Source organism: Nannobrachium achirus (assembly GCF_963921795.1).
Source record: "Nannobrachium achirus genome assembly, chromosome: 21".
In the NCBI taxonomy this organism is placed as follows: Eukaryota; Metazoa; Chordata; class Actinopteri; order Myctophiformes; family Myctophidae; genus Nannobrachium; species Nannobrachium achirus.
This window is the reverse complement of record NC_137828.1, coordinates 971,011-1,043,099: the sequence shown is the minus strand read 5'-3', so window position 1 is coordinate 1,043,099 and position 72,089 is coordinate 971,011. Positions and strand designations below refer to the sequence as shown.

Genomic DNA, 72,089 nt, shown 5'->3' with positions numbered 1-72,089 from the left:
CATGACTAATTGGAAATGATGCAAGTTCGGGGACTGATCAACCTGAGCTGGCCGCCTCTGGAGAGGGTGTATAATGTATAATGGCCGAAACACCCTAAGACCTGGAGGAACACTACTGATGATGAAACACCGTAAGACCTGGAGGAACACTACTGATGATGCGTCCTAGATTAAAACCTAACCCCAGCCCTTCGTTATTACAGCTTGAGTTGTAACGCCACTTATAAGTGCATACATACACACACACACACACACACACACACACACACACACACACACACACACACACACACACACACACACACACACACACACACACACACTAGCGACGTTAAACCTTTGCTGACAAAGACACTGCACATTTCCAATGTGGTTAAAGCAGCAAGCGACCTTGTGTTTTAATGTCTTTGTCAGATAAGACTGGGTTAGACTGAGTCCAAAAATCTCTCGTCTCCTCCAAAAATCAACAAAGCCTATGATTTTGAGGTATTTCCTTTTGTGTTATTTTAATATCCTTTGGAGGCAGTGGAGGTCCGTGAGGGCTAGCAAGCCCTTCTCTGCTAGCCCCCAGCACTTGCCTGATGAAGAAATTTATATTTAATAATATATATTTATTTTTCATTCATTTATTTTTCTGCTTTCATTCTCTCTCTCACTCAGTCAGGCTGGACACACTGCTTCCACTAGGGGCGCACGTCTAAAAAAGCAATTCGTTTTTTTAACCAATCAGGTGTTTTCTTGTGTTGTCTCCAGATAAGATAGGAACCCTCTGGACCTCCTTTAGAGTGCCTGCTGCCTTTGATTGGCTTTGAAGTGAATGGTTATTGGGCACTGTATTGTTATTGGCTGGTTCTTTAACCAATCACAGCCCTCCTGGGCGCATTTTTTCAGATAGGGTTACCTTCTAGAGTGTTCTAAAGATCCCATCTCTGAGAAGAAACATTGTCCAATCAGAGAAGAGAACTGCTGATATTCACATCCCAGTCCTGGGAGGAAACCAATCAGAAAAGTGAATTGCTTCCTGCTTCATATGTTGTTGTCGTTTGAGTTCTGGGGAGCTTGAGAGCTAACATTTATACATTTACTCACAACAATTCACAAATAAAGAAACGAAAAATGGCGGAAGGAGGAGAAGAAACAGATATGGATTTACTGGACAATTTGTCAAACTTTTTTCGAGGACGTTTGGACACTTGAGCGAGTCGAGCGACCGTGGTTGTTAATCAGGAAACCTACCGGAGTGTCTGACTAACACACCACCGGAGATTCGGGTAAGAGAAACAACACTCACGCTGTGTGTGCGCATTATGGAATATAACGTTTCAACACAAGATTTTGGGGCAAGACTTGTGCTGTCATTAATCTAGGCTAGTTGTCTTAATGGATGATATTTTTTAATGCTGTTTTGAAAAAACATCAAAGTGTTTGTAGTGTGAAGTGGAGCTTCTCACTCACTGCGTTCTGCGCTCAGCAGTGGGTGGGTGTGTGTGCGTGCGTGCGTGTGTGCAGACTGCAGACAGACAGACAGACAGACAGACAGTGATTTATCCAGATGCTTTGCCATTAGGGTACTCACACGAGAAATGTAATGAGTATGCTGACAAACAGACAGACAGCATAAAAAGAGTCCACGAATAGGCCTGCACACTTGCTCATAATATCAAAAGAAAAGAAAATCCTCCTCCTCCGGCTGCTCGACGCGATCCCGCCAGCAGCGTCAGTTCTGCAAATGCTAAGGTATGGTAACATGGCTGTTGTCTTGCATGTGTGAAGGCACGCATGCAATACACCAGTCATGTTGCCAATACTTTTTAGCAACAAGCATGATGAATTCATTTTAAGAAGTACTTTTTATTATTTTCTCCTGTAATCAAGGTACGTTATACCATACCCATGTGCGCCTCTGTAGTCTACTCCACTCGCTGCCTCCTCGCATCCATTGGTGCGTTATGAGTTTTTTCCGACTTTATATCGCCCATCCCCATAGATAATGTCCAGAAATTTGCTCCATTTAAATGATGTTCCAACCTTCATCTTCCAGGTGGCTTTTATTGGCGTTTTAAAAAACCTCTATGATTTAACTTCAGCCAACTGGCTGCACCGCGGGACTCATTGAATATGCGAACAGACGATAATAATATGGATTTGGGAGCAGAGCATAGCCTAATTAAAATGCATGTCTCATTAAAAACAACATAGGCTATATTTTATAGTTGAAGGGTAAATAAGACAGTAGCCTATATGTACGGGCATATGTACTACAGCATTTTGCATGACATGGTGCGTTTCGTGTAAACGCAGACAAATGAGGAGCCAATGCGAGGTGTAAAGGCGATCTCATTTTGATAACGAATCCAAAATGAGATCGGCACCGTCTCCGTTTAACAAGGGCCTAACTCTAGTCCCAGAAGCTTGGCTGGTATGTGATGAAGCCTGTTGAATCATGTGTGTATATCAACATATATTTTGCTTGCTTTCGTGTTGCTATGAATGGTTGTTTGTGACTGAGTTTATTGTATTGGGCTCTGCTACTGGTGCAGGCAGCAGCACTCTGTAAGGCGCAATATTGTCAGATCGTGGCATGTGCACGCGCGTGCATATGCGCAGCAGCCATGGCGAAGGCCCGGGTATTGAACCCACGGTCCGCCACTGTTTGGAGGTGCCCCCAGTCTCTTGACTTTTTCTCCTGCGAACATTGAATTAAAACATTATATTAAAAAGTAGATAACCTATTTAGAGAATATTGTAATATTTTCATATGTGCGGTCTACATCCCGTCCAGTGGGAACGCGTCTAGGGCTGCATCCCGCATAGCAGACAAGAAACTCTTTCCAACTCCTGGCAGACTGGCAGTCGGTGACATTTAGTGGCAAACTTGGCACTTAAAAGTCGGGCGATGGAAGATTGCATTCAGACGAGACGCACATGAGTCTTTAGCGCTAAGCTGGGGTGTTGCCAGGTTTGCTCATTATAAGCGACTTTTTTCCCTTTAAAGTCTCTAGTCGCGTGTTGCTTTTGTTTGGGCTTGTTTCTGAAGTGTAGTTGCTTATTTGGCCTTGCTTTCAACATTCTTCTAGAAAATAGCTAATGTAATAGAGCTCAAGTGGTGAAACTGTTGGGATTGTTTTCATAGACCTGGTCGCTTGTTTCACTCACAGAGTGTGTCAACCGCAGCACTGCTGCAGCAGCAGCGGTGTTTCTCTTTTCTCGTCAAAACAAAACACAGCAGCTCTATTACTATTTTGCTTTGGACTCGATTGTTACAGGAATTGAGGGTTGAGATTGAGAATATGGTATTTAGTTGAAATGTGCAACAGGAAAATGTCTCTGGCTTATTTAGGCTTTGTTTCTGCAGCAGCAGCAGCAAACTAAATGTCCTCTACAGAAGTATCAAGTCGCCTCAAGTCTACCGACCGATTGCAAAAGACAGGAGAGCAGGTTCAGTTTTCCATCGACGGGTTCCGCCAGCCCTATCGACGGCAAGCGCCGATGGCTTCCTGTCGGCAGCCTGTCGGCAACAACGCTTTCCGCCGCAGATTCGTGGGAGATTCTGTGCGGTTAAGAGTGCACACAAGCCAGATGCACCGCTGTTTACACTGGGAGACTTCAACCACTGTAAACTGGAATTTGCCCTCCCAAGGTTCCAGCAATAATAATATGTTCTCAACGGTACAAGGAAGGACAAGATACTGGACAAATTCTACAGCAAGGCAACATTAATCATGCATATGAAGCTAGAATCAAACCCCCTCTTAAAAACACGGACCACAACACAGTTTGATTGATTGAAGACTTTATTGTCAGTTTGCATAGAAAAAGGTACAGTTTCATGATGGTACAGTTCACTGGTACAAGGTCTACTAAAAGGTACAGTTTCATGACGGTACAGTTCACTGGTACAAGGTCTACTAAAAGGTACAGTTTCATGACGGTACAGTTCACTGGTACAAGGTCAACTAAAAGGTACAGTTTCATGACGGTACAGTTCACTGGTACAAGGTCTACTAAAAGGTACAGTTTCATGACGGTACAGTTCACTGGTACAAGGTCAACTAAAAGGAGATCCTAGAAAAGCACTTGGCTTATTTCCACAGGAAACCATTAAAGTATCTCATATAACATTGAATGACAGACGGATAGAACACAGTACTATGCAGTAGATATAGTCAGTGAAAAAAAGAAAAACAAATACAGTAGGTAAATACAAAGAAGGGTCAGGGTAGGGCTGGGCTGGGCTAGGATTGTTTTTACCAGTTGCGAATGGCTGCCGCCTGTAAGTGGTTTTTCAGGGCGATTTTTAAGGATGCTAGTGATCCACACTACTTTAACACATTGACCGCCATTTTAACATTCACTGTAGGCTCCCCTGCCATTTTGTTTAAGCATTTTCTTCATATTTAGACATTTTTCCTAAATTCCCTGTTTGCACGAAAATGTCATACAGTGCATGGATTAAAAGAGGACATCCTCTAGTCTCTCCAAAAAATATTTTTTTGTATGTACGATGTAGCAATCTAGAGTTTTGGCCATTTCAAACCCCTTGTTTTTTCAAAATCCAGGTGGAAATTCAAAATAATTGGAGTTATTGACCTTTTTGTGAATGATCTGTTTTCAAGTGGATAACTCACTTGAGATGTGTCTTTATGGCTTCAGGCATTATCAGATAAGTGTACTAATGTAATTATGTAATAGGATTTATTTTTAGAATTTTCTGTTTAGAAAAATGCAGAGAAAAATATTTTTATTGGCTATATCTGACCAAAAAACTCACATACTATATTGCAGTATTTCTGTGAGTATTTCTGTGAGCCCCCACTTGGGGGCGCTTTCTCTCTGTCTCTGTGTGTCTGCTGGTTGTCTTTTGCTCTGTACAGGTGCACACACACAAATAGACATAAAAGGGGGCATGAGTCTTTTTTCTAACATGTCCTAGAATGTGAAAATAGCAGATCTACAAGCTCTACAAGCTCAACACATCGCTCTGAGACTGTGACACATTGAGAGCTTGTCATTCAATTTTATATGAGATACTTCAATGGTTTCCAGTGGAAATAAGCTTAGTCTTTTCATGGATCTCCTTTTAGTAGACCTTGTACCAGTGAACTGTACCGTCATGAAACTGTACCTTTTCCTATGCAAACTTCTAATAAAGTCTTCAATCAATCAATCAAAGTCGAGCTTGTAGATCTGCTATTTTCACATTCTAGGACATGTTGGAAAAATGTCTCCCCCTGCCCCTAAAAAAATCCTCTGCACTGCCCTGCTAAACAGCTCCTCTGCGTCTTTGCTCGTTAGTAACGACACTAGTTGATCTCTTGCTTTTTGGGAGGAGCGTGGTGAGGGAGCGTGGGAGTTTTGGTGGTGGTCCGTGAGAAGTGTTGGCTGGAGACCAGGCAGGGTAATGAGAGGACGGACCCCCTTCCAGGGACCACTTCACTTGTCTCTGACTCAACTGGATCGCGTCGTGAACTTTATGTAATCGGGCAGTTTTATTGATTGATTTTGTAAGAGTTGATTATCGTGTTCCCACTGCTCTGCGGAGCGAAGCGTTGGGCCCGCGGACCCCCTGTTAGAAAGCCGACCAGGGACCCCCCTTTGCAAAGGACCGCCTGGCGCCAATGGCCTGCTTGGCTGCTTGTGGACCATTACAAAACAATATATTATAGCCTGGATATATGGATTATAACCTGTGGATTCTAATCAACCATCATCATTCTCAGGTATGTTTTAGAAGCATTTATATGGCGAATTGGTGATAATTATTTTGTATCTAGAGAGAGAGAGAGAGAGAGAGAGAGAGAGAGACAGATCTCTGAATCAGAGACTCTGATAGCACTGTGCTGATCAGGACAGGGGGACCACTGAAACAGACAGTGGTCCGTGGACCACCAGCCAGCTAAGAGATGTTCACACACACACACACACACACACACACACACACACACACACACACACACACACACACACACACACACACACACACACACACACACAGCTGTTCTCACACTTTTTTTTTCTTCTCTTTTTTTCCGCCAGCCTTGTGTGCGCAAAATGCGTCACTGTGCCAGTTCACTGTGGGTTATGGGGAGATTTATATGCATTTGTATTGCAATTTATACATTATTACAGTCTTTTTTTCAAACACACTTACTTTGATGTGTGATATTTTAGGTTCTCTGTAAGATAAAAGGATAAAAATTTGTCACGAGCTGGGGGAGAGTGTAATTAAACATTACATTATATAAAAGCAAATTCTCGGGACTATCGGGCCTGGCGGGGAACGACATTGGGATTTTCTCGGGACTATCGGGGGAGGCGGGGAATGAGTTAAGGCCTTCGGTAAGGCGTTCCACATTTTGGTGGTAGGCCTATAGCAGAAGAACGAGTTTGACCCTTTGTTTGAGTTGACTCTGGATTTAACGTGATCTGTGGCGCTTACTATGGTGTTGTAATTAGGACACCCTTAACGTTTATAAAGTATTTTGACAGGTACATGGTATTGGGTACCCATTGCAAGTTGCTGTACTCTGTATGCTGTAGCCTTGTATGATGAAGCAGGGCTTTGCTTTGCGAAGAAATTAACAAATTTGAAACTTGGAGATACGAGGTTTTCTGCCCGACAGTGACGATTTACTTTGTTGGCCGCCCAGCCCTCAAAATGGAACGAAGGCCGACATTTTATTCAAATTTTTTTTCCTAATGGCCGGCCTGGGTTAGGGTTAGGGTCCAGGCCGGGAGTTGCCCCGCTTTTCCCAATGGCCAGCACGTCCCTGGCACCATAACGCGAGCAGTTAACTTCATTAGAGCCAAAGGTTTAAATCACCACCAGTTCAAGGCATTTCTGGGCGAGTTAGATTCAGAGTATGGTGACTTGCCCTATCACACAGAGGTGTGATGGCTAAGCCGGGGAAAGGTGCTGGAAAGATGTTTCTGCTGCGTGAGGAGATCTGTCTGTTCATGGAAAGCAAAGGGAAAGACACTACAGAGCTCCGAGATGAAATGTTCCTGTGTGAAGTGGCGTTTCTGTGCGACATCACGAGCCATCTTAATGTAATGAACCTGCAGCTGCTATTTGAAAGCAGTGATTGGTGAGGATCATAGAGTAGCACAATAATGCATTTTCTCTTTATAATGCACTAGACCTTACCCGTTTGAAGATATGTGCTCCAATATATGTGCAGAGTGTGGGTTATGGAGAAAGTAACTGTAACTGGTGTGTGCGTGAGAATATGTGGGGGCATCATAATGTAAGGAGCAGCCCATGGAGGAGTGTATATTTTTTGATGGATACAAATAATTTAACAGAAATGCACCCGGTGCATGAGTGACCCGTGCATGCAGGCAAACCACATGAGAGAGAGAGAGAGAGAGAGAGAGACTGCAACATTCCTAACTGTGAGATTGGTGGGTGTGGGGTTACAGATCCCATGGCCTGGAGGAACGGACCGTTGCCCTGACAACAGGCTGAAGTTGAGTTGGACAGAAGTGGTATAAAAACGTGAATAAATAGCTTGAATTTGGTGAAAATGGAAATCGGGCTCCGTCAGCCTCTGTCTAATGCTAATGGCCAATGAAAAATGTGAAAGTTGGGATCAGTTGCTGAAGAGATAAAGGTGGAAATGCATTTGTGACTGAGTCACTAGCCTCGGAAACCCAGGCTTCATTAGGCGCTCGGAAGAAAATGAAGCCTGGGCGATCCCATTAGAATCACTGTTGCACGGAATGTGTTGACGACGTCATAACGCAGCTGCGTTCTCTGAGCGGGGGGAGGAGGAGGAGGAGCAGAGCGATTGGTTCACCGACCAACACATGACATAGTGTTGTTATGTGTGCCTGGCTGGCTAGTGGCTAGCCTGTTGCTTGCTAGTGCTACTTGCTAACCAAAGAAACAGTCCAGAATAGGAGCACTACGAACTAGTAATCAAACACAACATAACATGCCTGCTACTGGTGTTTCATAGCGAGATCGATATGATCGCATTTTACCGCAATTTACCGCATTTTACCGCGACACGATGCGCGGTACGGTACGGCGGCGGCGCTGGCTGCTGTACTTGGAAACACACATGAGTTCTGGGAAACCCCCACCCACGCTGATCACAAGATGCTGATTCACGACGCTGATTCGCCGATCGGAATGTGTTGACGACGTGACGACGTCATAACGCAGCTGCGTTCTCTGAGCGAGGGGAGGAGGAGGAGGAGCAGAGGGGGGTGGGGGGAGGAGAACACATGCTATTGGCTGGAGACTTGCGGACTGACTCGCCGGGCCCGCCCATGTGCACACACGAACTGCTATGAGTTAGGCCAGTGACTGACTGACCTCTCTCTAAAATTATATAATGGATGGGAGGAAAAGGCTTAACATTTGCTGTATTTTGTCACAGCATAGCCTTACGTTTACTTCTGCTGCCAACATTTGTACGTGTTTTTGTTTTGGTGGGGGAGGGGGGGGGGGGGTCTTGATCTACACATGACAGATGTTGGGACACACTGTGTACTTAAATACATATTTTATACCTTTTGTGCATTTATTATAGTCTTGTCCATTTTTGGCATTTTTCTTTTCAATTTGGGGGGTGTATAGCAATTTGATTGATTTTCATCCATTTCTGGCCAAGGTGTATTGTTTTTCTTTTTTGTACCTTTGATTATACAGTTGGCTGTGAGATGAGTTATGTATGAGACATACGCTTTTAGCTAAATTTACTATGTGTATGTTTCATTTTGCTGGGTGCCAATCACATACATTGAGGTGTTTTCTTAATGTGCTATATTTCATTTTTTATGAACTTAAATACAAATACATTATGCATACACAAATATACTAGCATTCCCCATTAAGCTACCAATATAGACTGAAGTAATTAAAGCGGGTCATGTTTGCATGTTTAGAATTGTAACAGCTGAAATCAATAATATCAGTATCCAGATATTAAAGGAGTAGTTCACCCCCAAAATGACCTTATTTCTATTGATTACTCTCGCCATGGAGACTTGAGGGCAATAATATTTTAGTCTTTTGTTGCATTCCTAAGACAAAAATGTGATTATAGTGAATTTACCCCCATTGATTCCGAATGGGGACCCAAATGCATTCAGGTCCCCATCCGGAATCAATGGGGGTACATTTATTGTAATACATTTTTGTCTTGCAGGAATGCAACAAAAAAAACTAAAAACATTATTGAACTCAAGTCTCCATGGCGTGAGTAATGAATATAAATAAGGTCATTTTGGGGGTGAACTACTCCTTTAACCCGTGGGCCGCATTAAGTGAAGGTGAGGGCCGCATGTGGCCCCCGGGCCGCCAGTTGCCCATGAATGTGATAAAACCATGGGCATGCACGTTGTAAGCTCACAAACTATGTCAGTACAGGACATGCATTTGAATGCATTTGGGTCGCATCGCGAGTGTTGTGTGCTTGTAGATCTGCTGTTTTCACTAGTTTTGTGTGACAGTTTTTTATAATGAAGCAGGGCCTTCCTTGCTTTGCCAAAAGACGTGGTTTCTGCCCGACAGTGATTATGTTGTGAGGAAAACGTTGAGATAACAGCCATTTTGGTTAGAACTGACTGAAGACAACTTTGTACTTCAAGTTTTAAATGATACTAAATATTTTTTCAAGTGTCCAAATAAATTCAAAATATTATCAAATGATCTCGCAGCAACCCTGGACTGCCATCACGGCACCCCAGGGTGCCCCGTCACCCACTTTGAAAACCCCTGTACTAGAGTATAGGCCTTTGTGAAATAGCAAAAGTATAAAGTCCCTTCAAATGCAATTACCCAAAGTACAATCAGCCTAACACACATATGACCATATATGGGTATATGATGTTAAAGTGAATGAAAGCCTTCGTTATATTAATGAACTCCTCTCCTCTCCTCTCCTCTCCTCTCCTCTCCTCTCCTCTCCTCTCCTCTCCTCTCCTCTCCTCTCCTCCCCCCAGTGTTGCCAACTTAGTGGATTTGTCACTATTTCTAGCTACTTTCCTCTAGAGACTTAATTAGTTAAACGCTTCTAACGACAAATCCAGCTACTTCTTTCTGGTGATTTGGTGACAAATAGTGTTGAAACGAGCCAATTAAACCCGATATGTTTCTCTCTGCCTCCATTGTGCCTGCTCCTCAGTAACACACAGACAAACGTGCACCGTGTCTCTTTCTCTCTCTCTCTCTCTTCCTCACCTTGACTCGGTTCCTCCTCCCTCTGCTCTCTCTCTCTCTCTCCCCACACACACACGCACGCACGCACGCACGCACGCACGCACGCACGCACGCACGCACACACGCACACACACACACACACACACACACACACAGTTTCTATTGCACAACTTCAAGCAGGCAGGAGGTTGTTGCAACAAGTCTGAGAGTGTATTAACAAATACTGGGTGTGGCACTGAGCGCACTGAGCAGTTACTTATCAGTCAGTCAGTCTGTCACACTTTTAGCCCTACTCTTATCTCCGCCACCGCTTTGCCCCTATCCATGCCAAACTTTGCACACAAACTCCTTGGCTGGCAAACCACGACCTCCGCCCCTGATTTCTCACATGGCCCTCTTCTAGCGCCACCATGAGGTTGCTTTTTGCAGACAACATTAATGGACACTGCTCCTACAGATGTTGCATAAAGATCACACACAGCGGGACACAGTAACTCTCAACTCATGTCATCAACATGCGACCGTCAGGCTTCTGTGACTCATAATTCAACACAACACCTGTGTTACACATTTACTCCACCTTCATACTAACATATCGTTGTTGTTGGGTGTAAACCTTGTATGTCCAAAACCTTTTGTTTTGTATTTATCATTTTAAAAATGAACTAGGCGTTGTGTGCTTGTAGATCGGCTGTTTTCACTAGTTTTGTGTGACAGTCTTGTATGATGAAGCAGGGCTTTACTTTACGAAAAAAACATACAAATTTGAAACTTGGAGATACGAGGTTTCTGCCCGACAGCGACAATATCTCCTACTACTTGATTGACATTTTACTGTGAAAATCAGACAACTGTTTCTGCCTAAAACAACAACGTCACAAGCGCACACACAGTGAGCAGCAGGACAGAACCACGGCATGCATACAACACTGTTTCACACAGTGAACAGAACCACGGCATGCATACAACACTGTTTCACACAGTGAACAGAACCACAGCATGCATACAGCACTGTTTCACACAGTGAACAGAACCACAGCATGCATACAGCACTGTTTCACACAGTGAACAGAACCACAGCATGCATACAACACTGTTTCACACAGTGAACAGAACCACATCATGCATACAACACTGTTTCACACAGTGAACAGAACCACAGCATGCATACAGCACTGTTTCACACAGTGAACATAACCACAGCATGCATACAACACTGTTGAATAAAGTGGGAGCGAGTCAGTGATCTGCTTGCCTAGAGCGATGTAGTTGCCCAAACTAATATGATTTGGGCTTTAGCCTGCATGTCATTAAACCTTAATATGCAAACCTACAAGTCTGAAGGATTGTGTTTGTTTTATTTTGTCATGATGTGGTGCAAGGAAGGGAGACTTGCCTGCAATCAACTTGTCCAATTCAACCACATCCATTGCTGCGATCAGAAAGGTGCTTGATTGTATAATATCCTCGTGATTCCACGACTATTAGTAGTTCAGATCCCTGTTTTATTATCGTCAACTGGTCCGGTTTGGTTTAGATTACCTCATCATAACAGTAGCCTAAACATTTACGAGCGAACCAAGACAGACAGACAGCGCTAGTGGAGTTCCCTCTTTCAGCTGTGAAAAGCTGGATTTGTGCTTCGCCGTATGACGGTGCGTGTCGAGCATAGCAGACACGCAAGCTCACAAAGCTGCAAGTTCCGACATGTTTTGAGATTGTAGCTCTGATATTTTCAATGCACGACACCATCGTATGACAAATACAACTGCACACAGCAGCGGAGGCAGAAAGCAGCAACAAGTTGTCGTGACAGTGTCAGATCATGATTTTAAATGATTATGATTGGTGCGGGTGCAGGTTGTCTAAATTGGACCCGTGCAGGACACCCCACATTCTCTGGTCCTAAGCAATACACCCCCTACACCCAGGAACCAATGCCACGTACAGACCTATTTGTGATGTGACCTGACGGTTGCTTATCTCCCGATTAGGGAGTCTTACTGGTTTGTATTTGCTAAATGTTGAGGACAAAGAAGCAAGTCAACTGAAGGCAGTGAAAGTGAACTTACCGTCTAAAGAATGAAGTTAAAGCACATCTGCTGCTACCTCTTCATCCAACCATATGTATTTATATCTATTATCCAACTCTCTATTTTATAATGAATGATAATGACTGAACATAGAGCTTGTAGATCTAACCATAGATAATACACATCTATGATAACAATCTCCAGTGTTCTCTGTGCTGCTACACGGAAATACAAACTGTAAGACTGGAAACTCCCCCCAACCACCTCCCTTTTCCTGTCTCAAAAACAAGCGCTCAACGAACTGTTCACACACGCATGCACGCACGCACGCGCAAACCCACACACACACCCACACACACACTTTGGTCACTTTTTTTTTTTTTTTTGGCCCTGCACTATTGGGTTGTGTTGGTTGTACTGTGTACTATAATTGCTGTGTTGATATGGTGGTGTGATACTTGTGTTGCATTGACTAGCATTGACTGTTATGTGTACTTTTTTGTTTGGCACTGTTTGTTAAGTTGTGCTTTGAGTATAGCTTTTGTGTGTGTGTGTGTGTGTGTGTGTGTGTGTGTGTGTGTGTGTGTGTGTGTGTGTGTGTGTGTGTGTGTGTGTGTGTGTGTGTGTGTGTGTGTGTGTGTGTGTGTGTGTGTGACTTGTCACTTATGAGCGTTGAATGTTTCGTGGTCACTTTATGTTTATATTCTTCTTGTTTGTGCTTGCTCTTTGGACTGTACACTACAGTACTCTTTTTTTTCTTACTTCTCTGTAACTTGTAACCTTAAACTGCTGTGCTGCCTCTGGGCAACTGAATTCCCCCCGTGGGATAATAAAGGTATCTATCTATCTATCTATCTATCCACACACACACACTCACACACACACACTCACACACACACACACACACACACACACACACACACACATCCTCAGGGCCGCATGATAAAGGATAAACGTGTCACGTGCAGTGGTGTAAAGTAACTAAGTACATTTACTTAAGTACACTTTTGAGTTACTTGTACTTTACTTGAGTATTTCCAATTTCCAATACTTTTACTTCTACTCCACTACATCTGGGATCCAAATATTGTTCTTTTACTCCACTACATTTATTTCATAACTTTAGTTACTAGTTATTTAGAGATTATGTAGACTGTAATGTAGATTTGTATTATTATTACAAAACATACATTAACCACTTCAGCCGTGGATACATTTTGACCATTTGAAAATAGCCGATCTACAAGCTCACAATGCGTCACGATGCGAGGCATTTGATTACCCTTTTACAGGCTACATTGTGTTTTTAATGTATTGGTGAATACAGTCACCAACACATTACTATACAGTAACCATCCAACAATGTGTAGTTGACACTCATAAACTCTTCCTTGAAATTTCAACACCGTAAAACACACACACACACACACACACACACACACACACAGGTACACACAAGCACACATGCACGCCACGCGCAGTCGCGCACACACATTCACACATGAATAGCCAAGAGGCCTGCAGTGAGGTTTTAAACTGCATGTGTTGTTTTTTCAAGCAGAACAAAAAGTCATGTCAGGACAGGAACAGAGTCACTTTTTCACAACATTTGATGAATAGACTGGGAGGACTGCAGAGAACTTACACGGCTGGACTACGTATGCGATAAGGTCTTGCTGCGCGGTCATTACGGCTTATATGGACACGATGTGGTGATAATTCCCCGAGGCGGAGCCGAGGGGAATTATCAGCCCGAAGTGTCCATATAAGCCATAATGACCAAGCAGCATGACCTTATAGCACTTATTACCCGGCTAATACATAAAATGAATAATTTGACTCAAAACTAAAATCAAAACAAAGTGTTTCCTTGTTTACAGACGGCTGAAAGTGCGTCCCCCCGAGCGCAACACGGTCGCCTTGGAAAACAAGGAAGTGCTGATCAAATAGAATCCATTTCTGTTACTGCGTCGTCTATTTCTCGCCTCAAATGTTTTTAAAACATTCTTCAGAGCAACGTTTGGTTGTAAATGTCGCTGTGTGTTTGTTTACATGGCTGACATGTTGGATACGGCACGAAATCCACGCAGTGCAGCCTGAATGCAGCAGCTGCTCTGAGCCTTTGATTAGGCAGCAGTGAATTATAGAGCAGAGCGGTCATTATACGCTCATAATTCACCGCTGATTTCAGCGCTCGACCAATCAGAATCAAGCATTCAACCAAGCCGGGTAATAAACCTATATAATATCTCAAAATATATACTAATGCATTTATTATAAAACAGTAATTAATGCATAATGGTACTATTAGTGGGTCAGAGTCTTATTGATGCACATGTATATACTGCATATACATGTGCATTGTATGTATGTTTTGTCTAAGTGTATTTATCATATGGCATTGTGTCTATTTATTATTTATAACTATTTAAGTGGTATAGTTTGGTGTTAAATCGTGGCAATATTTCCATAGGCCGATAGGAATAGAACACAGCCTTGCAATAGAGAGCATGATCAAGAACACAAGATAGTAAAAGGCACAAAGCGTTATAATTTACTTTACCGTTTGAAATAATGATTTGTTGGCTTTAAGTCCAGCTATTTCTGTGTTATTTTACCCTCCAAAGCTGACGTCAGCAGCAGGAAGTTGCTGAGAAGTTCGCTGAGTGCGCGTGCGTGCGTGGGCGGGCCGTGAATAGGGTCTATTAGCAATTTAAAATGCAAATCGGTGTAGGTTAGAGTTGTCCTATCGCAAACATAACGTAATGTAATCATATTTGAATTCTCCATCAAAAAACATATAAAATGGACACCCAACACGTTTGGATTTCCAAAATAAAAAAAGTATGACCCGCCCTAATGAAACACAGTTCCTTCTGGATGGGTTGCCAGGCAGAATTCCCAGAGCTTGAAGTAAAAACCTAAATGTATTTTACATTTCTTATCTTTGTATGTCTGTGACAGCAGTATTTATAACTACTGTATGCAGGGACGTGCAGAGAATGTTAGAGAGGCAGGGGCTGACATCTCTAAAAAGGCCTCGAAAATAGCCAACCTCCAAGCTCACAACGCGTTGCAGCGCGACGCGTTGTGAGCTTGGAGGTCGGCTATTTTCTGTGATACCACACTGAACTAAAGCATAATCAAGTGAATACTGGAGATGTGGCGTAACGGCATGGATTTCTACACAGAGAGGGCAATTCTTTCAACATAAGATGCTGCATTCAAGTTCAGGAGAGTTTGGACAAGGAAATTCTCTTGAATGCTGCCTTCAGGTATGGCATGGAAAGAGGGCTGATATGTTCGGCCATTTTCACTCTGTAAGGAAAGTAGAAAACTGTTTGGACAATGAATGTGGTGAGCACCTTATATATTGATTTGCACATGTTTTGAGCCGAAAATGGACGTTAGGTCTCAACCAGCAAGAGCGTTCTGACTCCCATTTATAACTCTTGTAGAGAGTGAACGTCCCAATATAAAATACCTCTACAAGAGTTATGATTTATGGCTTAGACAATAGCATGTGTTAACATCTGACTCATATCAGTATATCAGTTAACATGAGGTTAATAGAGAAGGATGGCTGAAATAAGAGAAATTCATATCAGACATTCATATCAGTATATCAGTTAACATGAGGTTAATAGAGAAGGATGGATGAAATAAGAGAAATTCATATCAGACATTCATATCAGTATATCAGTTAACATGAGGTTAATAGAGAAGGATGGCTGAAATAAGAGAAATTCTCAAAAGCCCTGAAACCCTGAAAAACTCCCTGCTAACTAGCATCATATTTCAGTTCAATAATGACTGTTAAAGGACTTGATTAAAGGTGTTGTGTGTAGCATCGTACAATGAATGATATCAGTGGTTCTCAACCTTTTCAGGCTGCGACCCCCACAATAATCATATTTTAAGTGGGGACCCCCGCAATAATCATATTTGAACTGGGGACCCCCCCCCCCCCCCCCCCCGCCAACCCTGACGAGCACTAAGAGTTAAGGTATAACATTTTGTATAACACGGTTTATTGTGAAAAAAGCAGATCTACATGCTCACAGCGCCTCACGATGCGAGCCGTTGTGAGCATGTAGATCTGCTATTTTCACAATTTCTTCCTCTAATGTTTGACAATTTGGCCAAAGTTTAATTTGTCATTTTAATGAAAAGTCCTTAAATTGTCACTTTTGAAATGTGTAGATGCCCACTATACACTTAAAGACCCAATGAAATGACTATTTTGGGTATTTTATTTGGGAGATTCAGTTTGAAAAGGAAGCCTGTGTGTTTCTGAACCTATCCGAGGGGACCAGCCCTTCAGGCAATGGGATTTAAAATCTGAGTAATGGCAGTAATGGGAGCCAGCAATGGGAAACAAACAGGTGAATGTAATCAAAGGTTCATTTATATTCAAAAACTCTATCTATGTCATCACTTTTTGAATTTCTGTTCACAGGAAGTAATTAAGAATGGCCTATTTAGGGACCTTTGATATAAATATACACAAAAATGGTTTATTTTCTATTTTTTGGCATCTAGTGTTAGGTATGGCCATATTATCACTACAGATATGCTCTAAAAGTGTGAAAAACATGTTTTTGATTTCACCCCGTCTTTAAACTTTATGTTGGTTTGAGTGTTTTTTTTTTGGGGGGGGGGACCCCCCACAATAATTTGGGGACCCCCCCTGGGGGTCCTGACACACAGGTTGAGAACCACTGAATTATATCAAGCTCCTATAAACAGTTAGTATTTAACAACAAAGACCAGAGTTGCCAGACTTGGCAAAAGAAAAGAGCAACCAGGTCTACGAAAATAAGCCTATTGATTATTATCTAGGCCACATGAGCACTTTAAAACTATATGCATCTCCGCCGCATCGGCCGTTTGAGATTAGCCGATCTACAAGCTCACAACAAATAAAAAGCAACTATCAATGTTTACAAGCAACTTTATATGGAAAACAAGCCCAGAGTCACTTGTAATAAGCAGACATGGCAACAGCACCATGGCAGCAGTCAATTAACAACATAATAACCCTTTAAACGCCAAAGCACAAATAAACAACTACACCAGCAATAATTATTTACAAGTAACTTTAGAGAAAACAAGCCCAGAGTCACTTGTAATAAGCAGACATGGCAACAGCACCATGGCACCAGTCAATTCACAACACAATAACCCTTTAAACGCTTTCAAACACTTTAGAAACAAGACAAATAAACAAAGCCCAAATACACAACTACACTAGCAGTATTTACAAGCAACTTTAGAGAAATACGAGCCCAGAGTCACTTATAGCAGCAGTCAGTGGCAACACTGACTGCTGCTAAACACCACACGCACAGGCACACACACACACACACACACACACACACACACACACACACACACACACACACACACACACACACACACACACACACACACTACTTCCTGGTTTTAACTGTACCGTTACTTTTTTGAGGCCTTTTTCAGGGTGTGTGACGGTAATAAGAGGAACTGAGGAACACGTGTTTATATTTTAATATTTATTACTTTTTCCTCCCAGAATCACATTTTATATTTAATAAAAGAAACATCAATAATATTTAGGCTATTAGGTAACTTTTGTTACTAGTTAGCCTATTTTGGAGAGGGTTAGGGTTAGGGTTAGGGTTATAAAACATAGGCTTACATTAACCAATTTAGCCCTATTTTATACCTTGGCTATTTGAAAACAATATGTCAATGTGTCACGATGTGACTTGTTGTGAGCTTGTAGATCTGCTATTTTCAAACATAGGCTATTGTACTTTTACTTTTGGTACTTTTTTTGATCCCAATACTTTCATGCTTTTAAAATTTGAATACCAGACTACAGAATATTTCCACATTGCAGTATTGATACTTTTACTTAAGTAAAGAATGTGAGTACTTTTTTTCCCAACACTGCACCAGAGAAAACAAAGTTACACACATGTAGACAATGACAATCATACACCAAAATCAGGGTCAAATTCGCAATTTCAACGAGCCATCATTAAACTCCAGCCACAGCTCCAGTTGACTGCATGGTGTTGAAAACTAAACTACTCGTCTGACTCTGATCAAATCCAAGCAACACTCTACAGGACAGTAGCCCACCTTTCAGGTAGAGGTGACGATGGCCCAAATCCCCTCCCCTCTCCTGCCCAGAACAAAAGGCGAGCAGAATTCAATTGACATCCCAATGAAGGAGCTGGCCGCCTTCCCCAGCATAGAGGCTACCAGTGAATGGGAAAGGAACGGGTTGAGCAACATTCTTTAGCTGGGCTTTTGGGGGGGCTTTAGAGGGGCTTTATTTTAATTCTTCGACAGGACGGCCGGACCTGATCTAAAATAAATAGACCTGATCTAAAATAAATAGGCGATCGCCTTTTCGCCTTAATGGGCGGTACGCCAGTCATACACGTCATAACTTATATTATAATTATACACATCATAACTACAGTTTATTATAATTATACACATCATAACTACAGTTTCACACAAACACAGCAACATGACACTAAAACAAGGGTCTTCAACGTTTTCAGGCCAAGGACCCCTTAGTTGAGAGAGAGATGAAGCAGGGACCCCTTAGCTGAGAGAGAGATGAAGCAGGGACCCCTTAGTTGAGAGAGAGATGAAGCAGGGACCCCTTAGTTGAGAGAGAGATGAAGCAAGGACCCCTTAGCTGAGAGAGAGATGAAGCAGGGACCCCTTAGTTGAGAGAGAGATGAAGCAAGGACCCCTTAGCTGAGAGAGAGATGAAGCAGGGACCCCTTAGTTGAGAGAGAGATGAAGCAGGGACCCCTTAGTTGAGAGAGAGATGAAGCAGGGACCCCTTAGTTGAGAGAGAGATGAAGCAGGGACCCCTTAGTTGAGAGAGAGATGAAGCAGGGACCCCTTAGTTGAGCGAGAGATGAAGCAGGGACCCCTTAGTTGAGAGAGATGAAGCAGGGACCCCTTAGTTGAGAGAGAGATGAAGCAGGGACCCCTTAGTTGAGAGAGAGATGAAGCAGGGACCCCTTAGTTGAGAGAGATGAAGCAGGGACCCCTTAGTTGAGAGAGAGATGAAGCAGGGACCCCTTAGTTGAGAGAGAGATGAAGCAGGGACCCCTTAGTTGAGAGAGATGAAGCAGGGACCCCTTAGTTGAGAGAGAGATGAAGCAGGGACCCCTTAGTTGAGAGAGAGATGAAGCAGGGACCCCTTAGTTGAGAGAGAGATGAAGCAGGGACCCCTTAGCTGAGAGAGAGATGAAGCAGGGACCCCTTAGTTGAGAGAGAGATGAAGCAGGGACCCCTTAGTTGAGAGAGAGATGAAGCAGGGACCCCTTAGTTGAGAGAGAGATGAAGCAGGGACCCCTTAGCTGAGAGAGAGATGAAGCAGGGACCCCTTAGCTGAGAGAGAGATGAAGCAGGGACCCCTTAGCTGAGAGAGAGATGAAGCAGGGACCCCTTAGTTGAGAGAGAGATGAAGCAGGGACCCCTTAGTTGAGAGAGAGATGAAGCAGGGACCCCTTAGCTGAGAGAGAGATGAAGCAGGGACCCCTTAGCTGAGAGAGAGATGAAGCAGGGACCCCTTAGTTGAGAGAGAGATGAAGCAGGGACCCCTTAGTTGAGAGAGAGATGAAGCAGGGACCCCTTAGCTGAGAGAGAGATGAAGCAGGGACCCCTTAGCTGAGAGAGAGATGAAGCAGGGACCCCTTAGCTGAGAGAGAGATGAAGCAGGGACCCCTTAGTTGAGAGAGAGATGAAGCAGGGACCCCTTAGCTGAGAGAGAGATGAAGCAGGGACCCCTTAGCTGAGAGAGAGATGAAGCAGGGACCCCTTAGTTGAGAGAGAGATGAAGCAGGGACCCCTTAGCTGAGAGAGAGATGAAGCAGGGACCCCTTAGTTGAGAGAGAGATGAAGCAGGGACCCCTTAGCTGAGAGAGAGATGAAGCAGGGACCCCTTAGTTGAGAGAGAGATGAAGCAGGGACCCCTTAGCTGAGAGAGAGATGAAGCAGGGACCCCTTAGCTGAGAGAGAGGAAGCAGGGACCTCTTAGCTGAGAGAGAGATGAAGCAGGGACCCCTTAGCTGAGAGAGAGATGAAGCAGGGACCCCTTAGTTGAGAGAGAGATGAAGCAGGGACCCCTTAGCTGAGAGAGAGATGAAGCAGGGACCTCTTAGCTGAGAGAGAGATGAAGCAGGGACCCCTTAGCTGAGAGAGAGATGAAGCAGGGACCCCCACAACCTGTTCTTCCATATAGTTTCATTGTTTGACAGCACAATCATCAGTTTATTTTGGATTCATGTCAATTTGTGTTTTCAGATATTTAACCACTTGAACCGTCAATACTTAATAAACTTGACCTTTCACTCTGTACTTAGTCTGCTCTTTTTCCCCTCTACACACAGAAAAACACTGGGTTAAAAACAACCCAATTTGGGTTGTTTCCCAACCCAACACTGGTTAAATATTGGACCGACCCATCGCTGGGTTAATTTAACCTAACATGTTGGGTTATTCATATAACCCAATGTGTTGGGTTATTTAAAATGTATTATACTTCCTCATTATTATATATTACTATTATGTTGGTGGTTCCTTTTTTAAATTGAAATTTCATCGGTACAACTGATAGTTGTCAATTTAATTAAATAATTACATTATCACAAAGCATGGGCGAAGCGATTCAGCCTATGCCAATCTTCCCTGTTAAGTTACAATATCAACTAATTTATTGACATTGCCAAAATGAGACAATACATGGAAGAATAGCATGGTCCCAGAGGCTAAACCTTCAAGAGTCCTCAAAGGTTCTGCATCTAATTTCACCTCTAGGGGGAGGGAGCTCAACCCTAACCTAGCACCCTAGCACTTTAGCTTATGGTTGAAGCTCAAATACTGACAAATCAAATTCTGACATAATGTCAGTCAGCTTGCCTTGGCAGACACTTGGATATGACACTGTGTCACATCCACACAGTGTCATTGACACATTTAGCATTTTTTGCTCCTAAAAGCTTAAAATGCCACTGGAAATGCTTTACCCAGCATGCTTTGCATTGTTATGCAAAGCAATGGTGACCAACGTATTTACCCAACGTGTTGGGTAGTCCAAAATAACTCAACAAATTCTATGGAAATTACAACCCAACAGCTAATAACACCATACCCAACAGAAATAACTCAGCGAATTGGGTTATCAGAATACCCATTTGCATGAAAACAACCCAATTAAATAACCCAATAGGCTTAACCCAGCCAAAACAACCCATCATTTTTTTGTGTGTACATTAAACCTCTTTGCCGAAAATAGCCGATCTACAAGCTCACAATGCCTAGCAGCGAGGAGTTGTGAGCTTTGCATTTCCTAAACAGTCTTGGACAGATGTTTCAGATGTTTTTTTTTAACAAATTAATTATAGCTTAATAAAGTTAAAGTTGACCCAGCTGTGACAGAAGCACTGTAACAGTTGATCATAACATGTAGAGATCATTAATTAAACAGAGATTACATTAACAACAGTTTAATGAAGCATAGATGAATAATTGTACCAACCTGTAGCAGTTAGTGGTGGTTAATGAAATAAATCCACATTAATCCATCCATTTCACCACACAAAGCGACAGAGGGACTTGGCGAGCCTCCATTTTGCGTCGTTGCTCAGAGCAGAGTGACTTTAAATGGAGGGAAAAAACCTTTTGATCAAAAACTCAAAGTTTACTTTCGATTTCATCCTGCTAGAGGTGGGACGTTCGCGCACGAATCGAGTCTTTTGAACGGCTCTTTGAAATGAACGATGGGATCCGGTTCACAGTAGGGAGCCGTTCGAAATGAAGAGTTGTGGGGGAAAAGTACAAACATTCTTTACTTCTGTAAAAGTATCAATACTGCAACGTGGAAATATTCTGCCCCAAGTAGAAGTTTGGTATTAAAATGTAGGCTGCACTTGAGTAGGCTACAAAGTACAAAAGTATCCTTATCAAAATGCACTTAAAGTCATTGTGCAGAATGTTCCATTTCACAGTTTTTCCAATGTAGAAAATGTATTAAAATCATTTGAAAATAGCAGATCTACAAGCTCACAATTCGACGCAACGCAACGCATTGTGAGCTATCTGCTATTTTCAACTGGCGGAAAATAAATGTAGCCTTATATACAGTATATGGCTGAAATGTAGACTATAGGGTTGAAGTGGATTTGTAATTATAATCAAAATCTACAAAGTAAATGAGACAGTCTTTTGAACGGCTCTTTGAAAGGAACAGATCCCAGAGATCCGGCTCACTTCAAAGAGTCATAAATCCCATCTCTAACAGTCTGGCTTTAAAGGGATATTCCACTTTCAACAGGGAAACAGCTAACTTCAAACTCCACTTTAACCATGATAGATTCATTAAAAAACACCTATTATTATTTACAGGCCGTGTTTTTTTTCCCATATTTTTTTCATTTATTTTTAATAACTATTTGGGAAAATGGAAAAAATGAAATACAAAAAATAATTAGGCTATTAAAAATAAATGAAAAGAGTTAAAACACGGCCTGCTCACGTATTAGGAGGGTAGTATGAGTCACCAGAAAAAAATAATGGGTGTTTTTAATGAATCTATCATGGTTAAAATGAAGTTTGAAGTTACAATGGGTGTGTATGGGGAGAGGCCCTGGGCCTGGAAATATCTAAATATTGAATCAAGCAAATTAAAAACTGTTCAGGGTGTTCATAAAAGCCTGATTAGACGATAAAATGACCAAAAGTTTTTTTGAAAGTGAATCCCTTTAATGCGTTGCTGTTGTGGTGCACTGCTCTGCCACTGCCAGCAGAGGTCGCTGTAAGCTCACACAAACCAAGGCTCTCCAACACCAGTCTGAGGCCTTAAGCTGGATGCAGAATAGAGACCACATTTAGAGAGAACATTTTAACTGAAATCTTTGCTTCTGGGGGTCCCTGGAACAACATGTTTAGAGATGGGGGTCCCTGGAACAACATGTGTTGAGATGGGGGTCCCTGGAACAACATGTTTTGAGATGGGGGTCCCTGGATCAACATGTTTAGAGATGGGGTCCCTGGAACAACATGTGTTGAGATGGGGGTCCCTGGAATAACATGTGTTGAGATGGGGGTCCCTGGAACAACATGTGTTGAGATGGGGGTCCCTGGAATAACATGTGTTGAGATGGGGGTCCCTGGAACAACATGTGTTGAGATGGGGGTCCCTGGAACGACATGTGTTGAGATGGGGGTCCCTGGAACAACATGTGTTGAGATGGGGGTCCCTGGAACAACATGTGTTGAGATGGGGGTCCGCGGCCAAATACATATCATTTTAATTAAAAAAAATGATGTATTTTTTTTAAAGTTGTCTTTAAATACGGTAGGCTATAACAACATGATTCTTCTCAGAGACTAGCTTGTATTCATGATTGTGTGATTGACAGATTGTTATTGATAGATTGATAGTATTTACATTGGTTCTCAGTTAATGAGGCATGTTTATAAATGGCAGTGGTAGCATTTGTACATGCATGTTTAAAATAAAAGCATGAATATATTAATCTATTATTATTATTTTAATAGCATAGTATTGAATGCACAATAACATCCTATGTTTATACTTAATATAAAACACATGATTCTGTCTCTTTTGAGTAGCTTCTATTCATGATTATTGTGCGATTAACAGATTGTTATTGATAGATTGACCAATAGCCTATTGCTATTGGTTCTCAGTTAATAAGGCATGTTTACAAATGGCAGTGGTATGGCCATTGGCCACATGGTATGTTTATACACACATGAAACACAATTTTTACATAAAAATACAATCAGGGACGTCAATTGGGTATGGCAGGGGTAGCCTATGCAGCTACCATACCCTGGGTCCAGGGGGGAAAATAAAAGTTACTTTTAAATATAAATCCATGAATGTCTCTTTGTCAATCTGTTCTGGTTATTATGTTGTTAAATTACAGTAAAATAACTACAAAATGTAACAAAATGGTCACTTTAACAAGGTATTGTGGCACGTTTACTAACAGCCAAGTTTAGCTGCACTTGAACAACCGTTCCAGGCTGCCATATCCAGCCCAAGAAACCATAGTTCTTCTGCTATACCACCAAAATGTGGAAAGCCTTACCGAAGGCCATAAAGGAGTGTGGATCACTAGCATCCTTTAAAATTTCCCTGAAAAACCACTTACAGGCAGCAGCCGTTTGCAACTGGTAAAGACATGTGGAAACATGTGGAACGCCCTTCCTCAAGCCCTAAAGGAGAGCAAATCCCTAGCCTCCTTCAAAATTGGTATGAAAAGTCACCTTCAGACTGCTGCTACCCGTGACTTGTAAATAGAAGCCCCCATGCTTCCCTCCTCCCCCTTTTTTCCCTTTTTTCTGCCTTTGTTTTTGATGTCATGCTTTTGAAACTGATATTATCCTAGATAAAGTACTATGTTCTATCCGTCTGTCTTTCAATGTTATATGAGATACTTAAAGTGTGGTTCCTGTGGAAATAAGCCTCGGCTTTCTAGGATCTCCTTTTAGTTGACCTTGTACCAGTGATTTGTACTGTCATGAAACTGTACTTTTTTCTATTGCAAACTTCTAATAAATTCTTCAGTCAATCATTCAAAAGAAACTAACCTAGCCCAACCCTCCCCTCCCCTGCCCCTTCTTTGTATATACTTACTGTTTGTTTAGACTTTCTGTTTTCTTTTTTTTTTTTTTGTTCTTTCATTTTCTTTTCTTTACATATCTAGGCCTACTGCATAGTACTGTGTTCTATTCGTCTGTCATTCAATGTTATATGAGATACTTAAATGGTTTCCTGTGGAAATAAGCTTAGTCTTTTCATGGATCTCCTTTTAGTAGACCTTGTACCAGTGAACTGTACCGTCATTAAACTGTACCTTTTCCTATGCAAACTGACAATAAAGTCTTCAATCAATCAATCAATCAATAGAAACGGGGGGAAATAGAATGTATTTCTTAAGGTATGGCAACATAACTGGTGTCTTCATGGTCCAGTCACCAGTCATGTTGCCATATCTTAGCTTTTTCTGAACTGACGCCACTGTATACAATATATGTTGTGGCCCCACCCTCTCCCTATGAGGTAGGGGGGATTAGGGGGTCCCTGCTCCATCTGATCTCCCCATCCGTTTGGGGGTCCCTGAAAACACCTCGAAGACCCCTGGACTAAAAAGTATTCAATCAGTGTGTGTGTGTGTGTGTGTGTGTGTGTGTGTGTGTGTGTGTGTGTGTGTGTGTGTGTGTTTTGGGGGGTGGGGTGGGGGTCGCTGCGCCCCTCCTCCAGTGTCACGTGACCGGCTCTCTTTGTGTTGTGATTCACAAAAAAACGACCCTTCTTTTCCTTCTCCCTCCCCCCCCCACCATCCCTCCATCCTCTCTCTCTCTCTCTCTCTCTCTCTCTCTCTCTCTCTCTCTCTCTCTGTCTCTCTCTCTCTCTGTCGGGTCGTTTCAGTCCGTCCATCTTTTCATTCAGCTCTGTTAGGTCTGTAAGATCTACTGTTTTTAAAGGAATAACCCTGGTGGCTTTATAACCGTTGGATTTATCCTCAAACCGTGGATTTACACACCCTCTGAGGAGAGGAGGGGGTTTTAATGGTGGGGGAAACAAGCAGGCCGCACCGCAGATCTACACACCCTCTGGAAGACCGGATTATCTGATCTACACAACATCTAGAGGACTGGATACACTGTGTCTGAACTAGCAGATCTGTATACAATCACAACGTCTCTACACTAGTCTAGTAGATCTAGTAACAATGTATCCACGCTAGCAGATCTGTAAACATCGGTGTGTTTTTGATCTTTTGTCCAACCGGAGCGTGGATTCCCTGCTCTCTGCGTCTCAGTAGATCTATATATACACTGGATTATCGCTAGAATTAGATCTGTAGTCTAGTAGATCTGGTAACAATGCATCCACACTAGCGGATCTGGTAAACATCGGTGTGTTTTTGGATCTTTTTTTGTCCAACAGGAGCGTGGATTCTCCCAGCAGATCTCTATATACACTGGATTTACTCCTCTCTGCCTCTCAGTATTAGATCTGTATATACAGTGGGTTCTCGGTAGAATTAGATCTATAAACCATGTTTCTAAGCTCCTAGCTGTTGCTACACAATGGAACCGTATTGTTAAAGCGGAACACATTGAGCTATAGGACTTGGAGATCGCTTTGATTTTAGAAGCCCAGATCTGTGAGATCTGTTGTGGTGGGGGGAGGGGAGGACGGCACATCAAAGGGACCGCCATCTGTCCGTCTGTCCGGGTATCTCCGCCATGTGGGGTGGCCTATCCCCCGCGGACCCCCGGCTCTGCTGGCTCCTCTGCAGCGGGGTGTTGCTGCTCGCTCTGCCCGCCGCACGGAGCTCCTTCCCCCGCAGCCCCGCGGACTGCGTGCCGGGGAAGGACTGTCCTCTTGGAGGAGGTAAGACCTGCTTGTTAAATATTATAGCCTATTGAAAGTAGGCAATGTTTGAAAATAGCAGATCTACAAGCTCACAACGCGTCGCGATGTGACGCGTTGTGAGCTTATAGATCTGCTATTTTCAAATCGCCAAGGTACAGATAGATGGATAGATAAGCCCCTTTTCCACTGGCCGAACACCACACCACTCCACACTGCCCACTTGTGCCAGGTTTTCCACTAACTGAGTGGTGTGAAAGTGGTACTAAAAGTGGTACTAAAAGTATCCAATAAAAATAGGGCTAAAGTGGTTTATCTATGTTTTACAATAGAATATTATAATTTGTATCTGCAAAATAACTAAAGTTTTCAAATAAATGTAGTGGAGTAAAAGTACCCTACAATATTAGGATCCCAGATGTAGTGTATAGTAGAAGTAAAAGTATTGGAAATACTCAAGTAGACTACAAACAACTCAATATTGTACTTAAGGACAGTACTTAAGTAAATGTACTTAGTTACTTTACGTCACTGGCTGCTATGGTGCTATTGTTGTTGTTGTTGTTGTTGTTGTTGTATAATTTTTGTTATTGTTATTGTTGGTACAGTAAAGATCTGTCTGTCTGTTTTACTCAATTCCAAGGTGCTTTATGGCGTGGGAAATCTGTCTGTCTGTCTGTCTGTCTGTCTGTCTATCTTAGTAGGTTATACAGTCAAATATAGTAATAACAGTGTTTATTCAGCATTGGTTGAATTCAGAGTAAAGTACAGTTGGCATGGCTAGCATAATGATAAATAACATCTTATCTATTAAATAAATGCACCCTATGGTGCATGGACCTTTATGTATTGGCCTACAGTATGTGATCAAAATCAATCACATACGGTTGTGGCTGAAATTATTGGCACCCTCGCACATAGAAACTCAACAGCTCAACTGTCTGTAAAATCCGTATAAATTGACAAAAGTAATTTGTCTCCACAATTCTCTATTTAACTGATAATAGCACAGAAGCTTTTTTTTTTTATCTGAACTTAACAGATTTGCGTTAACTATTTTGAAAGTCCATCCCATGTTTAGTTGTTTAACCCTGTCTTCAACGCTGAGCCAACAGATCATAGGCTAGAGAAATGTGTGGTAGAAACATGGGTCATGGTTGGACCCCAGGTGGAGAAGTAGTGGAATCAGTTTGTTTTGGGAGGTTTGGAGCTTAGTCTTTAGAGGCTTTTTGATGTTGGAGTAGGGTGGGTGATATGGTGATGATTATCATTGAGACGATACATACAATGTCTCCACGATATGCCTTTTCAGAGGTATCCTATATGTCGTGATACAATGAGAGAGCCTTATGAAAAAAATACTGTTGAATTGTTAATACAGAGATTCATTGCAGAATTCAATTTAAACCTGCATTTTGGTCTAAATCAGTAGTTCTCAAACTTTAAAATGTCAAGGTCTCCACTTAACTCTGACAATATACAAATGGACCCGTAAGGGTCCATTTGGTTTCATTTGTATACTGTCAGAGTTACATACTTGTAAGGGTTAATTTAGACCTCAAGAAAGGAACCCAGAGAGTCTAGTTTTCGTCAAGTAACTTGAAAAATAACCGTCAAAACCAAGGTGAAAAAGAATCGTGATGAAACCGTGTATCGTGATACAGCTTGGGGAGAATATTGTGATATTGTATTTTTCCATATCGCCAATATATATAATATATTTGCCAATACTGTATCGATACTTCAGGCCGTAGTATCGCGATACCGAGTGCCGCGCTGCAAGCTTGTAGATCTGCTATTTTAGAAAAATCTTGAAAAGTTGAATTTTGACCCGATTCTATAAGTGTCTTTTGAATCCTTCTAAGGTTTTGTTTTTTTTGAAAAACCCTATGTTTCTATGTCGGCAATCTGGCAAGCCATCGTCAAAGAAAAGGTCCTTTTCACTTCAACTGGAGCTCAGTTAGTCTGTTCTTGAGAGACTACTATGTCAGTGGTTCTCAAACCTTTTCATGTGAAGGACCCCCAAAATGATATTTATTTCCAGGGACCCCCCAGAAGCAATTTGAGTTACAAACGTTCGCTTTGAAAATACATATATCCAAAGATGTGCACACATTTTCACGACTTTTTCAAAAATAGCAGATCTACAAGCTTGAGCTTGTAGATCTGCTGTTTTTCAACAGTTAAAGCAGTCAATAATTCTAGTTCTAAATGGGCTAATCTCAGCATCCCTATAGTTTCAATGAGAGAGCAGTTTGTAGCAGTAGCAGTTTTAATAGCAGTTTGTAGCAGTAGCAGTTTTAATAGCAGTTTGTAGCAGTAGCAGTTTTAATAGCAGTTTGTCCCGTTGTGCTTTTGCTAACTGCTCCAGTGGACCCAGAGATTAGGAGGTGCCTTCTCCCAACTGCCGTTTACAGATCAGCAATCTGAACACAGGTGTTCAGTGGGATTTAGATCTGCAGGCCACTTAGGCCATGGCTATACGAAGCTGGATATTTCTGAATCTAGACATTTTTTTGTGCTGTTGGGGCTTGCAGCCACATGAAGCTGGATATTTTTTAAACCCGATAAATAAGTGGAGAGATTGAAAAATATCCGATTCACTGGATCCGTGTAGACAGGGAACCCAGATATCTCTGAAGACTTTACTGTGTGCGTGCTTGTTAGACCTAGATATCTTTGTCGTGTGGACCGAGATATTCTTCTATGTGGATATCTGAAAAACCAGGATATATGAAAAATCCAGCTCCGTGTAGCCATGGCCGTTGGGGCGAATCCGATACTTCTGTGACCGCGAGAGCAAAGGTCCGTTTCTCTGTGGTTTTATCAACTATGAAGGTTAAATAACAAATTGAGCTCCCATGGCCCTCGCTAAAATGTGAGCTAAATGTTTGACAGCGAGGGTCATTTTCAGTCTCATTCACTTACTATACACTGTACTATAAAGGAAACAAGAGAGAGAGATGAGAGGATGAGGCAGTCATGAGAGAGAGAGAGATATTAATGTGCAGTGAGTTATGCTCGCTCCACCAGTTGGTGGTTCTCAACCTGTGGCTCGGGGTCCCCAAATTATTTTGGGGGGTCCCCAGATGTTTAACTTAATGTGAAACATTGTTTTCTCTCTCAACAGTAAACAAACCAACATAAAGTTTAAGTATATAGAGGGTATCTGCACATTTCTAAAGTGATGATTTAAGGACTTTTTAATACCTCTAAAATGACAAATTAAACATTGTCCAAATTGTCAAATATTAGAGGCAGAAATTGTGATCTACATGCAGATCTACATGCTCACAACGCCTTGCGTTGCGAGGCGTTGTGAGCATGTAGGGGTCCCCCAGTTAAACTATGACTATTTTAGGGGTCCCCAGTTAAAATATGATTATGTTGGGGGTCGCGGCCTGAAAAGGTTGAGAACCACTGATCTAAACAAAGGTAGTTTTACGTTGTTGAAAGTCTATTCTTCATGGTGGGAAACCTCTCAGCACCCACTCTGTAAAATACATTATATTTGTCTCTATTCAAAGATAATGTATTTTACAGAGTGGATGCTGAGAGCTTTCCCACGTGGAGAATAGACTTTCAACAACACAAAACTACCTTTTTTTTTAAAAATGAGTAGAGAAGTAGTTTAGTTTATTTTGACTGAAGTTGAGCCCTCGTAGGGGTAGAGAAATCCTCGTCATGTGTTTGAGCCTGCTACCTATCAGAGCGTCAGTGAGACCTCACTAAGGGGTCCCTTAGCTGAGAGAGATGAAGCAGGGACCCCTACTACATATTGTATAACATTTTGTTTGTTGTATATTTAGCTTGCTTGTTTTTTTGTGATCTTTTTGTTGTGTTAGATTCATGTTGATGTTATTCTCAGATATTTAACCACTTTAACCCTCAATACTTTATAAACTTGATCTTTCACTCTGTACTTGGTCCACTCCTTTTCCCCCTCTACAACAAACCTCTTTGCAGAAAATAGCTGATCTATACAGGCTTTGCGAACTTGTAGATTTTCCAATTTCCTCTAATGTTCCCCTCAGATTACTTAGGATTGTGTTGTTAGGGTTGGGTTTCCATCAAAGATTTGTCATTTTAAAAGTCCTTAAAGTTGTCACTTAATGGTCATCTGGGGACCCCCCTGGGGGCTGTGACCCACAGGCAGAGAACCCCTACCCTAGGGGTCCCCAGCTCTATAGCAGATCAAAACCTGTTGTGCTGTTTTGAGCTTGTAGATCTGCTGACTTTTGAATCTGAATGGGGTGGTAGGATCCGGTCCCTATGTGCAGGAACAGACAGGTTAGGTGGAGGTGGCAGGAACTATGGGTGGGCGGTGGTGATAAATACGTTGGGTTAGGGTTAGGGTTAGGGTTAGGTTGAGACGATACCATGTTTACTTTACTTTACTTTATTATGGATCCCCATTAGCACTTGTCTAAGCATGGCTATTCATCCTGGGGTCCGTCACCACATACATTACACACATCATGTACAACCACATACAATACAACAGATATGACAGACAGACAATAGTTCACTTACAAAAGTTAAGAAGTACAATTTTTAAAATGAATTTCACATTATTGTACATTTCATGATAAAGGGTTACCCATATTTTTTCTCTCTTTTTTTCTTCTTTTTTTAATAATAATCTTCTTTTTCTTTTAACAATAATAAATAAATAATAAATAGATCAGATGATGACGAAATTTCAGGTTGCCCAGAACAAAGCTGAAACGAAGCAGACAATGCAAAAACAGACACAGATCACATTCTAATGAAATATTGTTATACTGTTTTACCATCCTTTTAAAACTCTCTTTGGTATTCGCTTCAATAATATAACCTGGCAGTGAATTCCAACTTACAATACATCTATAAATGAGGTTTTCTGTATAACAGAACTTTTCACTGTAGGTAAATTAAACCTACCTTCTATTGCATGTCTTGTTTCATATTCATGATCAGCACAATGTTTTAATAAGCTTTTATATAATATTGTTGGTGACTGTGTACATTTTATGCTTCTGATGAAATTTAAAAGGAAATAAGTTGACCTTTGACTAACAGTCAACCATCTCAGCCTGTCATGCATGTCTTGTACATGAGTTCTGTAGGAGCAGTACAAAGCACAACGTGCCATGTCCCCACGATATGCCTTTTCAGAGATATTGTATATATTGTGTTACGATATGGGAGCCTGATACTGAACTGTACAGAGATTCATTGCAGAATTCATTAATTTAAACCTGTATTTTGGTCTAAATCAGTTGTTCTCAAACTCTAAAATGTCAAGGTCTCCCCTTAACTCTGACAGTGTACAAATGAATTAAGGGTCCATTTGGTTTCATTTGTACACTTTCAGAGTTACATACTTGTAAGGGTCAAATTAGACCTCCTAAAAGGACCCCAGAGAGTCCCTGGACCCCACTTTGAGGACCGCTGGTCTAAATGGTCTGTTACTGCTTTTTTCTTTTAGTTTTAGTTACCTTGTCTCACTTTAACTTTGGTGTTGCCAATACAGTGTATTCATTTCTAAATCAATCTGTATTGCATGTGCAGTTACCTCTGGCCTGCACCGACACAAAGGCTCAGTAGATGGCGCTGTGTGATCATTAACTGGTAAACTAGTGTTTGTTTTGTCTCACTTTAATTGCCTGCTGGAGTCTTGCTCTTCATTTACTCCAATAAATGTCCGTATGCCACAACACAAGCATGCATTTGTGATGCCCTATAACAACATATCCCTGAATGAATATCACTCTAAAGTTATAGAAATCCATGTGATTCTCATCTGCTGTTTGTTGCGAGGCGTTGTGAGCGTGTAGATCTGCTATTTTCACAATTTCTGCCTATGATATTTGATGTTGATATTTGACAACGTGTCCAATGCTTAATTAGCCATTTTAGAGGTGTTAAAAAGTCCTTAAATTGTCACCTTAGAAATGTTGAGGCGTTTGACTTCTCTTTCAGAATGATAATAACCCCTTTAGTTCTTAGTCAGTCAGGCAGTCAGCCAGACATCCAGCCGGCCGGCCGGCCGGTCGGTCGGTCGGTCGGTCAGTAAACCATAAAACAGAGAAAAAACTCATTTGCAACTGCTGAACGCTGTGAATGGTTGACCAGGTATTTTGGGGAAAGCCACAATGATTATTTTATCATTTTATTTTACGCTTTTTGTGGTCATTTTTGAAAAGAAACACATATGATGCTTAATTTTTTTTTATAAAATATTTTTGAAACATCATTTTTTATTTTAGCGTCTGTTTTTCAAGAAAATGTTGACTATAGCTCCTTTAACATGCTCTTAACTCATCCACTGCCAATTTGAATATGCCGTCTTTCAGGTTTCACCGCCAGCCCAGAAGTCACAAAAGAATCTGATTGGAAATCCGTTCAGGCATTCATGAGATATCAGCCATTATGTCTTACATGTTATGTAAACAAAAATGGCTGCCATGTTTGAAAGATGGGGTTGTATGGGGGTGAAACATGCAAAAATCGCGATTGCAATCTAGATAGAGTGGGGTCCAAAAAGTAAAAAAAAAAAAAAAAAGATTAGGTCAAAACTTGTCAAACTAGTCATAGGCAGTTTAATATGTAACTTTGTCAGAATCCAAGTTTTTGTTTGGATATTGTTTTTTACAAGCGCAACCGAAGGGTCAGGAAAACAGTTTTCTTCGCCAGCGGGGAATACGTTTTGTGGGAACGCCACACTGTGAGAAAACAACAACATCCGGGAGAATTCTCCCGGCGGAAGTGGCACCGTTCTATACCCGTCTCAGCCTCATATTGTAACCAGGCTTTTCTCTTGGCAGATGAGTAAGCCTGGATACGCCAGGCTATGAGAAATGTGATTTATAAATAATGTTTGATTGGTTAACATTAACCCTGTGTGTGTGTGTGTGTGTGTGTGTGTGTGTGTGTGTGTGTGTGTGTGTGTGTGTGTGTGTGTGTGTGTGTGTGTGTGTGTGTGTGTGTGTGTGTGTGTGTGTGTGTGTGTGTGTGTGTGTGTGTGTGTGTGTGTGTGTGTGTCTCAGAGGGTCAGAAGAGTGACCTCAGGTCATGTGACGCGGGGACGTGTCGTTTTGGAGGAACCTGCAGAGAGAACGTTGGAGACGTACGATGTGTGTGTCAGTTCCATGTGAGTTACACACACACATACACACACACGCACGCACGCACACACACACGCACGCACACACACGCGCACGCACGCACGCACACGCGCACACACACACACACACACTCTCACACACAGGTAGAGCGTTTTAATGTTGGACTGTACATCAAAAACTATTTACCTTTAATCCAAGCGTCTTCAACAGGGGGTCCGGGACCCCTAGGGGGTCCTCAGGGGGTTACTACAGGGGGTCCTCCAAATCTTTGTGTGATTTTTTTTTTTTATATGAATGAACTTGAATCATATTCTGAGAACTTAAGCCAAAAATAGCAGGTCTACAAGCTCACAACACCTCGTGTCCTGGAGACACTTTTAGCCAGGAGCAGTGCAGGATTCTCCCAGAAAAAGCAGATCTGCTCATTTTCTTGCAAAACATCATGACTTCAGATCTCAGGTTCTCAGCCTAAATATCAGACAGCCTAAAATGTGCAGCGTTGTCTACTTAAAGATCTGCCTACATACAATAAAGCTGCATTTGTGTTTATGTACTTGTAAGTCATCAAAAAATACAAAACATTATATTTGGAACCATTATAGGAACAGGTCTTTGGAACTGTTAAAATCCAAACGGGTCCCAAGCAGAGTTGAGTTGAATTGTGTTTTATTGTGTTTCAGTGTAACAAGCAGTACATTCCAGTGTGTGGGTCTAACGGTGACACCTACCAGAATGAGTGTTTCCTGAGGAGAGCTTCCTGTAAGAAACAACGAACCATCACCGTACAACATGAAGGAGACTGTTACCATGGTAACTAATATATATATATATATATATATACTACTATACTACACTACTATACTATAGAACCATCACCGTACAACATGAAGGAGACTGTTACCACGGTAACTAATATATATATGTATATATATATATATATATACACTACTATACTATAGAACAATCACCGTACAACACGAAGGAGACTGTTACCACGGTAACCATATATATATATACACTATAATACTATAGAACCATCACCGTACAACACGAAGGAGACTGTTACCACGGTAACTAATATATATATATATATATATACACTATAATACTATAGAATCATCACCGTACAACACGAAGGAGACTGTTACCACGGTAACTAATATATATATATATATATATATATATATATATATACACTATAATACTATAGAACCATCACCGTACAACACGAAGGAGACTGTTACCACGGTAACTAATATATATATATATATACACTATAATACTATAGAACCATCACCGTACAACACGAAGGAGACTGTTACCACGGTAACTAATATATATATATATATACACTACTGTACTGTAGAACCATCACCGTACAACACGAAGGAGACTGTTACCACGGTAATATATGAACATATATATACACTAGAACCATCAGCGTACAACATGAAGGAGACTGTTACCATGGTAATATATAAATACATTTAAGGGGGTTCCACGCTAGCCACGGTCACTGCCTCCTAGCAATTCATTTTCAATGAGAGGCGGGCGGCTTTTTCAGCCGTGCAGCGAAGTTTTGGGGCGGCGAGGCGAGCGGGTGCGGTCCCGTGAAATCCCCCGCGAGCGTGCTGGTTTGTGCATGCGTACGCGGGCGGTGAGAGATGGATTGTGTTCATCTTTGTGAAATACCGCGCAGCGTTTACTCACTGAGCGGTCAGTCAGTCAGTCTGTCTTTTTGTCAAATCACACTTTTGCCCTACTCATATCTCCGCCACCGTTGGCCCTATCCATGCCAAACTTAACACACACACTCCTTGGCTGACAAACCACAACCTCCACCCCTCCGCTCACAACGCTCACAACGCTGCGAGGCGTTGTGAGCATGTAGATCGGCTATTTTCACAGTGTCTGAAAAAAACAAGTTTTGTCAGTTTTTTACACAGGTTTCTACGGTTTCTTGGGCTGGATATGGCAGCCTGGAACGGTTGTTCAAGTGCAGCTAAACTTAGCATGTTAGTAAACGTGCCACAATTAATAATAATGCATTGCACCTGTGAAGCTGACCTGTGGAACCTGGGAATATACCATTCTGTCAAGATGGGGAGAATATAATTATTAATACCTTGTTAAAGTGACCATTTTGTTACATTTTGCATTCGTAGTTATTTTACTGTAATTTAACAACATAATAACCAGCACAGTATACAAAGAGATGTTCATGGATTTATATTTAGAACTAACTTTTATTTCCAGTCAGCATGGGGTCCCATCGGGAAGTTCTTCTCGCACACTCGGAGCCAAGGAACGCATTAAAAAGCCTTTATTTGACAACTAGGGCTATTACATATTAAAACAATAAAAAGCCAATAAAGCCGACCGGTTTCGACACAAAGAGTGTCTTCTTCAGGGCGTGGCTATAGGGGGATGGCACCGTAGGTGCATGTCCTCTTATACCTCCTTGTGTCCAAGGGAACCAATCATAACACATATATATCTCATCAGGATCAGTGTAAGCAATCTAACTCATATACATAGTAAGTATTGTGTATTTACATTCATATCGCCCACCTATACCAACAATATAGACATATATGACAAATTTCATAACTCATACTTTCAATATGTAAATAACCAAATAATTCACCTTTACAGAAATGGTTTAAAATCAATTTCTTCATTTAGACCAGGGTATACCATGGCGTCAAAAGTAAATATCCAGTATGTTTCTCTCTGCAGTAACCTCTGTAATCTGTTGCCACCCCTTGGTGTTTGTTCAACTTGTTCAATACCCTCTACTTTGAGGAGGCTGTCATTTCCATTGTGGACACTATGGAAATGACGTGCCATAGGGTAATCTTCGTTATTTGTTCTAATGGCATATTTGTGTTCAGCCACTCTGTCTTTTAACCTCCTCTTAGTCCGCCCTATATAAAAACAGCCACATGGGCATGTAAGGCGGTACACTATGTAGGTGGAATTGCAATTAATAAACTGTTTGTACTTGAAGGTCTCTCTAGTTTTGATGTCTTTAAACTCCTTTTGTTGTACAACATTAAAGCAGTGTCTACAATTAGTTTGTAAACATTTATATGTGCCTATTGGTCTATTAAGCCAATGGCCCTCTCTCTTGGCTGGTAAATAACTCTGAGAGAGTTTGTCTTTTAAAGAAGGAGCTTTTTTCAAACAAAAAGTAGGGGGAAGTTGACATTTTTTATTTAGAGAGGGGTCACTTTTGAGAATATCCCAATTAGATCGAATGATCTGTTTGATTTGTGAGGACTGTTTGCTGTAAGACAAAGAGAAGAATACACCTGTTGTCTCTTTTTTCCTTTTGTTAGAAGGTTGTAAGAGTTGTTGCCGTTCTAGGGAGCTCACTTTATTTCGAGCTGCGGTAATAGTAGTTTTATTATAGGATCTATTTAGGAAGCGTTTACTCATTTGTTGAGATTGCAATTCAAAATCAGAGTCCTTTTATTTCCCCCCTGGACCCAGGGTATGGCAGCTGCATACCCCTGCCATACCCAGTTGATGCCCCTGATCACATCCCCATCAATGATCATTATCATTATCATACGCTACTGTCTGTTTCTAATTCTAATCAAACTCTCTGTCTGTCTGTCTGTCTGTCTGTCTGTCTGTCTGTCTGTCTGTCTGTCAGATGGAGGATCGGGATCAGGAGATGGAGGTATGTCATGAAATAGATAAATAAATACATTTTATTTATATATACATATATTTATAGTTTTATGAACATCTCATGTTCAGTTAGGGGAAAATGATCTCAAGTGGAGTTAGGAGGTTTTTTGACCGAAGGGCTTTTTACTACTTTTCATTGGTTCAATATTATTTTAACACACAGATGTAAAGGAGGTTCAATAGCCCTGATTTATGACAACAAATATAAAACCTCTAAAATGGAGTTAAGAGGTTTTGGCCGGACAGTGTCGATATTATACTTAAGGCTGTGTTCAGACTGCAGTAGAACGATTCATTTATTTATGTATTTATCAGATGTGATGTTTGGGACCAAAGCCTACAGGTTTTATTCTGATGTACAGGATTTACAGAATGTGATTGGTTCAGGCTACAACTTAGGGTGACCAGACGTCCCAGTTTGGCCAGGACTGTCCCGTTTTCAAGCTGCGTGTCCCGGTGTCACCACAAATATCTCTAAAACACTAATATGTCTGTTTTCAGTGGTTCAGAGTGTTTTCAGAAAAGCAATAAGCCACGCGAGGCTTGTGGTTACCTGGTATTTTACACCGGCTGAGAGGGTCGGAAACACTCGGCTGCGCCTCATGTCTCCCTACGTCTCGGCTTATTGCTTTTCTAAAACGGTTACAATATGGCAACATGAAAATCATAGATACTGTATGTACCAATTAAAACTGTTCTATTTCAATAATAATTCACTATAAGGTCTGCTCTACAAGAAAGTAGTTCCCGGCCAGGCTGCAGAAACAACACACCTGTTACTTGCAATCAAGTTCTCTAGTCTAGCTTCACAACACTGTGGAAAGAAATGACGCAGCTGGGTTTGATATAAACTGATTAAAGGTTTGGGTTATAGTCTTCACATACCACAGCAACCAGCCAATCAGAATCAAGGAATGGAACTAGCCGTTTTAGAAATAGACATTCATCATGTTCTTTTCATGAAAACATGCTCACCTAACCAATCAGAAAACATGAACAAATTCATTGTGTGTCTGAATTCAACACTGAGCCTGTTTGTCAATCACTGCCTGCCTGGATGCAGTCCTACGTGTGCGTGCACGAACGTTAGAACTTAAACAACTCAAATTCGTTCTTAGACGCTTTTAAGAAGTTTTTTAAGAAGATTTGACATACAACAATGTTTTCTTAGCTGTGATTCGATCTTGTGTTAAGAAAAAATCTACGCACACTGTAGAGCACTCTTAGGGTGGCCTTTTAGTTCTTAAGTGTGACATGCTGTGCTAAAATAATTTATTCTTTAAGTTTCATCAATTCTACAGTTGTATAATAATATGATTTAAATCATCAAAATATTTGTATCGTATCTTTAGAGCAGTGGTTCTCAAAGTGTGGTTTGGGGACCCCCAGGGGTCCTTTAGGAAGTTCCAGGGGGTCCACAGTAAAAGAAGGAAGAGTTTTACCATTTTAACCCAGTTTTAGGCCATGGCTACACGGAGCTGGATTTTTCAGATATCCCGGTTTTTGAGATATCCACATAGAAAAATATCTATGTCCACACGACAAAGATATCTGGTCTAACAAGCACACACACAGTAAAGTCTTCAGAGATATCCGGGTTCCCTGTCTACAATCAGATATTTTTCAATCTCTCCATTTATTTATCCGGTTAAAAAAATATACAGTTTCATGTGGCTGCAAGCAACCCTAACCCTGCCCCAACAGCACAAAAAATGTCTAGCTTCAGAAATATCCAGCTCTGTGTAACCATGGCCTTAAACTTTGTTTGAAAATAGCCAATCTACAAGCTCACAACGCATTACCATTACAGCCCATTTTGAGCTTGTAGATTGAATATTTTTTAAACGCCATGATAAATCTTGAAAACGATTGGCATTCATCATGATAAGAACATAGTTTTGCCCTCCTAAGAACGTTTCATGAATCTGACTCGACTTCTCTTAGGAATTCACTTAGGAAGAAATGTAAGAACAAGTTAAGAAGAAAGTTGAGAACTTATTGGTGAATGAGGCCCAATGATTCTCTATGACCTCATGCACACCGGCTCAGAATTTGCCATGCGGCAGGCTGGCTGCGGCTGTGCGTTTTTTTTTTCCAGATCGAACCCAGTTCGATTCGTGCGTCTTGTCGCATGCGGTAAAAACTCATCGACTCCTTTTATGACTCCTCTTGGGATCCGCAGTGTGGATTCCACACAGCCTTGCACACCAAATCCAATGCGTTTTAGTCATGCAGCAAACGAAAAAAAAAAAAAACACAATTTTGTTGTACAAAGCCCTTTACTAAACCGCTAGTATCTAGTTATCTCATCTGCTCTCTCTCTCTCTCTCTCTCTCTCTCTGTGTGTGTGTGTGTGTGTGTGTGTGTGTGTGTGTGTGTGTGTGTGTGTGTGTGTGTGTGTGTGTGTGTGTGTGTGCGTGTGCGTGTGCGTGTGCTCAGATGCAGAAGGGTCGGGTCGGGGGGGAAAGAAGACGTCTAAATGTGGAAACTGCAAGTTTGGAGCAGAATGTGACGAAGACTCTGAAGACATGCTGTGAGTTCTCTCTGTGTGTGTGTGTAGATATATATATAGATAGATATATATATAGATAGATAGATAGATAGATAGATAGATACCTTTATTATCCCACGGGGGAAATTCAGTTGCCCAGAGGCAGCACAAGTGACACGTCACACACAAAAGAAAAGCTATACTCAAGCATAACTTAACAAACATGGCCAAACAAAAGAGTGCACATAACAGTCACTGCTAGTCAATGCAGTCATGCAACACAAGTATCACACCGCCATATCAACACCGCAATAATACACAGTACAACCAACACAACCCAATAGTGCAGGGCCTGAAAAAAAAGTGACCAAAGTCAGTGCAAATAAGTCAAGAATATTTTCCTTTTAAAGCAATAAAGGGAGCCACAGCAAGACGCCACAGCAACCCTCTCAGGGAAAAGTACGTTAGAGGTCAGAGTCAGGACAACTTTAGTTCCAGTAGTGCAAGGTAACAGTTGTCCTAGGTAATCCTATTAGGCCTTGGCAAGCGACCATCATGAGTCTTGTTGTATTGCTTGAGAGCGACCGGCACAAAGGACTTTCCAAGTCTTTCGCACCTCCGTCCTGGGTAGCGGAAACGGTTGTTTCCTCTCATACTCCAGTAACCAAAGATCTCGGGGTGTGTGTGTGCAACATATTACAATATGCAGTATATTGATGGCGATATGTTCGCTGACCGTGTCCGCACGATGGACACGCAGACACTTTAAGCCTCAAGCTGAAAACCAAACTAGTAAATCACTCTGGAATCCACGTCTAGATACACCTGGGAAACGATCCGACAATAGTCCATTTAGGCTATTCAGAAAATAGCAGATCTACAAGCTTTGCTTGTAGATCTTGGTGCCGCACTAATTAGCATACATTTTAGGCCCTACCCTAAGTCACAAAGAACTAAAGAACTCCTTTAATGTGTGAATGTTTTCAAATGCTTATCTATTAAAGTCTCTCTCTCTCTTCTCTCTCTCTATGTGTGTGTGTGTACAGCTGTATGTGTAACATAGTGTGTAGCGGTCACAAGGAGAACCCAGTGTGTGGTAAGGACGGGGTGACCTACGACACTCCCTGCCACGTCAGAGAGACGTCCTGCCTGAAGCAAGTCAGCATCCAGATACGACACGTTGGGAGGTGTACAGGTACACGCACGCACGCACGCACGCACGCACACACTACGCTCACTAGCACCACGATAACATGCTCCGCCCCTCGCTAGGACAGTGGTAGTCTGGGATCACTTCACTTTTCGGGCTTGTTTTTGGTCTGGAGCGGAAACCACAACACGTCATGTTGTAGTTCTCAAAGGACTACAATTTGGCCGGAACTATCAGACCGGATTCAGTTTTAACCCCAAATATTCCCCTGCGCTCAAGGACATACTTTTAGGGCCTACCTAATAAACTCCTTGATGCGGAGTAGTTTTGCTTTTGGAAAATTTGTTTGGTAAATGCATCTTTTAGTCCAGCTCGTAACGACTAGCAAGACTACACTAGGCTACTGGAGCATTTTAATAGGGATTGGGGAAACAAACGGGGGGAACCAAATCAAAGCGACGCCGCTTCTTCTAGTGTTTGGAAACCAAACACCAGGCTTTCCCCCAGAAAGCTTGGTAGGTGAGGTTATCACAGCGGTAGCCTGACATTACTTCCAACTACAGTAAAGCTGGTGTGGGCTCACCTTCGGTCCTGCTATCACTGAGGCACTGGTGAAGTCCGCGATTCGTTTTCATTGCACGTCCACGTGCACACAAAGTGATCCCATCCCATAGAAACCAACGGTCCTTCTCATCTTTACAGTCCATTTTCTCCCAAAAAATACTTTTGATGCCAAGGATGGCATCAAAAGTCCATCTTAGATCATTGTTTACGCTCAGGAACGGAAACTCGTCACGGGTGAATCTTGAACATCGTCAAGTGGGAATTGTGAGCTCGATCTGCTTCCCGCCTTCAAAATAAGAGAGTGGCCGCGAACGGCCCCTGGAGCAATTTTGAAAAAAAAAAAAAAAAAATCCAAAATCGTTTTTTTTTGTGGAGGCTAATGAACGTTATAGGTATGGTTTGCGCGATATGAAACGTGAGCTTCATCTTACCATAATCCCTAATCATATTCCATCATATTCAAGTGAAGTGACTCCAGTCAGAGCACTGCAGCAGAGTGGAGTGTGTGTGTGTGTGTGTGTGTGTGTGTGTGTGTGTGTGTGTGTGTGTGTGTGTGTGTGTGTGTGTGTGTGTGTGTGTGTGTGTGTGTGTGTGTGTGTGTGTGTGTGTGTGTGTGTGTGTGTGTGTGTGTGTGTGTGTGTGTGACCCACCTAATCCTCGTTGAGCATCGTTAAAGCATCAGAGAAGGCAATTGTGTGTGCACTGTCAATAAGGTCGACATCTATTCAATTCAATTCAATTCAATTTTATTAAAGTGTCAAATCATAACAAGTTATCTCAAGACACTTTACAAAGGCTAAAGAGCCATGAGAGAGAGAGAGGAGAGAGGGAGAAACAGGGGAGAGACAAGGGAAAGACAACAAGGGGCACACGCACGCACATATACAGGTCCCGCATGCGTATGTACAAGAACGAACGAACGAACGCACACACATACACACAGGCGCTGCATGCGCACGCGTGTGTAGGGGGAGGGGAAGGGGAGGGGAGGGGGAGGTAAGGGTAGGGGGGGTGGGGGGAGGAGAGAGAGAACCCGAGCAGAACCTGTACCTGTGAGGTACCCCCCCGAGAGAACTCGAGTGGATACCTCACAGGCCCGAGGCCCCCACCCTGAGCAAGCAATTTGCTACAATGGTAACGAAAAACCCCCTCTTAAGGAGGAGGAAACGTCAGGCAGATCCTGACTCTGGGGTGAACAGCCGTGCTGCCTCGACCGAGTCGGGGGGACAGTAAGGGACAAAGAGAGAACAAGAGATAGACACAGAGAGATCCAGGCAGGTCCACAGGTGTGCTTCATGGAGGCCTGGTCCGGGGTCACACTCTTGGTCTGCAGCTGAGTAGTCGGGTTTTAGTAGCAATCCCAGCAGCTGAGTTGTCGAGTTTTAGGTATTTAGGTTGTCGAGTTTCCAGGAACTGGAACTGTGGAGTGGGAGACAGAAAAGAAACTCCGGGGATGATCCCCGGAGTTCGAATTAGTGGCAGGCCTTATAATGGCAGGAACAGTGCTAGTTACAATTGCAATGATGTGACACAAACCCACACAACCAAAAGGGGGAAGAGAGGGAGGAGGGTTCCCCCTCCCCTCTGACCCATTATTCAGCCCAACCCAGTGACTTTGTAGGTTGGGATTAGGAGTGACTGTACGCTGTCTCACAGAGCCACGGCCTTTTGTCAGCCCGGCTACTGGTCCCAACATGCACCCGGACAGCCTGAGGGAGGTAATTTAGTCAGCAACGAACGAACGAACAAACGAAGCAACGAGCGAAGCAACGAACGAACAAGCGAACGAAGCACGAGCGAAGCAACGAATGAACGAACGAACGAAGCAACGAACGAACGAAGCAGCGAACGAACGAAGCAACGAACAAGCGAAGCAACGAACGAACGAACGAACGAAGCAACGAACGAACGAACGAAGCAACGGTCTGTACTTAAGGGGACGAAGGCTCCGGAGAGCCTGCGACGCCCCAGCCGCGGAGGAGCGAGTCCTCCGAATTGATCGACACAAAGCAACGAACGAACGAACGAAGCAGCGAACGAACAAGCGACGAACGAACGAACGAACGAACCTAATTATAGGCTTTATCATAGAGAAACGTTTTTAATCTAGTCTTAAAAACACAGAGTGTGTCTGCCACACGGACAGAGACTGGGAGGAGGTTCCACAACTGAGGTGCCTGATACTTAAAAGCTCTGGCTCCTGTTCTGGCCTTAGGTATTTTTTTGGGAATGACAAGCATGTTTTCATATTGTGGACGCACCGGTCTAGCAGTACTGCGAGGCTCAATGAGCTCTTCGAGGTACTGCGGTGCCAGACCGTGATATATGCTCTACTCTAAGATAGCATCAAAGCCAGGTTGGCCATCACTAGTGTGATGTAGCACCTACGTTAGTGCGGCCCCCGGCCCCTTGGTTTTCTGTCAATGTGGCCCCCTGGACAATTTAGTTGAATACCCCTGACCTACCCGATAAAACCCTTGATGCAGGCGTAGTTTGGTTTATTTTTTGAAAAGTCTGTTTGGTATTAAGCCCCTTTTCGACTGCAGTTTTAGCACCACACCACACTACACCACACCACACCGCACCACATAAAAATATCTACATTTTCCATTACAAAAAAGTACCCCTATCGGTATAGAAACAAATTGACCCTTTTAACTGTGATTATAACACAATATACATTTGTATTACAACTATCCTAATTATAATGCACTGTAATGGATTATAACTGTGATTATAATACATTATAAAGTATTAATGTATTACTATGATAATTAAAATATGCTATAATAGATTATAATAGTGGTTATAACACAATATAATATATTATCATGTATTACAACTGTATCCTGGTGATCTAAATGAAAAGTCAGTGAGTGATCAGTCATTATGAAGTGTTTGGCCCTGTTTGGCCTAGCTCAGACCTACTCTAGAGTGGATACTTTTTAGTACCCTGTTTAGTACCACTTTCACACCACTCTACCCAGGTCCTTGTAGTGGAAAACCTGGCACAACTTCGCACAAGTGGGCGGTGTGGTGTGGAGTGGTGTGGAGTTGGGCCTGTGGAAAATGGGCTTTAGAGGCACTGGCCTCACGATTCAATTCGATGACTATTCACCAGGTAACGATTCGATTTGATTATACGATGCATTGTGATGCATCACGTTTCTATATTTTTCTATATTATTGCACAACATGGCACATTTTTCATCAGCCAATACAAGCAGTCGGAATACAATATTTATGACACATATCACAATTTTTATTTGTACCAACTGTAAAAACAGCACATTATAGGCCAATAGTGCTGTATGACATTCCACTGGTCCACTGACCAGACCGTTTACTGACTGTCGCAAAAAACAGATCTACAAGCTAAAACTAAAACAGATCTACAAGCTAAAACTAAAACAGATCTACAAGTTAAAACTAAAACAGATCTACAAGCTAAAACTAAAACAGATCTACAAGCTAAAACTAAAACAGATCTACAAGTTAAAACTAAAACAGATCTACAAGCTAAAACTAAAACAGATCTACAAGCTAAAACAGATCTACCAGCTAAAACTAAAACAGATCTACAAGCTCAACCTGTGTTTCCTGTTTTCCAGATAAAACCAGGAAGGAAGAAGGAACGAAGAACAAACCTGATGTGTTTGGTAAGAAGAGCTTTCACAATAAGAGCTTCAAACCACCTCATTTCACAATAAGAGTCATATAAACAGCATCATTGTTTTCCCACAATAAACGGTCACTTTAGTCAATCTAGAATTCAAATGAATTTGAATCCACCTGTTTTCCACGAGAATTTACTGTAGCATTATCTGCGGACACTTCCGGTTAACAGCAGACATACAAGCTCACATCGCGTCGCAGATGCAACCGTTGTGAGCTTGTAGAATAGATCAACTCGGCTGCGGCGCCGGAAGCTGCCCGCACATTCTGCGCAATGCATGATGGGATGTGGGAAAGTTGTGGATAGATTGTAATAAATTTGAATAAATTTATAGATTTGAACTTTAGCTTCAGTTGAACACACCAAACACGAATCCGTCAGTGTTTCCATGTAGCCAATCAGAACCCAGTGCTCGTCCTGTCACTTAACTCTGTAGCCAATCACAATCCAGTACTCGTCTCTTTGCAGCCGTGTCCAAGCCGGGGGAGGGGCAGGGCTTTGACGATAGCCCCGCCCCCTGCCACGAGGACTACGCCCACTTCTGTGAACACGGAGTCTGTGAGATGAAACACGACCTGCCAGTCTGCAGGTGAGTGTGTGTGTGTGTGTGTGTGTGTGTGTGTGGTGTGCGTGTGACACGAAAGGGGGCTTGAGCCCCTGTCCTTTTACCTGTCTGTAAAAAGTGTCCTCTCCAGACCATGAATGCAGTTTTTACTATGGTGAAAGAAAAACAAATGCCCCCTCTTTCCATGCCATACCTGAAGGCAGCATTCAAGAGAATTGCCTTGTCCAAACTCTCCTGAACTTGAATGCAGCGTCTTATGTTGAAAGAATTGCCCTCTGTGTAGAAATCCATGTCGTTACGCCACATCTCCAGTAATGACCTGATTACATTATGCTCAGTTCATCAAGCGCTGAAATGTTGCATCTGGGAGTCCCTGGAATTAAATATTTTGAGATGGGGGTCCGCGGCCAACTACACATCATTTTGGAGGTCTTTGACGTGAAAAAAGTTTGAGAATCACTGACATAGTAGTCTCTCAAGAACAGTGTGTGTGTGTGTGTGTGTGTGTGTGTGTGTGTCTATGTGTGTGTGTGTGTGTGTGGGTGTGTGTGTGTGTGTGTGTGTGTGTGTGTGTGTGTCTCTATGTGTGTGTGTGTAGGTGCTCGTCAGGCTACGGGGGTCCTCAGTGTGATCAGCTCCAGGACTTCAACATCCTCTACGTGGTCCCTAGTGGTCAGAAGCTGCATTACGTCCTCATCGCTGCCATCATAGGAGCCGTTCAGATCGCTGTCATAGTGGCCGTGGTCATGTGCTTCACCAGGTAATCTATTACTGTAATATATTACTGTAATATATTACTATTACTGTAATCCAGGGGTCTTCAATGTTTTCAGGCCAAGGACCCCCTCCCCTCTACATATTGTATAAGCGCCGTCCAAGTTCCATAATGTGGCGGAGCGAGTCACAGCCCCAGAAGCCTCAAAAAGTCTAGTATCTCCCTCGTTCCATAGGGTTATCCCTTTGGAGTGATGGTTAGGATATTGGACTTTCACGCGGAGCAGGTTCACCTCCACATCTACTGGGGGACGGAATAGTAAATAATGTTAGTAAATAATGTCTGGAGGGAAGCGTCACTCAAAGTGCCTCTGGCCAATCACAGAGCGTCTTTTCCGGGACTTGCCGGACTGCCGCTCTCTTTCACGCCAGCAGCACAGACTCCGCAGTGAGCAGAAATAAAGTAGCATGTCAGCCGTCTGACAACAACCAACCATTATTATATATTATATTATATTATTTGTGACTTTAAGTCATGAATTTCTTTTTTTTTTTTTTTTTACTGAAATGGCCATGTCAATCAAATAAGCCTACTTTACACACTGCACCTATTGTATTTCATAAACCAAACCATATTATATTTTACTCATATTAATTTTTTACTATTCTGGGAAGGTTTTGTTCTTTATTTAAGTCATATCACTTAATCAATCCCTTTTTTTAATAACATTCCAGACTACAAAATCTGAAATAAATAAATATTAAAGATATAAAAGTGTGCTGGCTGCCAGATAGTAGTTGAAATTGATTGATTGATTGATTGAATACTTTATTGTCAGTTTGCATAGGAAAAGGTACAGTTCACTGGTACAAGGTCTACTAAAAGGAGATCCATGAAAAGACTAAGCTTATTTCCATAGGAAACCATTGAAGTATCTCATATAACATTGAATGACAGACGGATAGAACACAGTACTATGCAGTAGATATTGTAAAAAAGAAAAAAGTAAATAAAAATAAAATAAACAGTGAAAAAAGTATATACAGTAGGTAAATACAAAGAAGGGTCAGGGGAGGCTGGGCTAGGTTTGTTATTGCCAGTCTGTAAGTGTTTTAAACAGGGACCTGTTTCATCTCTCTCTGAGGTCCCTGGACTGAAACACATTGAAAAGCTCCTTATTTAATGACTCTTATTCAAATAACTAACGTCTACTTCTACAAAACTCCACTACTTCACATTGATGTGACAGACCTGAACATTATAGAATTGCTGCAGTAATGCTGTTCCACCCACAGAGGGCAGTGATGGACTGCTACACAAGTGACATTAAACTGCATGAAAGCTGGTGGTCTGAACTGCTCCATGTGGTTAAAATAAAAGAGGAAAAATAAATTATTCTATTATTTCTATGCTTTTCAAAGTGGGTGACGGGGCACCCTGGGGTGACGGGGCACCCTGAGGTGCCGCGACGGCAGTCCAGGGGTGCCGCGAGATAATGTGATAATATTTGGAATTTATTTGGACACACAAAAAATATTTAGTATCATTTTAAAGTTATTTTCAGTCAGTTCTAACCAAAATGGCTGTTATCTCAACGTTTTCCTCACAACATAATCACTAAAATATCGTCACTGTCGGGCAGAAACCTCGTATCTCCAAGTTTCAAATGTGTACGTCTTTTGGTAAAGCAAAGCCCTGCTTCATCATACAAGACTGTCACACAAAACTAGTGAAAATAGCCGACCTACAAGCACACAACGCCTCGCATCGCGAGGCGTTGTGGATTAAAAACAATATTTATTTATGGGATTAAAACAATATTCATGGGGTGCCCTGAGACAAAAACTTTTGGGAACCCCCAGTGTAAAGGTTGATATTAACTGCAGTTCCTCTCTCTCCCACTAGGAGGAGGTGTTGTAAAGGTTAATGTTAACTGCAGTTCCTCTCTCTCCCACTAGGAGGAGGTGTTGTAAAGGTTAATGTTAACTGCAGTTCCTCTCTCTCCCACTAGGAGGAGGTGTTGTAAAGGTTAATGTTAACTGCAGTTCCTCTCTCTCCCTCTAGGAGGAGGTGTTGTAAAGGTTGATATTAACTGCAGTTCCTCTCTCTCCCTCTAGGAGGAGGTGTTATAAAGGTTGATATTAACTGCAGTACCTCTCTCTCCCTCTAGGAGGAGGTGTTATAAATGTTGATATTAACTGCAGTTCCTCTCTCTCCCTCTAGGAGGAGGTGTTATAAAGGTTGATATTAACTGCAGTACCTCTCTCTCCCTCTAGGCGGTGCAACAAGACCAAAAGGGGGCGGAGACAGAAGCAGCATCTGGGTCACTTCCCGTCGGGGACCGCCTCCTCCAGGATGATGTAAACCACGGCCACTTTTTATTTTATTTTGAAATTAGTTTTATTTTTATTTAACTTTTTTAAAAAACAAAATAAGAACCAACTTTTTTACGTCGTCCGTTCGACGGACGGACGGACGGACGGACGGACGGACGGACGGACGGACGGACGGACGGATGGACTGCATTTTTTATATCTTGGTCTTTTTGTGGCTCTTGGGGGGGCGGGGTTCGATTTTTTCTTTTTTTTTTAAGAATTTAATTCTTTACGAGGCCTTAGAGTTGATTAGATTTATTTTTAAAGGTGCAGTACGTGATGTTTGTGTTAGAAAGAGTTTCAAACAGCTCTATATCATGATAGTAACCATAGAGTGTTTGTTCAGTAACAGTGTTAAAGGACCACTTTGGTTTTTACAACAAAGGTTCATATTCTAGATTGTAATCAGAGAAAAGAAAAGATGAGTGTTAAAATGTTTTCATTTACTGCTTTCTATTGTTTTAGCTATTTTAGCTAGTTTGATTTCAGTGGGGGGTGGGGGCTAGAGTTCTCAACGGGCCTGAACATTAAGGCCCGGCCCTAACTGGGCCCGAGTGGGCCGTCCCGAAGCCTAACAATTATCATCATTTTCGGCCCGAAAACCCGAAAGCCAGAGAGAGAGAGAAAAAAAGGAAATGTCGCCAGTAGGCAGCTGGCAGCACCAGTGTCTCAAATTACAACAGTGAGAGAACGGACATATAATAGTTGGCAAAATGGAAAATTTCACGTGTTAAATTGTTCATGAAACATGCAAGATTCTGCACAAAATGTGCTAACGTTAAATCCCTGTTGTCGTCAACAGTCAATCTCAATCATACAGCTCTCATCCTCTCTCTCGTTGTCGCTGCCTGCGTGATTTATGTTTCGTCCTTTCAACGGTGACGCATCAAACACAGGCAGCTGGCTCGACAGATCTACAAACCCAAAACGTGTTCATCTGGCTTGCATTCTGGGCTTGCAGATATGTTATGTTTGGTGCGCGACACCCTGTTACTGAACAACAATAATATTTCGTTTTTATTAGATTTAATTTCTCCTTTCTTTCTGTCCATTTAGTTTATTTAGTAAAAGGTGGAATCAGGGGCATAGTCCCGCCGATTTAAAATGATTCCAATACGGAACTAAAACTTCCTATGATTGGCCGCTAGTTGCGTTGTTTTCCCCCCTGGCCGGTCGCAAAAAGAATTGTTCTCCATTGGACCCCATTCATTTTCCCCTTTCGTTTTCTAACCTTAATTAACATTTTCATAAATACTTTATGGTTCATATCGCTAGTTAAAAATTGCCTTTCAATCACGATGATATGCGTTTTGTGAAAATAAGGTCCCATTTATGTTCAAATTGATGATAAAGTTGCGGGGGGCGTGGCCAACTAAACTGATACCAGCCGGCTGTGTTCTTCTTCGTGTGCTGTATTTCGTGAGGCTCCGACCACATTCTCCCATGTATCCCTGCGGTTGCACGTGACCGTTGGCAGCCAATAGCATCCTCTGGTGCTTTTACAATCTATGATGGCAACACCCATGCCAAGGACCCATATTGTGTCATTTGCGCTGCATAGAAACCAATGGCTTGGCTTTGTCCATATCTTTTATACAGTCTATGGTTGGAATAAGCTTTGGCTTCAGTGGTCAAAACGTGGTTCTCTCATTTTCTCTTGTGTTTCTTGTTTTGCATCAGCTGTGAAATCTAAACTTCATGCTACAGCATGAATATAAACTAACTGAACAGCATAAATATAATAGAGTAACCAGTAATACACCTAAGGGCGACACGCGAGGTCAAGCCATCTGTCTTGGCCATATATGGATTCTGTTCTGCCAAGTACCAGGATGCCATTCCATGTAATTCACAGTGCACGGATCGTGCACGCCCATGCCTAGACCATGCACCAGGTGTGTGCACGCTGTTCACAGCTTTCAAACAAAAAAATCTGCTTGAAAACCCGTTCAGGCATTCATGAGATAGCAGCCATTATGTTTTCTTCAAATGTAAACAAACATGGCTGCCATGTTTGAAAGATGTGGTTGGTATGGGGGTTAAACATGCAATTTCGCGATTGCGATCATGCTTAGTACATTTTTGGAGGTCCAAAAAATATATATATTTTTTTTTTTCAAAATGGCTGTCAACTCGGGAAACTCGGGCCCTGGCGACCTGTAACAACGGTAATAACTCGGGAAACTCAGGAGGGGGCAGCAAATGAGTTAACTGCGACCTTTGATCGCAATAAACTGAACTAGTAGAAATAACAATGTTCACTATCACGATATAGAGCTTTAACTCTGGAACTATGGTATTAGTTTTGACCTGAAAACCAAACATCACGTGACTGCTCCTTTAAAAGTTGTTTGTTTTGTTTCCTCTCTGTTCTTGTCGGACGTTCCACAGCAGAACTCCGTTCGTCGCTCCGGACGACGTTTTTCCGGCGAACGACAAACTGCCGTCCACTTTCACTTTCGCGCCCAGGAAGCGATGACCGCTCGAGGGGGGCGGGGCTTATTTATTGTCTTCTTCTTCTTCTTCGGGATCGAAGCTCACTTCCTGTTTGTTTTTCCTCTGACGTCACTTCCTGTGTGTGTGATGTCATCAAAGGGACCCGGCCAATGGGACGGACGGCGTTGGAACTGGAGTCGGAACGATCCGACGTGTTTTTTTTGTACGAATCTTGTGAAACACGTTAATAATTAATAACGTTAATGACTGTATGTTTTTTCTATTGTCTTTCTTTTTATATTCCTGTCAAGCAAGACTGGCACTCGCCAAACTAAAAGCACAGATCTACAAGCTAACGTGTTGTGAAATTGTGATTAGCTTGTAGATCTGTTCATTTTTTCTGGCAGGGTCACAGAAGTATTCTTTCTATTGAAAATCCCCAAGAGAAAATATTAGATGTCGTCATATTATAATATATATATATAAATAATCATATTCGTCACTGTCTGGCCAAAACCTCTTAATTCCATTGTTGAGGTTTTAGATTTGTTGTCATAAATCAGGGCTATTGAACACCCTTTACATCTGGGTGTTGGTTAAAATAATATTGAACCAATGGAAAGTAGTAAAAAATGGGCTCAACATGAGTCAAAATAAACTAAACTACTTCACTACTCACCAAACCAAAGGTAGTTTTGCGTTGTTGAAAGTCTATTCTCCACGGTGGTGAACTTCTCAGCACCCACTCTGTAAAATACACTATGTTTGTCATGAAATAAAACACGTCCAACTCAACTGCCGCTTATTTCCGGGTTGTGTCTGCGGTGGCCACTGGGTGGCTCGAGGTGGGTGTGTTTTATTTCATGACAAAGATCATGTATTTTACAGATTGGGTGGTGAGAGGTGATGAGAGGTTAAGGATAATTTATGGAACAGTTTAATTTCTCCATGGATTCTCAATGGACAGAAACAACTCTTTGACCCTGGGTGATTTAGCGCCCCCTGGCTGCAGTGATGTCACACTGTTCTTTGTTAAAGTTTTGTTTTCCTTTTTTTGTTGCTATTTTGTATTTTATTTTTTATATTTTGTATTTGTTTGTTTTCATACAAGCTGCCTCGGAAAAACCAAAATGCTGTTTTTTTTTATACTTCTCCTCAGAGCTGGTCACGTGACATGTGGTCATGTGACATGTGTGGTCATGTGACATGTGTGGTCATGTGACATGTGGTCATGTGACATTTGTACGTCCGGGAAAAAAAAAAGTTAGTTTTTTTATATTATTATTAAAACAAAACGTTGAAAGTTGTGAAAAAAACGGCAGATCTACAAGCTCACAAAGCGTCTCATGACGAGGTGTTGTGGGCTTGTAGATCTGCTGTTGGGGACACTGGTACGAGGGACCCGGGCATTAAAGGAGCTATAGTCAACTTTTTCTTGAAAACGCTAAAATAAAAATAATGTTTCGAAAATGTTTTATAAAAGAATAAGCTTCATATGTGTGTGTTTCTATTCAAAAATTACCACAAAAGCGTAAAATTATGATAAAATAATAATTTTGGCCGTTGTCAGACTGACTTTGTTTACATTCCTTATCTATCCATGGAAGAGGAATGTAAACAAATGGCCAAAATGATTATTTTATCATCATTTTACGCTTTTTGTGGTCATTTTTGAATAGAAACACATAATATATGAAGCTTCACATTTTTTCTAAAATATTTTCGAAACATTTTTATTTTAGCGTCCGTTTTTCAAGAAAAAGTTGACTGTAGCTCCTTTAATTTATGAAAAAACAAACAAAAACTTTTTTTTATTCAACAGAAGTTGAAAGAATCCGTTTCCTGCCCGGTAACAAGGATATATCGAGGTTGATTGTTTTGTATTGTTTACGTTTCTAAACAATTGTAATAATAACCTAATAATAATAATAATAAATATTAATTATAGGAATAATAAGGTTACGATTCCATTCCGGAAATGGACTCCAATATTATTATTGTTGCTGTTTTTACGTTGTTTTTTTTATTTTTTAGGCTGAAAATATTTAAATCTCATTTTGTGTTACGTTTTGAGGAGTGTAGGATTGTGGGTCGTTGTTCGTCTGTTGTTGACTTGTTGTGAGTTTGTAGGTTTTCAATAAGCTATAAGACCTAAAGGTTGAGAAGGGCTTGGAGATCTGATGTTTCTACTGCAGTGGGTTAGGGTTAAGGGCTTGTACATCTGTTGTTTCAAAAGACATTCCACATTCATTTCCTCACCATCTCCAAGATGTTTTAAGCAGATTTACAAGCATCTTGTAGATCTACAATAGAAAACTGTTTTAACCAATATTATTATTACTATTATTACTTTTGAAAGATAGCAGATCTACAAGCTCACGGCGCGGCACTCGGTGCTGCGCTGTGAGCTTGTAGATCTGCTATGTTTTAAATGGTTAAAAGCCCTGAGGTTAGAGTTGAAGTCCCAGCAGGAGAAGCAGAGGATCTCTGGAGCCCCCTGGTGGTCGTTTAGATGCTGTATAAAGCAGTGCATGAAGCAGTGGTTGTTTGTTCAGTGATTTCCTATTAAAATGTGTTCTGAAGTGTCATTGGCTGCTGTCTCATCTTTAATAATGTGTTCTGAAGTGTCATTGGCTGCTGTCTCATCTTTAATAATGTGTTCTGAAGTGTCATTGGCTGCTGTCTCATCTTTAATAATGTGTTCTGGCGTGTCATTGGCTGCCGTCTCATCTTTAATAATGTGTTCTGGCGTGTCATTGGCTGCCGTCTCATCTTTAATAATGTGTTCTGACGTGTCATTGGCTGCTGTCTCATCTTTAATAATGTGTTCTGGCGTGTGATTGGCTGCTGTCTCATCTTTAATAATGTGTTCTGGCGTGTGATTGGCTTTGGTGTCATCTTAAACTCTTACTGCCATTCAGGAAGGCGCGACCACAGTTTTCCCGGTGAACCTGAGCGCAACGGTGGGGGTACTGACTATTGCTGATGATGGAGAGGTTATATAGCTTAGCCTTTATGTATTGAGAATGAGAGGAACTCTTGCCGATTTAGTAAGAGACTCGTCGCCAATTGCAAGATATTTAAAAGTCATTTGGGGCCATGATGATGATAACCTCTTCTTCCCACTACTAGACTAATAAGGATTTATATTGTCTGTGTTATTGTTTACAACCACAATTATTCACGTGTGGCAAGATCACGGTTCCACTAGTTTTACTAGTAGGCTAGTGTCGGCTTAGAAGCCTTTTCAGAAGTTAATTTAATGTTTTCCATTTAATGATTTCCTTTATCGTCATCTTGTGCTAATGCACGCAACTGTTTTTTTCAGGTTTCAAGGTCTTATTTTAGTTGTTTCTCATAAGCTCGCGACCCTCCTTGCCCATCGACCCCCACCATTGTGCTTAGGTTCACCGGGAAAACCGGTCACGGCAGGGAGAGTATGTTTTCGCCCCCATCCGTCCGTCCGTGTGTGTGTGTGTGTGTGTGTGTGTCCGTCCATAAAGTTTGTTACCAGCTAATCTCCGGCACCGTTGGCCCGGTCGCTGCCAAACTGAGCACACACACTCCCTGGATGCCAATTCAGAACCTCTGCCCCACATTTCTCACATGGGCCTGTTCTAGCGCCACCAGGAGGCCAATTTGTGCAAAACTACCTTTTGGCCAGTACTCCTACAGATTTTGTCCAATTTTAATTCATGACATTTTTCATTTTTTGGGAATGTTTTTGAAAATATTTTGCGTAATAATTCAAAACAAAATGTAGGAAACAAAAAAATGAAGGGACCCATAATAATGTGTCCGCGACCCACAAATGGGTCCCGACCCAGTGCTTGGGAAACTGCACTAAAGTCTGTGTCAGCCTGAGACACTGAGGAGACTTATGTATATTAGTATCAGATTTATGGTAGAAAAAAAATCTAGCCCCTCAAAAAGTAAAGTATTGGTTAATTCTTCCAATTTTCAATCAGGAAATTGAAGGAAAATTGATTATTTTTAACCTTATCACCTTAAAAACCCTATTTCGCCGTATGTATCATATATGATACACCATTTAAATTATGCAATGTGGTGTCAGTGTAACCAATAATTGGTACAAAACCCTGTTGTATCATATCTGATACATCCCTGAATGCACCTGGACCATACCATTTGCACTGCAAGCACTTACAGAGGCTCAGATGGTATGACCCAAAATGCCTGCCACCATCTAATTAGCAACAGCTGACTGCACAGGCCAAACATTTTGCTTTGGAGGATTTTCTGGTAGGTTTTCCTTGTATATCTGTCCTAATATTTCGAAATAAGGGTTGTATAACTTGAATGAACTAAGGAGTTTTCAAAATTTAGCGTTTTAGTTTGTTGTTTACCGAAACGTATAACGTATGTATCATATTTGATACAACAGGCACATGACTCTGCATTTTGGCATTTTGGGTCACATCTGCCATTAAACAAATGGCATTTTGGGTCATACCATCTGAGCCTCTGTAAGTGCTTGCAGTGCAAATGGTATGGTCCAGGTGCATTCTGGGAAGGCATTCTGGGTGAGTTAGAGGGAATATCATTGTTACAAATAGTTTTAATTTGTTGGTTTTGTTTTAATTGTAGTGAATGGTATGTATCATATTTGATACAACAGGCACTTGTTTTTCCGACTTGTATAACCCTATCCACAATTTTCCCCGGGGGTTTACTGGAGACTATTGTTAAGGTCTCCAAACAATTTAAAGAAAGATAACAAATGGCTCAAAATGGAGACTTCAACATAAGGAAGGACACCACAAAGTTCCAAGTTTTAACGGTTTTTATTTAACCTTTTCCCACCATATAACAGGTTCACGGGTTTTAGTAAACAGTTTTAACATGTTTTATTAAACAACTTAGAAACAACTTCAAACTGAAGGTCAATGTACTTTACCAAAGCAAGATGTAACTCAGGAAGTCAAAGGGACCTGGAGATGCCGGCAGAAAGCAAAAGAATGGAGGGGGGCGCAGGCCACCCCCTGTAGGGACGTTGAAGCTGGCCCCCCTCCCTCCCTAACAAAAACCCAATTTAAAGAAGTAAAACTAACCGAAAACAAGGCTACCGGCCATCTCCAGGCCAAAGTAAAATACAAACTTAGAGTTACAAAAAAACTAGTAAATCATAGTGTGGGACTGGGATGTTGCTGGGTCTGTGTCTGAGGAGATACTGAGCTGGCTGGCTTGTATAGCAGGCTGGTGAGTGGGGTGGCAGCAATTGTAATCTGCTGCAGGTGTGTCAGCCTGGGTGTGTCAGCCTGAGTGAAGAGAGACAATTGGTTTAGTCACAGCACAGTTAAGGAGAAGTAGTGAGTGATGTCATGGCCATCCACAACACCCCCACCCTATGATGGCGAATACCGGGAGTGCAACGTGAGGTCATTCACTCATCAGAAAAGGAGCGTGACAATGTGTCGGCCAGGACATTATCTTTGCCACGGATATGCCTGATCTCCACATTGAAATGCTGTAGAAATATTGACCACCTCATTAACCTTCGATTTGTGTTCCGCATCTGGTTCAGGAAAACGAGAGGGTTGTGATCGGTGTATACGAGGGTAGGCTCATTCGAAGAGCCCAAATAAACCTCGAAATGTTTTAGAGCCAAAATGAGCGCAAGCGCTTCTTTTTCAACTGTGGAATACACACGTTGATGGCGATTAAACTTTTTGGAGTAATACGAGACCGGATGCTCAATGCCATCATCACCATCTTGAAGAAGGACCGCACCCGCCCCCGCATCACTTGCATCCACAGCGAGTTTAAACAGCCGTTCAAACGCAGGTGCAGCTAGAACTGGAGCATTAGTTAACAAGGCTTTAATACTATTAAAAGAATGCTGACAGCTCGGAGACCATTTGTAACGCACTTTTGGGCTCAACAAGTCGGTTAATGGGGCTGCGACGGCAGAGAAGTTCCTACAGAAACTTCTATAGTAACCTGCCATTCCTAGATACCGCATCAGACCACGGCGAGTGACTGGAGCAGGAAATGAGAGGATAGCTTCGACTTTTGAATGGACAGGCTTAACTTGACCCCGACCCACAACTTTGCCGAGGTATGTCACTGTAGCCTGCCCGAACTCACACTTGGCAAGATTCAGAGTGAGATTGGCCCCACCCAACCTGCCAAACACTACATGAAGCTGTTCAATGTGTTCCTCCCATGTTTTGGAGTAAACAACAATGTCGTCCAAATAAGCCTCGCAGCCCGATAGACCCGACAGTACTGTGTTGACCAGACGCTGGAACGTTGCTGGAGCGTTTCTGACACCAAATGGCATTACAGTGTACTCTAGGAAAGCGTCAGGGGTCACAAAGGCAGATATAGCTTGAGCCCTAGGTGTTAACGGCACCTGCCAATAACCTTTTAGTAGGTCGAGTTTTGTAACGTACTTGGCACTGCCAACATTATCAACACAGTCATCAATCCTAGGCAGAGGATAACAGTCAGGTTTTGTGACCCCGTTCACTTTTCGATAATCGGTGCAAAACCGATCCGAGCCGTCAGACTTGGCAGCCAAAAGACAGGGTGAACTCCAGGCACTTGTGCTGGGCACAGCTATGCCATTTTCCAACATGTAGTTCACCTGTTTTTGGAGACGAAGCCTTTTTTCAGGATTCACACGATAGGCGTGTTGTTTGATTGGCGGAGAATTATTGACATCAATGTCATGCTGCAACACATGCGTCCTAGTTGGCACATCCGAAAAGAGTTTTAAATTAGAGCCAATTAAACCGATCACGTCCTCACGTTGAGACTGAACCAAATTTGGAAGACAATCATGAAGGTTAGAAAGCATTTCTGAATTCTTGAGTCGCCCCTGAATCACATCACTGGATATACCTACAATATCATCTTGGTCATCCTGAGATTCAGGAGGAGGAACACTGGCGTTGCTAGACATCGCCAGAGTTACCTTGTCACCATCAGTTTCTGCACTGGAAATCTCTGGTGCCACACTGACATCTGGACCATCAGAAGGGGAGGAAACAGATTGAGACTCCCTGTCAAAATAAGGCTTCAACATGTTAATATGACACAGCCTACTATGACGTCGACGCTCAGGGGTGTCGATTATGTAGTCTCGATCGCCCACCTTCTTTTTAACACTGTAAGGCCCGCTATAACGCGCCTGCAGAGAAGAGCCAGGAACCGGCAATAAAACCAGCACTTTATCACCGGGACTGAAACTCCTGCTTTTTGCATCTTTGTCAAACCATCTTTTCATTTTGCCCTGTGCAACGGTCATGTTTTGTCTTGCCAATTCACCAGCGCGGTGCAGTTTGAAACGAAACTTTGACACATAATTAAGCAGATTTTGAGGTTTGCTATCACCCAGCCACTTCTCCTGCAAGAGTCTAAGGGGCCCTCTCACTGTGTGTGCAAACACCAGTTCGGCGGGACTAAAGCCGAGGGACTCCTGTACCACCTCACGTGCGGCAAAAAGGAGAAGATGGACACCCTCGTCCCAGTCCCTGTCGAACTCAAGGCAGTAGGTGCGCAACATGTTCTTCAAAGTTCTATGAAAGCGTTCAATGGCACCTTGACTCTCTGGATGATAAGCGGATGAACACACATGAGTGATGTTAAGCTCCTTCATGACTTGTGAAAACACACGTGACATGAAGTTCGAACCCTGGTCAGATTGGCAGATTTTGGGCAGACCAAACAGAGAGAAGAACTTAACCAAGGCCTTAACGACAGCTGGAGCTGTAATAGAACGCAGAGGGATGGCCTCAGGAAAGCGAGTCGCTGTACACATTATGGTTAGCAGAAATTTGTTACCACTCTTAGTGCGAGGGAGAGGCCCCACACAGTCAATTTGCACATGCTCGAAGGGCTCACCAATAACAGGGATTGGATAAAGTGGATACGGAGGGATGGCTTGACTTTTAGCAACCTGACAAACATGACACGTCTTGCAATGGTGACGCACGTCACCTTTTAGCCCTGGCCAGAAAAAGTACCGCAAGATACGATCAAAGGTCTTGTTAATCCCTAAGTGGCCAGAAAGTGGGTTATCGTGTGCTAGTTTCAAAACTTCACTTCGATAAGTTTGAGGGATAACAATCTGTTCCACCACCCCCCAACTATCATGGCTAGATAACTTCCGAGGTGTCCACTTACGCATGAGCATGTCACCCTTTTGGAAAAACCCTGTTGACACATCATCCAACTCCTGTCCTGAAACAACACTTTCAAGGAGAGGCGCTAGTGATGCATCACGCTTTTGATCGGCAACTAGCTGCTCACGTGACATGCACACCTTAGAATCAAGTGGAGGCAAAACAGAATGGGCAGGGACCTCTGGAGAGGCAGGTGGAGAAGCTGAACAGTCAACCAGAAAACTGTCAGACAGTTCCACCTCAGCCTCCAGTTTCTGACGCTCTGCCTTTGCACGCGTCACGGCACATACTGAAAAAACCTTGGGGAATTTTATTGCTAAGTCATCAGAATTCTCTGGAAGAGGAACAGTAATTACCTCTGGATTAATGAGCATTTTACCCCCAGCTAAATCATTGCCCAAGAGCAGAGTTACCCCCTCAATTGGGAGTTGTGCACGGAGCCCCACCTTAACACACCCCTTGACCAAGTCTGATTCAAGATAGATATTATGGAGAGGTAGGCCCACATAATGCATATCAAACCCTCTAACAAGAACATCTGATTTAACTGCAGACTTGTCTGAAAATTAAAGATTACCGATTGGTTGGACGCAGTGTCCCTAATAATAGTAACTGGTACCTTAGGATCCCCCTCTGTCAGAGACACAAAGCCTTTCATTAGAAAGGGCTGGAATTCAGGGTCAGGAATGGGAACCGGCTCTACTGAAACAGAAGTCAAAGGTTCACTTTTAATTAACGCAACAGATTTCGGTGGCTGAGACTTGTTCTTAAGGGTAAAGCATTTGTTAATGGTGTGACCAATTTTCTTGCAATAACTGCATGTTGGCCTTTCCCCACTGTCTGACTTCTCAGACTTCACCTCACCCTCCCTTTTACCACCTGAAACATTGTCTGGCTGAGAAGAGTGAAATCTGTCTGAGTTAGAAGAGCTAGACTTCTCTGAGTGAAAAGAGTGAGGTTTACGCCATGAGGAGTGAGAACTGCGCTCTGAGGAAACAGGAGCCCTTTCGAAACTGTCCCTGTGGGTGAGCACATACTCATCCGCAAGGACAGTTGCAACTGCAAGTTTCGAAGCCTTCTGTTCATTAATGTAGGTTGTAAGTCTATCAGGCAAACAGTTCTTAAACTCCTCTAGGAGGATGAGCTCACGCAATTGGTCGAACTCAGTTACCTTAGATGACTGACACCAGCGGTCAAACAGAGCTTCCTTCTCCCGACCAAACTCAGAAAAAGTGTGACCGTCGAGCTTCTTGAACCGGCGAAACTTCTGCCTATAGGCTTCAGGCACCAATTCAAATGCTCTAAGCACAGCAGCCTTGACTTTGTCATAATCAAGACTGTCACCTGGTGACAACGCTGTGTATGCTTCCTGGGCTTTCCCAGTTAGCACACACTGCAAAAGTAATGGCCAAACATTTTTGGGCCATTTCAAAGTCTCAGCTGTGCGCTCGAACAGAACAAAGTACTTATCGACATCTTTACCATTAAATGGAGGGATCATGCGGATGCATCTGTTAACATCAAACTCAGCTTGTGAACCACCAACACGTGGGGGAGAGGGCTGGTTCAGCTCCAACTCTTTTAAGCGTATTTCTCGTTTAGTCTGCTCATCCAATTCCATTTGCTTTAATTGAACACTAACGTTGAGCTCATGCTCTTTAAGTTTTACACTAACGTTGAGCTCATGCTCTTTAAGTTTAGCTGCCCTCTCACTCTCCTTAAGTCTAGCTGCCCTCTCACTTTCCTGTGACCGTAACTCTACACGGCGCAGCTCTAGCTCCAATTCTAGCTTCCTAATGCTTGGATCAGAAGCAGCTGGTTTTACTGGTGAAGTAGCAGTACCAGGGTCAGGCAACATGCCTTTCTCAAACAGTGCAGTCCATAATTCAAGTTTTATGACTTTCTTTGCTTTAGTCTTTGAGACTTCGATAGCAAAGTGATCAGCAATAGAAATCAAATTCTCTTTGGTGCATTTGTGAAATACATCAAGAGAAGGCTGCTTAACAAATTCATCCAAGTCCATTTTGAACAATGACTAGTGACCAACATGTACTGAAAAGTTATCGCAAAGCGAAAAAGGTACCAAAAAACAAGCGCAACAAAAAAAATAATTGCAAAAGCAAAACCCGAGGTTAACCTAGTAACCTATAGTTTAAGGCAAGAGGCCAGAACAAACGCTTGTAACAAAGGCAAATGAGCCAACGCCCGATGAGACACAGATGAGACACAGACCAGCAATGGAAAAACACTGCCCAACACAACACTAATTAAGTGGTGTCCCAATAAAGGTGTGCACAAACTTAGGTCTATCAAAGCAAACAAATAATCAGAAACTCAGTAAAAGTTACTTTTAACCAATTATACTGAAATAAAGTACTGATATTGTAAATTGCAAACAAAAGATAGCCTAATTAATTGAATTAGCCTACTCAATTACATTTAAGGTGGACCAAATAAATCCAAAACCATCAAAATATTTTAAAGGTGCACACCAACAAAGTTTAACAAATTTTAATCAAAGTTAGGGATAGAGATAAATCATAGTTTGACGAGCCCCCATTATGTTAAGGTCTCCAAACAATTTAAAGAAAGATAACAAATGGCTCAAAATGGAGACTTCAACATAAGGAAGGACACCACAAAGTTCCAAGTTTTAACGGTTTTTATTTAACCTTTTCCCACCATATAACAGGTTCACGGGTTTTAGTAAACAGTTTTAACATGTTTTATTAAACAACTTAGAAACAACTTCAAACTGAAGTTCAATGTACTTTACCAAAGCAAGATGTAACTCAGGAAGTCAAAGGGACCTGGAGATGCCGGCAGAAAGCAAAAGAATGGAGGGGGGCGCAGGCCACCCCCTGTAGGGACGTTGAAGCTGGCCCCCCTCCCTCCCTAACAAAAACCCAATTTAAAGAAGTAAAACTAACCGAAAACAAGGCTACCGGCCATCTCCAGGCCAAAGTAAAATACAAACTTAGAGTTACAAAAAAACTAGTAAATCATAGTGTGGGACTGGGATGTTGCTGGGTCTGTGTCTGAGGAGATACTGAGCTGGCTGGCTTGTATAGCAGGCTGGTGAGTGGGGTGGCAGCAATTGTAATCTGCTGCAGGTGTGTCAGCCTGGGTGTGTCAGCCTGAGTGAAGAGAGACAATTGGTTTAGTCACAGCACAGTTAAGGAGAAGTAGTGAGTGATGTCATGGCCATCCACAACACTATCAGGACCAAACTTCCGGGTTTAACAGCAGACATACAAGCTCACGTCGCGCCGCAGATGCAACCCGTTGTGAGCGTGTAAATCGGCGGTGGAAGCTCGAAGCAGACGTTTGCGCAATGCACTATGGGGCGTTGGAAAATCGTGGATAGTATCAAATGTGATACAATAAAAAAATCATATAAAGGCAGGTTTTTTGAAAAAAACTTTTTTGGATTTTGTTTTGGGGCCTAATAAAGTGTTCAAATTCAAAGAATTGGAATTTTCTGACTAGTCCTTCATGGGTCAGGTTCTATAGGGTTAAACATTATCATAGTTAATGAACGATTTGGTCGCAGTTACTGTGAAAAGCTCCACCAGTCTGTAGCATCAGTCACACTTTCCCCCTACTCATATCTCCGCCACCGTTGCCCCGATCCATGCCAAACTTTGCACACACACACTCCTTGGCTGCCAAACCACCACAATCATTTCTCACATGGCCCTCTTCTAGCGCCACCATGAGGCAGATTCTAGCAAAACACATTTTTGGACACTGCTCCTACAGATGTTGCCCTAAAATCACACAAAGCGGTACACAGTATCTCTACAGTCATGTCATCAACATGGATCTGTCCCATTTCCCATATTCCCTCCTGATTGACTACCATTGCCTTCTAAAGTTTGTGTATGTGACCTGACGGTTGCTTATCTCCTGATTAGGGAGTCTAAAGCCCCTATCATAGTAGGCACCGCGGTGATAAGCTATCCACCGTGGTGTAGTCTTTTTAAGTCATAAAACTACAACATTACGTCATTACTCGCGGTGAAGAGCTTTCCACCGTGAACCCCGACACATCTCTGTGTTTTTACTATCAGACAGATCGGCCCATCACCCCGTTCACTGATTGGTCGATCTAGACCAGTCAGTCACAGTGATAGGACTTCACCGTGACTGACTATGATGGCCTCCACTTGATTTCTCACTTTAGGTGGATAGCTGATCACCTAGAATGTGCGGTGAAAAGCCTGGACTCTGATAGAGGCTTTACTGGTTAACAAGTAACTGTATTTAGACATTAGGTTAAACTATTTAGACATGGAATGCGTTATTATTTTAACCCCATTCCATAAATATCTTCTAAAAAACCCTTCTAAGGTTTTAGAAAAACCTTATGTTTCTGTGTCAGGGACCCCCAAAAGTATAGCTATTTGGCCGTGGACCCCCATCTCAAAATGTGTTGTTCCAGGGACCCCCAGAATAGCAAAGATTGGAGTTACAAAGGTTTGCTTTGAAATATTTTCTAAATTAAGGATTTAAAAACAATATAGCAGATCTAGCTGCACTCGGTGGCGTGCCACGCTGTGAGCTTGTAGATCTGCTCCAGACAGTTTTTTTTATATACACTATATATATATATATATATATATATATATATATATATATATCATCTTCTTTTTTTCTTCTAAAGTGTCTCTTTTGACATGAAAGGTCGCCGACCCCTGCTTGACCCCTGAGCTCTAGAAGGTTTGGGAACCTTTAAAGTAAACAATACATCACTCCTGATGTGAGACACGCTGTGAGCTTGGAGATCTGCTATTTACACTATTATGTGATATTATGTAAAAAAGAAAAAAAGTTGCCTACATTTAAAGGAGTATGTCAACCCCCAAAATGAATGTTCTTTCCTATTGATTATTCACACCATGGAGACTTGAGTTGAATAATATTTATTTTGTATTTGTCACATTCCCAAGACAAACATTTAATCAAGTAAAATTAAACCCATTGATTCCGGATGGAGACCCAAATGCATTTGGGTCTCCATCCGGAATCAATGGGGGTACATTTATTATAATCACATTATTGTGTTAAGAATGCTACAAAAAAAAAAATATATATATATATATATATATATATATATATATATATAATATAATATAATATAATATATATATATATATATATATATATATATATATTATGCATAAAGTGAATGGCAACGTTAACATTGTTTAATGCGATCAGACGGAACTTGATAATGTTTGGAATTTATTTGGACACTTAAAATATATTTAGTATAATGTTAAACTTGAAGTACAAAGTTATTTTCAGTCAGTTCTAACCAAATGGCTGTTATCTCAACGTTTTCCTCACAACATAATCACTAAAATATCGTCACTGTCGGGCAGAAACCTTGTATCTCCAAGTTTCAAATGTATACGTCGTTTGGTAAAGCAAAGCCCTGCTTCATCATACAAGACTGTCACACCAAAAAAACAGCCGATCTACAAGCACACAATGCCTCGGATCTACAAGCACACAACGCCTCGCATCACGAGGCGTTGTGTGCTTGTAGATCTGCTGTTTTCACTAGTTTAGTACATTTTATAGATGATAAATACAAAACGAACGGTTTTGGACATACAAGGTTTCCACCCGACAACGACGATATGCTATAAATATAAGGTGCTGGGAGTGAACATTATAATGTAGGGGTGCCTCGGATTAAAACAATATTTATGGGTGACCTGAGACAAAACAGTTTGGGAACCCCTGGTCTACCCTAACCCTGATCTATTCAACTCAAGTCAATACTCCTTTAAGCTCTGTTGTGAATGACGCGTGACTCGACAATACTATTGGCTGAGCACCGTGTCAATCACAGGGGGGGGTGTCTCAGTGAGGGTCATGGTGGGGGGGCCACACAGGGCGGGGGGGGGGGGGGGGGGGGGGTGCAGGGTAAATATAAAAATGACTGCTGTGAAATTCTACACAACAGCTGCTGCTGGGACCGTTTTAGAAAGACGGGACCCCCCCAACCCCCCCAAATCCCCCTAACTGCTCTCTCTGTCTCTCGTGTGTGTGTGTGTGTGTGTGTGTGTGTGTGTGTGTGTGTGTGTGTGTGTGTGTGTGTGTGTGTGCTAGGAACCAAATGGACCCCTGAACTCGTGTGTGTAGTTAAAGGAGTAGTTCACCCACAATCCATTGATTAGTCACGCCATGGAGAGTAGAGTTCAATAATATTTTTTTGTTTTTTGTCGCATTCCTAAGACTTTGATTTGAGTAAATTTACCCCCATTGATTCTGGATGGGGACCCGTTTTGAAACGGAACGAATGGGGATACATTTATTGTTATCACATTTTTGTCTTAGGAATGTGACAAAAAACTAAAAATATTATTGAACTCTACTCTCCATGGCGTGACTAATCAATGGAAAAAAAGTCATTTTGGGGGTGAACTACTACTTTAACAACTTTATTCACTCACAACAACAACAACATGAACACCAAGCTACTGTACGTGTAGGGATATGAGACCGTATGGTCACTGTCGGGCAGAAACCTTGTATCTCCACGTTTCAAATGTGTACGTTCTTTCACAAACTAAAGCCTTGCTTCATCATACAAGGCCGTCGCATAAAGGTAGTGAAAACAGCAGATCTTGCTTGTAGATCGTCTGTTTTCACTAGTTTAGATCGTTTTTAAAACGCCAAATGCAACACGAACGGTATGGAACGGAATGACAGATTCATATCACTTTTAGTAGACCTTGTACCAGTGAACTGTACCGTCATGAAAGTGTACTTTTTCATAGGCAAACTGTCAATAAAGTCTTCAATCAATCTTCAATCTTAAAGGTCTGTCCAGACTGTCTCCAGACTGTCTCCAGACTGCCTCCAGACTGTCTCCAGACTGTCTCCAGACTGTCTCCAGACTGTCTCCAGACTGCCTCCAGACTGTCTCCAGACTGCCTCCAGACTGCCTCCAGACTGTCTCCAGACTGTCTCCAGACTGTCTCCAGACTGCCTCCAGACTGTCTCCAGACTGTCTCCAGACTGCCTCCAGACTGTCTCCAGACTGCCTCCAGACTGCCTCCAGACTGTCTCCAGACTGCCTCCAGACTGCCTCCAGACTGTCTCCAGACTGTCTCCAGACTGCCTCCAGACTGCCTCCAGACTGTCTCCAGACTGCCTCCAGACTGTCTCCAGACTGTCTCCAGACTGTCTCCAGACTGCCTCCAGACTGCCTCCAGACTGTCTCCAGACTGTCTCCAGACTGTCTCCAGACTGCCTCCAGACTGTCTCCAGACTGTCTCCAGACTGTCTCCAGACTGCCTCCAGACTGTCTCCAGACTGCCTCCAGACTGTCTCCAGACTGTCTCCAGACTGTCTCCAGACTGCCTCCAGACTGTCTCCAGACTGTCTCCAGACTGCCTCCAGACTGTCTCCAGACTGTCTCCAGACTGTCTCCAGACTGCCTCCAGACTGCCTCCAGACTGTCTCCAGACTGCCTCCAGACTGTCTCCAGACTGTCTCCAGACTGTCTCCAGACTGCCTCCAGACTGCCTCCAGACTGTCTCCAGACTGTCTCCAGACTGCCTCCAGACTGCCTCCAGACTGTCTCCAGACTGCCTCCAGACTGTCTCCAGACTGTCTCCAGACTGTCTCCAGACTGCCTCCAGACTGTCTCCAGACTGCCTCCAGACTGTCTCCAGACTGCCTCCAGACTGCCTCCAGACTGTCTCCAGACTGTCTCCAGACTGTCTCCAGACTGCCTCCAGACTGTCTCCAGACTGTCTCCAGACTGCCTCCAGACTGTCTCCAGACTGCCTCCAGACTGCCTCCAGACTGTCTCCAGACTGCCTCCAGACTGTCTCCAGACTGTCTCCAGACTGTCTCCAGACTGCCTCCAGACTGCCTCCAGACTGCCTCCAGACTGCCTCCAGACTGTCTCCAGACTGCCTCCAGACTGCCTCCAGACTGTCTCCAGACTGTCTCCAGACTGTCTCCAGACTGCCTCCAGACTGTCTCCAGACTGCCTCCAGACTGTCTCCAGACTGCCTCCAGACTGTCTCCAGACTGTCTCCAGACTGTCTCCAGACTGCCTCCAGACTGTCTCCAGACTGTCTCCAGACTGCCTCCAGACTGTCTCCAGACTGTCTCCAGACTGCCTCCAGACTGCCTCCAGACTGCCTCCAGACTGTCTCCAGACTGTCTCCAGACTGTCTCCAGACTGCCTCCAGACTGCCTCCAGACTGTCTCCAGACTGTCTCCAGACTGTCTCCAGACTGTCTCCAGACTGCCTCCAGACTGTCTCCAGACTGTCTCCAGACTGTCTCCAGACTGCCTCCAGACTGTCTCCAGACTGTCTCCAGACTGCCTCCGACCACCAAACCAAAGTTCTGTCTTGCAACGGTCCTGTGTGCAAAGCCCTTAATTCTGGCTAATGCTTTTCAGAAGATGTGAGTGACGTCGTTTTGTAGTTGAACCGAAACTTTCAGACCAAAGGTTCAGAGGTCAGAGACAGTGTGGACAGGCCTTTATGTTAAGGCATAAGAGCTGCTACTGAAGACAATCAAAATAGACAACCTTAACTCTTTCTCAGCCACGTGGAGCCACTTAATACTAAAACCGAATTAAACCGTACTTCATCAGTACCCGAATTAGCCAACCGTAATTTTCCATACTAGGTCATTAAAACCGAAATAAATACCCAAATTCCGTTCCCTTTCATTGTAGGCGGAAGCGTTAGAATAGTTACAGACGGTACGCGGTCACCGCCTGCTAGAAATTCATTCTCAATGAGAGGCGGGCGGCTTTTTCGGCCGCGCAGCGAAGTTTCAGGGCGGCGAGGCGAGCGGGCGCAGTCCCGTGAAATCCCCCGCGAGCGTGCTTATTTGTTCATGCGTACGCGGGCGGTGAGAGATGGATTGTGTTCATCTTTGTGAAATACCGTGTGGCGTTTACTCACTGAGCGAGTGTGTTTGTGTCTCAGCGCGGTGCGGCCACCGCTGATCCTAGCGGCAGCCCCGACGGTGACCACGTACCGTCTGTGGAACCCCCTTTATTGTGACAAAAGATACGATCAAAATCCACTGTCCTGGGGCCGAACATTTGCCAAAATATAGCAGATCTACAAGCTCATGACGCGTTGTCTCGCGATTATTGTGTGTGTTTTTTTCATCGTGATAAAATGATGATATCGCCTATCGTCCCATCGCGAGCTATGTTTTTTAACCACTTGAACCCCAGGGGGGTCCAGGGGGAAAATCTGCCTAAAATGTATGCCCAAATTGGAATAGTTGTGGACACAAAACTACAATGATTGTGGCTACTCTTGACCCATCAAATGTAAGCTAACCCCTGAAACTTCACAAATGCAGTGTAAAACATCACATTTCTCTTACCAAATAGTAATGTTGTGATCACTTAATAGGGAAAAGAGGATTGCATTCTGAATAGTGAAAAAGACCTCATTGGAGACATATACAGTGAATAGAGAAATTGTCCATCAAGGTGTCATCATTGATAGGCAAAATCTTATGAATATATTTCAAACTATGTAAACTCTACAGATGTTTTAGTGAGAGTAGTGCTGTAATATTAGTAATGTAAAAGTATAGGGTGAAAAATGATAAAAACTATTAAAGATAATGTGTAATAATAATGTAATAAGAGTAATGCATGGATGAAAAATACAGTGGCAGCTGATTATATGTGCTGTAGGGCCCCTGTAGCAGAATCAACATTGAAATTGTAATTAGATTGTAATTAGATTAATTATTGATTTATTGACCCCTGAACCTCTGTGTGTGTGTGTGTGTGTGTGTGTGTGTGTGTGTGTGTGTGTGTGTGTGTGTGTGTGTGTGTGTGTGTGTGTGTGTGTGTGTGTGCGCGCGCGCGCGCGTCTATAAATACTTCCTGTATGTAAAGTGATGCCTGTGCTGTTTTCGGGGACAGCAATGCATTGTGGGATATGGAAACCCCCTTCTCCATCCGTCTGTCATCCATCCATCCTTCTCTTCCTCCGTCATCCCCCTCTCCTCTCCTCTCTGATCCAAGGATCGAGGAAGAGATGCTGACGTCATCTTCACCGTCACGCAATTCCTACCGGACCAACTGTGGTACCAACTAAGATACTCTCCCCCGTGACTACTTTGATCTGGTCAAAAACATCACGAGATGCGCTATTCTAACGCTTCCGCCTACAATGAAAGGGAACGGAATTTGGGTATTTATTTCGGTTTTAATGACCTAGTATGGAAAATTACGGTTGGCTAATTCGGGTACTGATGAAGTACGGTTTAATTCGGTTTTAGTATTAAGTGGCTCCACGTGGCTGAGAAAGAGTTAAGGTTGTCTATTTTGATTGTCTTCAGTAGCAGCTCTTATGCCTTAACATAAAGGCCTGTCCACACTGTCTCTGACCTCTGAACCTTTGGTCTGAAAGTTTCGGTTCAACTACAAAACGACGTCACTCACATCTTCTGAAAAGCATTAGCCAGAATTAAGGGCTTTGCACACAGGACTGTTGTGTTTCTTTCCGTTTGCTGCATGATTAAAACACATTATTTGGTGTGCAAGGCTGTGGTGAATCCACACTGCGGATCCCAAGAGGAGTCCTAAAAGGAATCGTTGAGTTTTTACCCAATGCGACAAGACACACACATCGAACTGGGTTCGATTGGGGGAAAGACGCAGAGCCGCAGCAAAAAAAATAATTGTCCGTTTTTTTTCATGCGAGAAAAACGCATCTGTGTGCAAAGAGCTTTAGAGTTCAGAAAGCTGCACGTCAGAAAGACAGAACTTTGGTTTGGTGCTCGGAGACAGTCTGGACAGGCCTTTAAGATTGAAGATTTTATTGTCAGTTTGCATATGAAAAAGTACAGTTTCATGACGGTACAGTTCACTGGTACAAGGTCAACTAAAAGGAGATCCTAGGAAAGCACTTGGCTTATTTACTCAGGGGGAAAAAAAAAGTTGAGGCATAAGAGTTGCTACTTATATGTCAATCAACATAAAGCCCTGAGAGTTATTCTCTCCTCTCTTAATCCTAAACCATTCAGCTTTCTCTCCTCACCCCCCCCCCCCCCCCCCCAACTATCCCCCCCTCCCCTCCTAACCCCCCCCCCCCCCCCCCCCCCCAGCAGTGGCGTCAGTTCAGAAAAAGCTAAGGTATGGCAACATGACTGGTGTCTTGCATATACCTTATACCTTGCCATACCTTAGCAACAGGCATGATACAATTATTTTAAGAAGAAGTACATATAATATATATACCTATAATATAATTATAATACCTTGTTAAAGTTACATGTTGCATTTGTAGTTATTTTACTGTAATTTACCAACATAATAACCAGCACAGATGGACAAAGAGACATTCATGGATTCATGTTTAGAACTAACTTTTATCTTCCCCCCCCCTGGACCCAGGGTATGGCAGCTGCATACCCCTGCCATACCCAATTGACGCCCCCCCCCCCCCTCCCCCTCCTCCTATCAGCTGGTCAGATCAGTTTCACACTCCTCTCTCTCTCTCTCTCTCTCTCTCTCTCTCTGTCTCTGTCTCTCTCTCTGTCAGTCAGTGTCTCTCCGTCCATTTTGTAGGATCTGCTCTGCTTGTGGACATTTGGAGTCTTCATGTCTCAAACCTTCTCCTCCTGAGATCTCCTCTCCTCTCCTCTCCTCTCCTCTCCTCTCCTCTCCTCTCCTCTCCTTTTGGATAGCAGATCAAGAAGAATCGAGGTGAGCTTCCAACAAACTGTGTATTTCCAGTTAGATCTGAAGTATTTTCACTCATTAGTCTGTTAAATCTCATGTTCTTTCACTCATTGGTCTTTTAGATCTGATGTAGTTTTAGTCATTGGTCTGTTAGATCTGATGTAGTTTTAGTCATTAGTCTTTTAGATCTGATGTTTCTAATGTCTTCTGAATGGAATTCCATTTAGTTTAAGTCACATTATAGTCGAGTGAAATGTTTTGGTTTTAGTCAAGTTTTAGTGGACTGAATAAATCTAGAGTTGAACTAAAGTTGTTGGCTGTGCCCTGACGGTGTCATAATGCCCTCATATTTATATTTAGCTGTGTGACTAAAATAGCTTTTGTAGATCGGCTATTCTGGGCCAAGCATGAAATGACTCGTCTTCTAGTTCTACTAGATCTCTAGATCCACTAAGTCTTTTTTTATTTTTTATTTATTGAATGTTTTATTAGATACAAATGATTGAATACTTTGTCAGTTTGCGTAGGAAAAGGTTTCATGACAGTACAGTTCACTGGTACAAGGTCAACTAAAAGGACCAACACAAAAAAGCATTGGTCTTGTTTCAACAGAGGTCCTTTTTTCAACCCTTTTCACATCATTTGATGACATTTAGGCCTCACAGAACCAAAAACGTAGAGTATATTGTTGTCTCTAACAATTCTTGTACATTCTCGATTTCTTGTATTAAGTAATGAAATGTTTCATTGTACAGCCTCTAGAGTTAGAGATCTATAAGGGTCCATTTGGTTAGCAACTCTCCATCATTTAGCTGGGGACC

General features: G+C 42.4%; 2 protein-coding genes across 2 annotated transcripts in view; one reads left to right on the top strand and one right to left on the bottom strand.

The window, feature by feature from the left end:
* LOC308307205 (NLR family CARD domain-containing protein 3-like) overlaps window positions 1–2,034 on the bottom strand; it is a gene marked incomplete at both ends in the record, with an annotated part of 14,261 nt that extends 12,227 nt beyond the window's left edge. Inside the window, one exon of the mRNA XM_080752376.1 lies at window positions 2,029–2,034. Coding sequence (XP_080608502.1) covers window positions 2,029–2,034 — 6 coding nt within the window. The remainder of the gene's footprint in view (window positions 1–2,028) is intronic.
* A 24,474-nt stretch (window positions 2,035–26,508) lies between these two features.
* On the top strand, window positions 26,509–48,968 carry LOC308307204 (tomoregulin-1-like; the record flags this gene model as incomplete). Its single annotated transcript, XM_080752375.1, has 10 exons — window positions 26,509–26,656; window positions 33,667–33,770; window positions 34,425–34,554; window positions 37,406–37,432; window positions 39,883–39,976; window positions 40,981–41,129; window positions 45,260–45,307; window positions 45,793–45,913; window positions 46,488–46,649; window positions 48,881–48,968. 10 exons carry the CDS (start codon window positions 26,509–26,511, stop codon window positions 48,966–48,968), a joined length of 1,071 nt encoding a protein of 356 aa, XP_080608501.1.
* Window positions 48,969–72,089: the final 23,121 nt, after the last annotated feature.